Here is a 64,899-nt window from a genome sequence, read left to right on the forward strand (position 1 = left end):
CTCTCCCTTCAGCATGTACAAGTTTGTTGCTATCTTTTCGCCTTTCAGCACCACAAGCGCTCCACGGAACACCTTCATGATTTCTTTCTGTGTTTCAATCTTGCTTGCATTATTATCCAACATTCCGTAGGATAATAAATTTTTCTTTAGGCCTTTCACGTGTCGCACATCTCGAACAACTTTAATTCTTCCATCATACATCTTCAATTTGATGGTTCCCACGCCAATGATCTCTAAGGCCTGATCATTGCAACTATACACAGATCCTCCTGAGACAGGTTCATATTGATGAAACCATTCTCTTCTTGAGGTCATGTGATATGTTGCTCCTGAATCAATGAGCCATATATCTGTAAATCTTTTTCTTCCTTCCACGGTGGTTGACGCTTCACAGCATAGAGCATCTCCATCATCTGAAGTGTTTACGGTATTATCTTGTGGATTGGAGTTTTTTATTTAGACTCCAACAATCCTTCTTCAACTGACCCTTCTTTCCACAGTTGTAGCACTTTAAATTCTTCTTGCTCCTCTACTTCGATTTACCATGTTTGTGACTGCTGCTTTGGTCACGTTCTGTTGATCTCCCTCTCATCGTTGTCAATGCTTCTGTTTGTTGCAGATTTACTTGTCTATCTTCATTGTTCTTGCGCCGATTTTCTTCTTGGAGAACAACAGCTGCAACGTCATTGAAGACTAGACTGGTGACATTACTGTTTGTCAAGTTGATGATGAGTTGATGATACGAATCAGGTAGACTTTGAAGTAGAAGTTCATCACGTTCTTGTTCTCCTATTGTACATCTTAAGGATGTAAGTTAAGAAAATAACGTGTTCAGTGTGTTTAAGTGCTCCGTCACTGAAGTAGATTCTGGCATACGGAGAGTGTACAATTTCTTTCTTATGAAAAATTTTATTGTGCAACGATGTGACCTCGTACAATTTGGTAAGATGATCCCATATCTCCTTAGCTATCTTCTTTTCCTCGATGCTTGACAATACTTCATCTGCTAATGCTAGATGAAAGTTTGCCATAGCATTTCCGTCTATTTCGATCCATTTGTTGTCATCTGTAAAATCTACTGGCCTTTCACTGATAGCTGCTAGACATCTGTCTTTCCTCAGGATGACCTTCATCTTCAATTTCCACAATGAGAAATTTCTCCTATTAAATTTTTCAACATCAAATTTCGTTGCCATAGCTTTTATTACGGATAGCTCCCACTATTTCACTATCGTGAATAGTTCTCTGAAACCTTCAAAGAATGTGTAATACCTTCTTACTTTCTTATGCTGGAGGATCCACCTTTTGGTGGCAACCACAAAGACAATAAGCAGATATTATACACTCTAATCTAGCTCTGATACCAATTGTTGCGGAAGACGGCTATTGGATAGAGAAAAATCGCAACTGATAATTTGTGAAAATAAAATATAAAGATAAAATAGACACAAAATTTACGTGGAAAACCCCTAAATAATATAGGGTAAAAATCACGGGCAACGGTAGAAGAATTTCACTATGAGAAAATAGGAATTACAACTTCTCTCAATCTACCAAGGAGAAAACAATGATAATTCTCTCTTGATAAAAAGGAGAAAACAATTCTCAAGAAACTCTCTAAATTCTCTCTAGTATTGAAAGAAAGCTAGAATGCTTTGGTATGATTTGAAGCTAAATGAGCTAGGGTATTTATAGTAAAAACTTAAGGACTAATCTTATAAATACCATAAATTACAATGACTAAAATTAATTATCTCGTTACCTAATTTTAATAAAAAATTAAGTGTCTAATTTTTTACTTTAACAAAACACCATTGCCTAATTTGGTGCGTAACATTATTTGACTTTTAACGAGCTACGCTACCGTATTGGCCGTTGTCTCTTCCTATGTTGCCAAACCATTATCGATTTCTCTTTCCATTCACAGTCAACCCATTTTCGTTTACTTAAGCTGAAATTACTCTCCAATCAGAACCCCCCTTTTTCTCCTTTCGTGAAAGCCGCTTCTTTTTCTTTTGTCCCCTTTGATTCGATTGTGTGAGTGAAGAAGGGGGTTTGGTGCTCTCGATACTTCCGATGGATGCTTTGATTCTTGGGTCCTCTACTGGAGGACATTCTTTGTTCATCCCTGGTTTGTTTCTTTTGTTTTTTTTGCTAATTAAATTATTATTATCATGTGAGATTTTTTTTTCATTTCGTTTCCTTCCTGTTATAGTTTGGGCTAATTTGTTTATTTTTATTTTGTTTTATTCATGGAATCAACACAAATTAGGAAGGAGTAGTTGGAGGAGAAAAGACTTGAAGCCTGATAATATTCCAGGTGTTCTTCTGCTTTATTTTGTCCTTTATAATCTTTCACATGATTTGTGTTATGGCTTGTTTTTGCATATTTCTATTTTGCAGAAAAAATTAGAACTTGTTCCACTGCTGTAATGTTTAAGGTTTTTATACAAATTTAGTATAAAGAAATGAAAAATTTTGTTCCTTTGTTTTTATAGCGAAGGAGAAATTAAGGCAGAAGAAAATGCAAAGAGTAAAACGTAAATAGTTTTTTTAAAGGGGAAAAACTATTGAAGCCCAATTTTTTCTAAGGACCTCACATTGTGTATTGGTGAAGGTTCTACTTAGATTTAAGAAAATAAAATTGAAGTCAAACACTACCAGTGATTGTTGATTGATCTTAATGTATTTATAAAACGACAGTTGAATATTTTAGCTGGAGACTGGTGTATGTAATGAAATTTGAAAGATAATGATGAGCAAACAAATGAGATCACAAAGCAAGAATATACAGATTTAAGTGAAAAATCCTAAACGACATAAATCTCGGGTAGAAGGAAAGAAAAATCACTATCTCGGCAAATAGGTTACAAGAGAGATTGGAAATCACACTATTCGCAATGCACACACAATAATCTGCTTGTTATTAATTTCAGTCCTGGGCTGCAGGTTTTTCCAGACGAGTGCAAGTGTCGACATGCTATTCATATAATATCATAGAAAACTTTTATACCAAAAGGTTTCGGAAACATATTGTCAAGCACCATGCTAGAGGAATTCAGGAAACATCTACAGCCTCCCAGAAAAGTAATACAAAGTTTCTGGTGAAGGCCACTTCTGGTCACCCTCTTGAATCTGAGCCTGGAGCTTACCCCGATACCCCTTGGAATTCTGTTAAAAATGCATTGGATGCTTTTTACAGGTTTTCACGGCCTCACACAGTTATAGGAACAGTTAAGTTTTTGGTTTCATTATAGATACACAGAAATTATATTTGGATTTGAAACCTTTCAGTAATCTAGGTGTCATAAAAAGTAAATTCATTTGCATTTTTTTTTGTATTTGCTTTTATATTTTGGAGCTTATTTTCTTTCTCTTATTAGGCACTCAGCATTGTTTCTGTTTCTCTTCTTGCTGTTGAGAAGTTATCGGATATTTCTTCCCCGTTTTATACTGGGGTATTGGAGGTGATCATGCTGGACATCTGTATCATTTTTACAAATTTATTAGTAAATTAGTAGCTATAATGCTTACATATCTATTATAATTTTTTCAGGCTGTGGTTGCTGCCCTTATGATGAATATTTATATTGTTGGTCTAAATCAGTTGTCCGACATAGAGATTGACAAGGTAGCTTGATATGAAAATACAACTGCTAGAAGTTCATGTATTTAAATAAGAATGAAAGAATGCATTATATCTTGGTGGACTCTTCTTTCTCTATCTTGCTTTATTTGAATATCCTATTGTCAGTGTTTAACTGATCAAATAGTCTAGATGCATTTTTAGGCATATCATGGAGTAACTTCTATTCCGTGTTCTACAAGTGCCTACATAATTTACTTGGATCATGATCCCAGAAATGAGAGTGGATGAATAAATTATATGAATTTTCTAACCCCAGATATGTTCTGTTTCAGGTTAACAAGCCTTATCTTCCATTAGCATCAGGGGAGTATTCAACTTTGACTGGCATCTTGATTGTCACATCATTCTCCATCATGGTAGTCACTATCTGCTCTATGCCAAAGTGTTCTTGTAGTATTCTTTATCTTCTGTGGCGAATATAACTTTTCATGATAAGAAGCAATGTGCAGTATAAGAAAAAAAAATCATATTGTCCTCATGGAAATTGAAATACTTTTTCTTAAATACATTTGAAGAACATCAAAGGGTACTATATACTGAAATGAGTAAGCCTTTAATGTCGAGAAGTGCAAGTACCTGCATTTCAGTGATTATATGCACATTAGATATCCATTTTGAACTGTTTATATTTGGATTGGCAAAAAAGAATAAAATGGACAATAATTGGACATCTCTTGAAAGGGAAAGCCTGTTCAATTGGAAAAAGGAGGGACTATTGACAACTACTACTTCATTTATAGATTTATCTAGTCCTTTTACCAATAATCCAAATTATTAGTTATTTATTTTTAATGTTTAAGCAGACCAGTTTGGATTCATAACTAAGAGCTTGCTATATATCCTTTATTTTCAGAGCTTTTGGCTTGGATGGGTTGTTGGTTCATGGCCATTATTTTGGGCTCTTTTTGTCAGTTTTGTGCTTGGGACTGCATATTCAGTCAATGTGAGTTGAACTTTGAGTTTTCAATCAAATAGATACGTAAAGCAATAATTATATCATACATTATGGTAGTGTGTGTATAGTTTGTTCTTGCACCTCTTTGTTTCAAATGTTTTTGCAAGTAGCTGCACAATACCCTTCTCAGGATTGCTGCTAGATAAGGCATATTTCTATTATGAGTACAGTACTTTGTGAACAATTTTATATTCAGAGTAGGGATGGAAAATGAATAGGTGTGGAAGTTTTAGGCTTCCCATCGCCATAGTTGCTTTGCTTTGTCCTACATAGGTCACTATTCCTCTGCGCCACCTCCACTCCAAAAAATCGATCCATAAGTTTTCTTGAACTAGGGGAATAAGAAATAAATTGCATCAACAAAGATAAAAGAATTGTCCTCCTAGCAAAACTAATACGAGCATAGTTCTTAACTTTGCAAAGAGAAAAAGTTTTTCACGTAAAACCCTATACAGATGCTATAACAAGTCGCAAATTTTTTTTTTTTTTTTGCAATGGTCTGACTTAATGATATTTAACAGTATTTTTTATTTTAACTTTTTCATGATACCATAAAATTTCTGTAAATTCAGTTGCCACTATTGCGATGGAAAAGGTTTGCATTGGTTGCAGCAATGTGCATCCTAGCTGTTCGTGCTGTGATTGTTCAACTTGCTTTTTATCTGCACATACAGGTGGCTTTTTCTCTTCTTTTTGCTTCTTTCTTTTCCCATTCTTCCTTGAAACTCAATAACACCATCTGTTTTCTCTCTCCTGTGTCATGTTAGATACATGATTGCTAGATTGAGATATGCGTTGATTATATACATAACTACATCTGGATTGATCTAGTTATCTTAGCTTGTATTGGTTCAACTAAAACAGTGATAGAACTGTTAGTTAACAATCAACTGATCAAATATTGTAAAATGTGTGAAAAGAATAGTTCCAACTTTGATGTTTGAGAACTCCAGAAGTATCCTTAAATATACTTGAACTTGGTCTCTAAAGGGCATACCGATAATTACAATCTGAGACTTGCCCATGGGACCATTGAATTTGTCACTTTAGAATGAGAGGGTTCCCTTGAGAAATCAAATCCCGAGTCCCAACCATAGTCACATAAATCGCTCAACAGCCCACAATCTGCGTACCGTACGAAGCGATCCGAAACGCTGTACAAATGCGTTCCAGTCGTTTCAAAATCGCGATTCGGTACGAGATTTGGGTTTAGATGGAGTCCTAGCTCCTCATCAGAACGTAGGACGGCGGATGGCATGAAGGCTTTGGGTTTCGTCGAGTGTTAAAGAGGAGCTTGAGGGAGAGGAAATGGGGGAACGACAGGGGTCGTTTAAGGCTGAAGAAGATAATGAACAAGGCGAAACTAACCTTGGCATGGCGGCTGTCGATGATGCTGTCGAAGAAGATAGGAGGATGAAGAAGATAGGAGAGACGGGTTCCTAAAAAAAAAAGAGGGAGAGTTGGAGAGAGGCGGCTGAGTTTGGGTATTTTAATACCTTTAGTTAGGTTTTCGGTTAAATTCGGATTTAGTCACCGTATTCTTAGGGTAAATTATGTTTAGGCCTCGTAATTTAGTGAATGTTTATAAAACGGTCCCTAATTCGTCCCAATTTTCTGATTTTGTTTTAAATGCTTAGGTACCATTTATGTTATTTTACATATTATTTTAGATTAAATCGAATTTGATAAATTGTATATAGGACCCTGTAACTTATGCGCATTTTGTACTTAGGTCACTGATTTATTTCTAATTTTACCTGTTCAATTTTATATTTGTTTCTGGTTAAGGGTAAATATCTGTTTAAATCCCTGTTTTTATGTGTTATTTCAGTTATTTAAGGAAGTTTTAATTTCTTTTATTTTATTCCTACTATTTATAGTTACTTATAAAATTTGATGTAGAAAAATAACAACCTAAGAAACTGGTACATCGTACCAATTTATATGGTACATCGTACCGAAGCGATCCGAAATAAGTCTACCCCCCTCGTACCGAATTTTAGGGACCTAGCGAATTGCGATCCCGTTCACGTTCCCGTACCGAGCGTACCACGATCCATGTGACTATGGTCCCAACACGGGGCTTGCATTCAATCCAAAATGTTCTATCATGGTCCAAAACTAAATTTTGACAAGCATGTTTGCCTCTCTGTTCACCTGTGGATATCTTACTGAAACATTGACGTTTCTTCTTAGTGGTCTGATCAATTAAAGTGCTTTAATATTTTTGTGTGATGTTTCAGAGTCATGTATTCAGCAGACCAGCTGTCTTTTCGAAGCCTCTAATTTTTGCTACTGCATTCATGAGCTTCTTCTCCGTAGTTATAGCGCTCTTTAAGGTAAATGTTGCTTTCCATACTAATGAATTGCTGTATCTTCTCATGTGCATTTGATTTTTGTCCAGCTATTCATTTAATAATGCATGATTAAAGTGGTAATCGTCGTTCTATGTTTGTGATGGATATTGCGAAGGATATACCTGATATTGAAGGAGATAAGATATTTGGAATCAAATCTTACACAGTACGTCTGGGTCAAGAGCGGGTGAGTAGCCCATAAATATTCCGTACGCGATGGCTCTCCCATTTTATCATTCGGTGACCGTCTTACTTTTACTTATTCAGGTGTTTTGGACCTGTATTTCACTTCTTGAAATGGCATATGGTGTTTCTATTTTGGTTGGAGCAACATCTTCCTACACCTGGAGCAAAGCCATCACTGTATGTAACCAAGATACCCTTTATATCAGTTATTTATTGCAAAACATTGTGTAAATTTTCTGATAGATGATTGCTTATGTCTTATTCATTAAACAAGTATTTAAGCAGCGACTGATATGCAATCGTCTCTCCCTGAAACGGAATTAGGTTCTAGGTCATTCCATCTTGGCTGCAATTTTATGGATCCGTGCCAAATCGGTTGATCTGAAGAGCAAAGCTGCAATAACATCATGTTATATGTTCATATGGAAGGTAATCCTCTATCTTGGCTTATGAAAACATTTGTTTCTAAAAGATTATGCTACTTTCTTGCATGCAAATATGACCAACCTCATCAAGTGGATGATATCGGATTCATATGATGGAATGCAGGGTTCGATTTTTCCATTTGCTTGTCTGAGAAAAGTATATTCTTCATGTTAATGTTTTTGTTGGTCTTAATTAGTGATGGATTGGTTTTGGGGCATCTAGCTTCAACATCGTGTCAAAATCTGTGTTAATCATGTTTAAACGACCAGTGCCGTATGCTTATTAAGCATGCCATGTTTGTGTTCTATTTCTCTATCATATCCAAAATTAGAAGCTCGAGCAATTTGATTGAGACTATCATATGTATACCGAGTTCTTCGATGTTCTGTTCATCGAATAAAAATGCTTGAAACTTCTGTTCATTTTTTAAATAACGAATTACTTTCTCCTTGCAGCTATTTTATGCGGAGTACCTTCTGATACCACTTATAAGGTGAGTGGTGAAGCATTTTATATAACCCTAAAGATGGTTTCATCCACAAGTAAGGATCAAAAGATGCCGTGGAGTTGAAGATATAAAAAAATGAATAATCCGATAACATGTCCGCAGAAATTGTAGATTTAGACGTACCAAGTGACGCCTATAAAGAAGTACTTGGTATGGTATTGTTGTGGGGGTGAAGAGTGATTATTCCCCCCCCCCCCCACACACACACAAACCTTGCTATCTTCAATATATGGTGCTTTTCCTAGGCCAGTGTGATTGAAAATCTTGTTCCTAATGCCTCCTATTGTGAACATTTTATTTGGATGGTGTATAAAGCAGGAGTGATGTAAAATGGTAATTAAAGATATCAAACTATCACAAAATAATCCTTGAACTTATCAAAATTTATCACTATTTTGTAACATGTAGTGACCATTTTGTAATGATTCAATGTCACACCCTGATTTTTTCAAATTAAAATAAAATTTTATTTATTAAACTTTAATTGTGGGACCAAACTGCATAGATTTGAACTTTAAGGATTCATTCCTAATTTTCTAGTTAATCAAAGCCCTTGAACCCAAAATAACCCATTAGACTTAAAAGAAATAATTAAAAAATGTAGGTTGTGAGATATGAACCCACGTATTTCAACATGGGAAACCAAATCTAAGCCTTAGCCATTTAGGCTAAACTACTGTAGTTAATGTGAGATAAATAAAATATTTCTTAAATCCAATGAAAATGTGATTTTCTAAAATTTTGGATTTACTAATGTCTTTTATTGTTTATAAATTATGGTTATATGATATATGTTCTCTAGTTATTGTTTTCACTAGAAAATATAATTGTTCCTGATTTATGGATCATGGAATCTATTATTTACTGTATGAATCAATTATTGGGATACTGTTTGAGTATGATTCTGGAGTATGTAGGTTCAGCTCCGATCAAGCTGGTAATTCCTTATGCATGTTCAACACTGATCAAGCTGGCAATTCCTGATGAACCTAAGGCGACCCTTGGGTGGCCTTTTGGGCCAAATGGACCTAATGGTAAGACCTTATGGATCCTAAGGTACTCCCTTAGGGTGGCTATTTTGCTGTGTGCTTTGGGTAAGTCTTTATGGGCATGAGGGCACCCCTCAAGTGGACACCTACGCTTCGGCTAGGGTAAGACCTTATGGACCCAAGGTCCTCGTTTAGGTTAACACCTCAAATGCTCCCAATAGGCCTAGGGTAAGTCCTTATGGATGCATTTATGAGAAACTGTATATCGATGTTTGGTTGAGGGTATTACTGTGATTTTAAAATATGTTTTAAACTACTAATATTTTTAAAGGATATGTACACATTTCTCTGTTTTGTTGGAACACACTAGTCTCCTCAATTCAATCTTCTGAATCTGTCTCTCTCTGAATACTTCTTTCAGACCCTAAATTTCTATTTGTAACTGAAGACTTAACTATTGTGTTGGAAACATTTTGATATTTCGATATAACAAATTAAGTTAAATGAATTTTAAGATTTTCCAAAAAGATTTTCTAAGTATATTGGATATAATTATTCAAATATCAAAACATTACTCTAAATCTTTCAAAAGTCATTTTTAATCCTTACTCAAGTGTAAAATTAAGTTTTAATCTTAAAACAATTTCAAAATAATTTTACAAAGTATTTCGAACCGTTTCAAAGCCAAAAATTCCAGATTGCTCAGAGGGAACCGATTCCCCCCCAAGGGGGTACCGATCGGTTCCCCCTGAATGGTTTGGCTCCAAGAATTCCAGTATGCTCGGAGGGAACCGATTCCCCCCACTGTTCAACGGTCGAAATATTTGAATTTTACACTTAGGGAACCGATTCCCTATGAGGGGTACCGATTCCCCTCACGCTCCAAACTGTTTTATTAATTGATTTCACACTAAAACGGCTTTATTATCTTCATTAATGATCCCCAACGTTCAGAAGTGATTCAAGGTGTATTTAAGCAAGCTTAGAAGCCATTGTTCAATAACAAGAAACATCAAGTAACTATAATCAAGAGAGAATCAAAGAGAAAGCATCAAACCTCAAGTTTGAGCATTTCAAGCATATTTTTCATTCAATATTCATTTTGATTTCAAGAACACTTATTGTGCTCAATTGTATTCATTTTTGAGTGTTCTTTTCTTTGTTCTAGAATTGTGCAAATAATCTACCTTGTGAGGATTTTCTTGTAAGTTTGCAAATTTGTATTGTTCTCTTTGAGAGAGAGTGTTCTCAAGAATTTGGGGTATAATTCTTGAGGGTTTGTAAGGTTACTCTTTGTCCTCAAAAGAAAGACAAATTAGTGAATTTGTGGAAAATCCTTAGTGTGGATAGCTAAGGTAGTGAACGTAGACTTTGGTTGAGAATGTCGAACCACTCTAAATCGCTGTGCAAATTTCTTTCAATTTTCTGCAAAAGCTTCCACCAAAATTTTAATTGCCAATTCACCCCATCTTGGCCATATTCGTCAATCGATTAACTCAACAATTGGTATCAGAGCCTAACTCATTTGAAGGTTTAATCGCCTCTTGAGTCGATTCGGGAATAGTTACATCGATAATCAAAGTCATCATTGGCCTCTACTTCAAACTTTGACTTTGGTCTCGATTCGATGCCCGTCAACAAGCCCTTTCTTCAATGGGGCTAATTATGCCTATTGAAAAAATAGGATGATGTACTTCATTCAAGCAAGTGACATGGGAGCATGGAATGTCGTAGAAGAATGATACTTCAAGCCTCTCACTCATCCAAGATTATGGAGTGAAGGAGAGACAAAAATGTTACAGCTCAACTCCAAAGCCATCCATATCATATTTTGTGCTCTTGGACCAGATGAATACGAAAGAGTTTCATCTTGTACAACCGCCAAAGAAATATGGGACAAACTTCAAGTCACTCATGAAGGTACCGATGAGGTAAAGAAATCTAAAATTAGTATTCTAACGCATAGCTATGAAAATTTCAGGATGAAACCAAATGAAGATATCAAAGCTATGACAGATAGATTCTCAACGATTGTCAATGGTCTCAAATCATATGGATAGATCATTTCAAATGAAAAGCTTGTGAGGAAGTTAGTTTACTCCCTTCCAAAATCTTGGCAATCAAAGAAGACGACAATCATCGAGTCTAAGGATCTAACGTCCTTAACACTTGAAGAGCTAATCTGTTCACTCCTCACTCATAAAATGATGCTTGAAGATGAGGTGGACCTCGATAAGATTGAAGAGACACCAAAGGAGAAAGAGAAGAAGAAAAATATTGGAGTTGCTCTCAAATCCACAAAAGATGAGAGTGATTCGGATGAAGATGACGATGACGAGGAAATGGCATTGTTTGCTAAACGGTTCAAAAAATGATGAAACCTTACCGAGGAAGAAAATTCAAACGAAATTAAGGATTCAAAAATGAACCAAAAGAGAATGACCCAATCATTTGCTATGAATGCAAAAAGTCGGGGCATGTCAAATATGATTGCCCACAATTGAAGAGAAAGGGTCAATCAAAGAATAAGCACAAGGCTCATGTGGCTACATGGAGCGATGAAGAAGGTTCCGATGAAGAGGAACAAGAAGTAGCAAACTTGTGCTTGATGGCATTCGGGAAGATTCTAAGGTAACCTCTAACTCATCTGATTTTGATGATATATCCTATGATGAGCTATTAGAGGAATATAATGGGTTAGCTTCGGATTATGAGAAATTGTTTTTAAAATATAAAAATGATGTTTCAAAATTGAAAAATGAAAATAAACTCATATCCAAAACCAACAACGATCTTGAAAGTAAAATTAAAGATTTGCAAATCAAACTAGAAGAGTTTGAAAAGAAAAATTTGGATTTGCAAAATTTACTTTCAAAGGTCATTGGTTATCATCAAAAGAAAATTGATGATCTTAAAGCTTCTTTTGATAAAGTTGGAACAAAACGTTTTGAAAATGGAGAAAATTCAAAATCCAACTTTGTTAGAAAAAGTTTTAAAAACTACAATCATAGAGGTCCCCAAAGAACCTCTAATGGAAAAATCGTTAGAAGTATATGGGTTCCTAAAGAGCTCATTACTACTAAAGATAAGGATATCCTACACAAATGGATACCTAAGGGGACTAGGATTTTGGAAACTAATGAATATGGACCCAAAAGAATTTGGGCACCAAAAATTAGAAATTAATCTATGTTTGTAGGAAAATGAGCATTGGTACAAGGCACGTGAAACAAATCCAAATTCATGGTACCTTGATAATGGATGCTCAAGACACATGACCGGAGACAAAAACCGGTTCATTGAGCTTAATGCCAAAAATGGAGGAGAAGTGACTTTTGGTGATGATTCAAAAGGTCACATTGAAGGTATTGGTACTATTGGTAATACCTCTTCCATACAAATTAAGAATGTTTTATATGTGAATGAATTAAAGCATAATCTATTGAGTATTAGTCAATTTTGTGATAAGGGGTTCAATGTCATGTTTGATATTAATGGTTGTAAAGTCATTGACATTGCATCTAATCAGATTATGCTTGTTGGTCATAGAATAGGAAACATATACATGGTGCATTTAGATTCTATTGATATGACTAATTTGTGCCTAGTTGCTAAGGATGAACATGATAGTTGGTTATGGAATAGGAGACTAGGACATGCTAGTATGAGTGTTTTGCAACGGCTAATTCAAGGTGATTTAGTTCGAGGGTTGCCTAAGCTTAAATTTGATAATGATAAAATCTGTGATGCTTGTGCTAAAGGAAAACAAAAACGAGTTTCTTTTAAATCCATTAATGACGTATCAACTAGTAGAGTATTACAATTGATCCATATGGATCTTTTTGGGCCAACTAGGACTACTAGCTTGGGTGGAAAACAATATGCATTTGTCTTGATAGATGACTATTCTAGATATACTGGGTTCTATTTTTAAGTACTAAAGATGAAGCATTAGAACATTTCATCACATTTTCAAAAATAATCCAAAATGAAAAAGGTTACTCTATAACTAGTGTTAGGAGTGATCATGGCACTGAATTTGAAAATCTTGGATTTAATGAGTTTTGTAATTCTAATAGTATTAGCCATAATTTTTCAGCACCTAGAACCCCTCAACAAAATGGAGTTGTTGAGAGGAAAAATCAAACTTTAGAAGAAATGGCTAGAACCATGCTTTGTGAAAATAATTTGCCAAAATATTTTTGGGCGGAAGCCACAAATACCGCTTGTTATGTTGTAAATCGAGTAATGATTAGGCCAATTTTAAAGAAAACTCCATATGAAATTTTCAAAAATAAAAAGCCTAACATTAGCTATTTTTATCCTTTTGGATGTAAATGTTTTGTTTTAAATAACGGTAAAGAAAATCTTGGCAAAAGTGATGAAGGAATTTTTCTGGGTTATTCCTTAAATTCTAAAGCTTATCGAGTATTTAATAAAAGAACTTTAGTTGTAGAAGAGTATATACATGTTGTTTTCGATGATAATCCCATTCCGAGGAAGGATTCTTGTGTGAATGATGATGTAGGTATTATAAATAGAAATGAAGTTAGACATGACGTTGAAGAACCATCATCAAAGGAAGAAACAAAAGATGAGGTAACTCATGATCCTCTTGAGAATCCAACCATTGAAGAAAGGGAAGTATCTTATTCAAGAGAGTACAACTATGTCAATGATGGTGAGATTATAGGTGATCCATCCAAAGGGTTAACAACTCGATATTCTCTTAGAAATATTTGTAATTATGTTGCATTTATTTCATGCATAGAGCCTAAGAATATTAAAGAAACATTAAAAGATGAACATTGGATTATGGCTATGCAAGAAGAATTAAATCAATTTGAGAGAAGTAAAGTACGGGACATTAGTTGAAAGGCCTAGTAATAAATCTACTGTAGGTACTAGATGGGTATTTAGGAATAAGCTTGATGAGAGTGGTAATATAGTGAGAAACAAGGCTAGACTTGTTGCTCAAGGGTATACTCAAGAAGAAGGCATAGACTATGATGAAACATACGCTCCCGTAGCTAGGATGGAAGCAATTAGAATGTTATTAGCATTTGCATGTTTTCATGAATTTAAATTATATCAAATGGATGTTAAAAGTGTATTTTTAAATGATTTTATAAAGGAAGAAGTGTATGTGAAACAACCTCCAGGTCTTGAAGATTCAAAATTTCCGGATCATGTTCTTAAATTGACTAAAGCGCTTTATGGTTTAAAACAAGCTCCTAGAGCTTGGTATGAAAGATTGTCAAACTTTTTAATTGAAAAAGTTTTTTCAAAAGGGAAGGTTGACACTACATTGTTTTTAAAGAATAAAGGTAAAGATTTATTAGTAGTTCAAATTTATGTTGATGATATAATATTTGGTTTTACTAATGATGTTCTTTGTCAAGAATTTTTTAAGCTAATGCAAAGTGAGTTTGAGATGAGCATGATGGGGGAACTCTCATTTTTCTTGGGACTCCAAATCAAGCAAAGAAAGATGGCATCTTCATCAATCAAGCTAAGTACGCCAAAGATATGCTCAAAAAGTTTGGACTGGAAAATGGCAAACCTCATGACACTCCAATGAGCTCTTCAACAAAGCTTGACTTAGATGAAGGAGGTAAATGTGTAGATGTTAAATTATATAGGTCAATGATTGGCTCTTTGCTTTATCTAACCGCAAGTAGACCGAACATTATGTTTAGTGTTTGCTTATGGTGCTAGATTTCAATCATGTCCTAAGGAATCGCATTTACTAGCTGTTAAGAGAATCTTTAGATACCTTAAGGACACTCCTAGTTTAGGACTTTCGTATCCTAGAGACTCTAGCTTTAGCTTGCTTGCCTTTTCTGATGCGGATTATGGAGGATGCAAATTAGATAGGAAAAGCACCTCTGGTACTTGCCAATTCCTTGGAAATATGATGATTTCTTGGTTTTCAAAGAAACAAAATTGTGTTGCATTATCTACCACTGAAGCCGAATACATTTCAGCTGGTAGTTGTTGTGCACAAGTTTTATGGATGAAACAACAACTTTTTGATTGTGGAATTGAAGTTGGTACCATTCCTATCAAGTGTGACAATACTAGTGCTATTTGTCTCACTAAAAATCCCATCCAACACTCTATAACTAAGCACATTGAAATAAGACATCACTTCATTAGAGACAATGTCACTAAGGAAGATGTAGTTCTAGAATTTGTTGATACTTTGCACCAATTAGCGGATATCTTTACAAAACCTTTAGACAAGGAAAGATTTTGGACACTTAGGAGAGAATTAGGTTTGACCAACCTATCTTCACTTAGTGTTTAAAATAATTTTAGCACTTTTAAGACTAAATGAAAAATGCTTAGAATAGTAATTTTTGATTGCATTCATTGCTATTAGTTAGGGGGAGTTTATAATTCTTGATGAAAATTAACTTTATGTTCAAATATAGTTTAAAGATTAATTTGATTGTTTGAACGTGATTAATTTTCAATATATGAGTTGTCAATACCATTAGAGAAAATTAATTTAGCATTTTGTGTATTTAAAATCAGATTTAAGTATTTTGGTGCAGAGGGAATCAATAACCCCATGAGGGAACCGATTCCCCCTTTGAAGGGGAACCGATTCCCCCCATAGGGGAATCGATACCCCCATGGGGTTCTGGTTTTATCGGGCAGAACCTCATATTTTGCTCAAACTCTCATCTCATTACCGTCGTTTCTCCTCTACTCTCTCTATATCTCCACTTTGCCTCAAAACAACATTTTTAATCAGAATTCTCTTCAAATATCATCTTATAAACCTGCTAGCATCATTAAAATCGTGCAAACAACATCAAAATCCACTCAATCTCATCTTTCAAGGTAAATTTTTCTAAACTCTCTATTTCATTGATTTTGAACATAGGACTAGTTTTAATGAGTTCTAGATAGAAATAGTGATCGGACATTGATTGTTTAGTGATTAGAAACTAGATATTACAACTAATTTCATCAAAAACACAAGAATTTTCCAAAAATTTTGAAATTTTTGAAAAAAAATGTTTTTCAAATTATTGTGTTTTAATTGAATTATGTTGTTGTTATGAAAACTATACATATATTGTTTTTCAAAATCTTATTTTTCAATAGTTTTCAAAAACTTTACCCATTAGGATTGATTTAGAGAACTTTGAAATATTGAGGACTCAATTGAGTTTTGGGATTGATTGAATTGCATACAGGTGTTTTCTAAACTGTAGGTTATCCATTCTATTTCGATTTCCTAAACCATGTCTAATCCTAAACGTGCTAGGTCATCATCTAGCCGCTCACACCGTCAACCAAATCCACCTCCAAATCCTCCTCCTATTCCTGAAATTCCAATTCCTAATCCTAATCCAGTTGATCCCAATATAACTATCCAAAATTCATGCTTCAATCATCCTGGTCCTAGAAATCATCGTTTTTGGTATTATCAATATTTCGACTCTTACAAAATTAGAGAAGAACATATCCCTTCTCGTCAAGCTATGTTAGATATTAATTTTAAATATCTTCCTCTTTTACAAGAGTGCAAATTTGATAAACTTTGTGACCTTGAACCTATAGTTTACCATCAACTTGTTCGCATCTTTTATTCTAATGCCGTTTGTGTCAAAAACCGAGCTCAAACTGAGACCATAGAAGTTCGTTCCTACCTCCTAGGACAATTCTTACATATTAACTCGGCTTACATAGCCAAGGCATTAGGATTAGATAACGATGGTATTTCAAATGAAAAACAAATTTTAGGTTCTCGTTATAAAAGAAGGGATAGTGTGAGTGTCTTAGACCCTCATGAACATTTTCTTCATCTAATGATTTCTTGGTGGTTTCGACCAGCCGGAGGTCGTTATTCTACTCTTAGAGCCTTGGATCTTTGGTGGTTACATTGTTTCGAAAACAGTATTAAAATAAACCTACCTCAGATCATTTTTGCTGAAATTGTTGAAACCGTAAATCTTGTTCCTAACAAGAAACTATGTTCATCTCTAGTTTACGGTTGCATTTTGAGTAATCTTTTTACTAAAGTCGGGCTCAGAGTTGGTCTAGATGCCTCATTTCCTCTAAATAAACAAATTAATCTTCTTTCCTTAACGATAGCAGGATGGATAAAGGATAAGGAAACCGGTGAATGGGTTCGATCTTCTGAAAATACTCCGGGAGCTAGTTCTTCACGAGCTCCACCAGAAGCTGACGACAATCCCAAGCTTGAACAATTAATACGAGACATCGATGAAGCCGAAGATGAGCCTGAACAGCCCGAGGAGCAGCTCGAGGAGTAAGCACAACAAACGCATCAAATGCCTCCATATTTTCAATCTTTTATGGAGACATTCGATTTCCGATATGCTACCATGGATTCACGCTTTACTTCTATAGAGTCTCATTTATCCACAATGGGAGCTCAACAATTAGAAATTATCCGAGAGATGTGCACAAACAACGCTTCGATGAATGAACGTATTGATGCACTCTCACATGAGATGGCCGCTATGCGAGCTTGTTTTCCTCCTCCCGATCCGGATGTTTGATTCTGTGTTTAGCTTTAGAACTTTGAACTAAAAGATTATTGTTTCAACATTTTGAATATTTTTGAATGTTTCATTTTGTGGATTGTTAGACTTTGGATTTGTTTGGATGTTTGAACTTATATATTTGGTATGGTTAAATTTATTCATTATTGCATCATTTACATCATGTTAGATATATGACCAATTTTGCCATGTCACAGTAATTATGAATATTGATTATGAAACTAATGGCTAACGTTTCTCTTGATTGTGATCTTAGCAGCTTAAACTATATATAATCAAATTGTCTAAGTGATTTGAAAACCTTGTTTAAATTCTTTTAAGATGTCTTTTTGATTTAACAAAAAGGTGGGAGAAGTGTTAAATGTTTTAAATGGGAGAATGAGAGAATAGGAGAAGTGTTAAAGTAAGGGGGAGTAATTTCAAAACTTAATTTCAAAATCTTAAAATTACTAAAATGTTTTGTTATATCAAAAAGGGGGAGATTGTTGAAAACATTTTGATATTTCGATATAACAAATTAAGTTAAATGAATTTTAAGATTTTCCAAAAAGATTTTCTAAGTATATTCGAATATCAAAACATTACTCTAAATCTTTCAAAAGACATTTTTAATCCTTACTCAAGTGTAAGATTAAGTTTTAATCTTAAAACAATTTCAAAATAATTTTACAAAGTATTTCGAACCGTTTCAAAGCCAAAAATTTCAAATTGCTCAAAGGGAACCGATTCCCCCCAAGGGGGTACCGATTCCCCCCTGAATGGTTTGGCTTCGAGAATTCCAGTATGCTCGGAGGGAACCGATTCCCCTCCAGGGGGTACCGATTCCCCCCACTGTTCAACGGTCGAAATATTTGAATTTTACACTTAGGGAACCGATTCCCTATGAGGGGTACCGATTCCCCCCACGCTCCAAATTGTTTTATTAATTGATTTCACACTAAAACGGCAATATTATCTTCATTAATGATCCCCAACGTTCAGAAGTGATTCAAGGTGTATTTAAGCAAGCTTAGAAGCCATTGATCAATAACAAGAAACATCAAACAACTAGAATCAAGAGAGAATCAAAGAGAAAGCATCAAACCTCAAGTTTGAGCATTTCAAGCCTATTTTTCATTCAATATTCATTTTGCTTTCAAGAACACTTATTGTGCTCAATTGTATTCATTTTTTAGTGTTCTTTTCTTTGTTCTAGAATTGTGCAAACAATCTACCTTGTGAGGATTTCCTTGTAAGTTTGCAAATTTGTATTGTTCTCTTTGGGAGAGAGTGTTCTCAAGAATTTGGGGTATAATTCTTGAGGGTTTGTAAGGTTACTCTTTGTCCTCAAAAGAAAGACAAATTAGTAAATTTGTGGAAAATCCTTAGTGTGGATAGCTTAGGTAGTGGACGTAGACTTTGGTTGAGAAAGTCGAACCACTCTAAATCGATGTGCAAATTTCTTTCAATTTTCTGCAAAAGCTTCTATCAAAATTTTAATTGCCAATTCACCCCCTCTTGGCCATATTCGTCAATCGATTAACTCAACATATTGGAATCTGAATTCACCATTAGAATCTAATGATGTTTATCCCACTAAGGAAGTTATGCTTTACCATATACCTGACTTATTACATTCATCTGGTAGTTTTGTATTACTGAGCTTTCCAAAGCTCATTCTATTACTTATCATTTCAAGTTAAAGAGTTTGATTCTGTACTTTTACCGACTTCAGTAAAAGAGTTACACCGGCGTTGCTTACGGATTACGGTGCATGAAATTAGGGGGCATGAAGATTGTATTCTGTTTTTATATTCGAGTCTGAAACTTGTTTTATTACTGGATATTGTTGAATTCTATTTTTAATAAATAAATGATTTTCTAAACTTATATTTTATCTATAAATTATTTTGTAGTTTTAAATGGATAACAAAAAATTTAAGTTTTTCAGGATTTTCAGTCTGGGTCGTTGGGGTGACCCTAATGTGACACTCCAGATCGGATCGAATCACCTAGGTATTACATGCAATAAGTTTAAAAACTGTTCTATAATTTTAAAACATCAGTGACCAAAAAATATTTTAATATCGTTTAATGATAATCTGTGTACTTTATTCTAATTATTTTCCTTAAAATTAAATGAAAACAAAGAGTTAAATCATTTTTATTATTGACTGAAGTCTAGTGATGATATATGCGCAGAGAAAGTAACAGTAAGCAACAGGCATGGTTGGTCTCGGCACTAGTTAAAACCCCTTTAAAACATATACATATTTTTAAACTTCTTGGAGACATTAAGAAACTAGTGATGGCATTATAATATATATAGGCAACATGTGCTAAAAACTATACTATTATATTATATATTTTGCCTTGGGGATCCACCTTGTTTTCATATGCGTCAGTGGAGAAATTAAGTAAAGAAACTAAAGAAGAAATGATGACTAATTACGTCAACTGAAGCATGGATCTAAGAACATTCACCTGTAACTCAAGACATGTAACATAACTTCCCAACTCACTTAGCAATATTTCATCATCCACCATCATCTCACCACTCCCTCCTGGTATAAGCTTCCTCAGATACGTCAACCGCTCCTCCTCCTCCTCCTCGACGGCCGCTTCCGTTCCACTTCTTTTAGGATTTCCTTTCAGTTTCTTCGTCGCCGGCTCATGGTTTACTGGCATTTTAGTTCGGTGATCATCGTGATGAGCTAAATAACTTTGGGATTTTCCAGCATGGTTGTTATTGTTAACGTTTAGTCGAAGCCTGTGTTTCAAGGCATGGCTCCAAGCGAACCCTTCGGCTGATAATGCCAAGGCCATGTCGACTTCGTACCTCACCATCTTATCTATTTCTTTATTGACGCAACAGTCGAGCGTCGACGACAATTCCGGTTTACCGATGTTGGTTAGCGCATGAAGCAAGTAATTAAGGTATTTCGTTGCGAACCTCGCTTGCATTATCTTCCGGGGTTCCGTAGGATAAACACGTCTTCCTTCCTTCATGTATCCTTCCATCCCAAACAAATAACGCCACTGTTAACAAGAAGAAGAAGAATATGTAATTAATCAAAACACATAAGGTTAAAGAATAATGTTTGTATGGGAATTAAATGTACATGGTAATTATTAAACCAAAGATGTAAAGCCACTCGATTAACCCTAAAGTGGAGAGAGAGAGAAGAGGGTATTGTTTTTGTATTACCTTTTAACTGTGCTGTGGAGAAGAAAACAACTGGTTCTGGATGTCGTACAGATATGTAGGAGTATCTTATATTTATAAACAAAAGGACTGGTCCTTAGCCGATGTTTATAGACTTACATATGTGAGTTACAAATTATGTTGATTCATTACCATAAATAATTAAATATTAAAATATTATAAAATAAAATAGGTTTACGGCTGTGAGAAGTCATGTAATTTTGAGAAAAAAAATAATTTTTAATATCTAATTAAGTGTTAAAATGTAGAAAATTAGTTAATACAATTTTTAACTAATTGAAATCACCATTAATCTTCATAATACTTGTGTGATAATTCATATGTGAATGATGAAGTGGTGTTGGAGTTTAATTGATCATTCTCCCCGGGGAAATGTAGGGGACTCCTAACACTCTTTGAGTCAATAAAATAAAACAGCTGTCTGAGTTTAGGGTTCACTGCTTTACCAAACCTCTAAATAATTGGAGTGCTGGAAAATGAGAGAGCAAGGCCAAAACCGAGGAGCTGATTGCGGATGCTGAAGGTAAACACTTTGTTCTCCTTTCATATATATATATATATTTGTGTTGAAGTAAATCCAATATTAAGTTTGCCCATAATGCAAAGATATATATAATTAAATTTGATATTAATTAAATAGATAAATTAAATTGAAATATCATCTTATAATAAATTTATGTAATATTTAAACCGAAATATTTAATTAATAAATTAGATGTGACTGATTATATTAAGAATTAGTATAAAATGAGTAAGTGATAAGTCAAAATGGAGAGTGAATTACCAAATTAAAGGTTCATTGCGAAGGGAAAATCTTGGAAAGGGGAGGGTCCATGAGAGTTGAATAATGAGCACATGGTCTCACATGCTTGATTTTTTTTGCCTTTTTGCACCCTAACTCCTCTCTTCCCATGTGCACACTAACCTACAAACAACACTAAATAAATGCCCCTCACATGACTCTCTTCCTACTTTCCTCTCTTTTTCAATCCTCCAACTCTTTTACTGTACACCTCACAATATAAGATGCCTTATAATAAACTGTTATTTTAATCATATTTATATTCTTGTATCTTTTAGTTTTCCAAGACTCAACAAAAGTACTTAATGCCATTTTAATAGTTTCGAATGTTCAATAAAACTAGTTAATACTCCTCCTAAAGAAACAACAATTAATTGTTATGTCACAGTTCAATTAAAATTATTTGTATTATACATTCATTTATATGTTCTTCTTCAAATATTTATTGATCCTGTAAGATACGAAAGGAAAATTTTATCTTACCCAATAGATACAAATGAGGAATGAACTAGTTCTTACAGATGATGCTGTCACATTCGACGAGGACGGATGAGCATCATTAAATTAATTTATAAAACATTAAATTATAAAGTAATAAATGTATACTTATAAAGTAATAAACGTATAATTATTTAAATCTTGTCAATCAAGTCACCTGTCGTTAAATATTAACGGAGGAGATAACGTGACAATTAATAAAATTTGTATAATTACACATTTATTCCTCATTACTTACATATTCTATTAAATTGGTCCCAACTTTATTTAATTCAATAAATTTAATCCTTAATATGATAATGACATTTGTCATTGTGTAATTGGATTTTTTTAATATTTTTTATTTAATAAAATTTTCATCCAATCAAATGGTACCACATGTCACCAATTGAATGAATGGAAAATAAATTAAATCAATAACCGTTGCTAGTGGGGTTTGAATTTGGGATGCAAGCCGAAAAACTGAGCGCCCTAACCACTAAATTGGATCACTAAATTTGTCTAGTGTATATAACATAATCTATATAACTTATAATATAGTTAATGATAATAAATGACCTTATAAACACTCAAAAATGAAATAATTGAATAGTATGAAAATGTAAAATATATATAAACATATATTATAATTGATTAATAAATTATTATGTTTTATTTATATTTTAAATCACATTTAATGTAAAAAATTAAATAAAAGTGAATTTAATATGTTATAATTGAAATGTATCATTTGACATATTTTAAATTAATAAATTGTCTTCATTATTCTAATTTTATTGAACTGAAACGTATCATATCTCATATTTTAAAATATTATAATGTCGATCGGATTCTAATTTTATTTAACAACTCTATATTAAAATAGACTAATTCAATAAAGTTTCCCCTAAAATTTTCTTCAAATATATAATGAATAAATAATAAAATATAAAATTCTTACTCTAACCGAGATATAAACAAGTCAATGCATAAGTTAAAATGCTTACTACGATAAGCCCTCAACTATCAGGAAAATTCTAAGTCAACGAAACTCTTCGTTAGATTTCAATTATAATATATTTAAATTATTCTTATTTGTATTTTTTCATTAAAATGATTTAAAATATAAATAAATACATTCACATATTAACCAGTTATAGTATTTGTGTGTATATATATATATATATATATCATATTATTGTATTATTCAATTATTTAATGTTAGAGTTCTTATTAGGTCATTTTCCATTCTTTTTTTATTGCCATTAACTATATATATTATGTCGTGATATGTTTGTTATTTGAATGGTGTAGCCCAATGGTTGTGACATTTGCTTACTCTCCTCACGTCTTGGGTTCAAACCCCACTAGCAACAATTATTGATTCAATTTATTTTTTATTAATTCAATTGGTGACACGTGGCACTATTTGATCGGATAGAAAATTTATTAAATTAAATAAAAATATCCAATCACATAGTGACACATGTCACCATCTGATTGAGGATTAAATTTATTCAATTAATTAAAAGTTAGGACTCAATTAATAGAATGTGTAAGTAATGATGACTAATTGTGTAATTATAAATTTTTTATTAATTGCCACGCTATCTCCTCCATTAATATTTAGCAGCGGGTGGTTTGATTGACAAGATTTAAATAATTAGGTGACCTGATTGATAAAATTGAAAAATCGATGATTAAGATAAAAAGGGTAAATAGTTAGTTAATCAATGGTATAGTTTACCCTAAAACCAATGTTTTATAAATATTGTATTTTAATTAGATTACATTTAAATTTTTAATTAATTTATAATTATACGTTTAGTATTTTATAATTTAACGTTTTATAAATTAATTTAATGATATTAATCGTTAACTGTGCTCATCTACGCTCGACGAACGTTGTAGATTTTTTCACTTATTAGACACTGCTCTTTACACTTTTCATCCTTGGTTGTTAAATACTACCTAAATTATCAGCATTTGCAATCACCTAATATCGCTCTATAAAGACCAATTTTTTTTAAAAAAAATTAATGGGCTGTCTGGTCAAACCCCAGACCACAAAGAAAAAGAATTAGCAAGAGTTTGTTGATGGAAAGAAAGAATCTGTACAGATTTGCAAGCAAGTCTTCTTCCACCTGCAGCAAGGAGAGTTAGAACAGTTGAACTCCCATTTTGAGCTTGTTCTGTTTCCACTTTGGCAACTTATAGAATTCTGCCCTTTTCATCCCCAACTTCTCCTTGAACTCCGCAGATGACAGGTAAGTCTGCGTTATATCCATGTAAAAAAAATATAAGAAGCAACCATCATATAATGTATCAGCCAATACCATATTAGAATCGTTACCTCTCGCTTGGTCACATCTATTTCAGTGACGGGATCTTCTGATGTTGTTTTAAGACGCTCGTAAGGGTATATCGGAACACCTTCCTCGTCTCCATCGTCTTCGTTCTCACCCTCTTTTATACCTTCTTGTATAGAGAGGGATTCTAGTCTGCTGCTCCTGGAACTCTCCTTTGTGTTAGTCTCTGCTGTTGCTTTCGATGCTGCCGGGCTCGCTTCATCGTGACAGAAAATGTACGTTGATTTTGAGGTGCAAATATAACGTAAACTTTAAAGGAATACGCGTACCTTTCACGGTTCTAGGCATGAGAGACTCTCGAATTTTGGCACGATCGAAAGTTTGAGTAAGAGCTGCTATAGCTGCGGACTTTGTCCCTACCTCCTGTGTTCCGGATTTGGTATAGAGTTTTGAAACCATTGGGGGCGGAGTAGAAAAGTTCCTATCTTTAGGATTCTCGAAATTAGCTGCAAGTTTATTGAAGGCAGGAGACCTGCCCCTCACACGAGGTCGGTCGGGGCTGAAGGACACACTTCTCGAACGCTGCGGTTTTTCTGGCGTGCTAGATGACCTTCCTCCGAATGCGGTTACTCTCCGCTTGGGTTTCTAAGCATCGGACGATTGTTTTGTTAAGTGTATTACTAAATTGTTAAAAGAACAGAACGCTTACTATGATTATTAAAAACATGGCTACAGAGAAAGTTCAAGGGATTTGAAATAGTAAAATGAAGTCTTACATCTACCGGTGTTCCCCCATGTTTCATTATATCTAGTTTCCTTTGAAACGAGTTTCCATGCATCTACAAGCAAAGGTCAACACTTAAACTCTTGCAAAGTAGATCAACCATGTTCACTTTTCTTGCAGTAGCAAAGATACTTACATTGGACTTGGCAGCGTCCCATGTAAAAAAACGTGTGAAGAAGGGCGGCTCACTCCCTTCCATGACTACGTATATCGGAGTTTCACGAGATAGTTTTTCGAATAGAAAATCGTGCTCAATAAATTTCTGTTCATCAGAAGGAAAGGTAAGAGCACATATGGCAAAACCAACCGCTAACTATTCAAATTCCTGATAGATATTGAACTGACCAACCACTAGGAGTCTGTCCGGTCTTACCTTCCCGATTGTTAAGGCCTGTGATTTATTCTTGGTATCAACTTGTTGTCCCACCCAAACAAAGATATTTGAGTGACAATCTAGGATGAATATATCTTCAGTCATCAAATCATCCTGTGTGAAGTTATATATTTCTGTCACCTGCAAGAGAACTTCGGCTCAAACGGATGATGCAGATAAATTGCTAGCTATCAGAACCAACACACAATTAATAATTCAAACAATATAAAACATGGCCTGGGTTTAGAAAGTAGCTGAAAGTAGATACGCACCTTCAGAGTTCCTTCAGATTTGAGTGCAATTGGAAATTAACCAAGACAACGAAGAAAGATAGGGAATTAGAAACTAACATTTTTTGTTTCTCGAATCAAGAGACCATGAAACAAAACCTTATGTGACCGCTAGGGAGAGTAAACAATACCTTTTGAGAATGTGCATGAGAATAAATGAGGATCACCTTCAGGTACTCTTGAGATCTTTTCGCTTGGGTGTTCGGCTTTTCCTCCAAGCAATTCCCAGAACTGGTCGAACTCTGCTCCTTCCTTTTGTGGCCTGGTTTGTAACTCAGGCTGGAGATGTTAAAAGGATACCATGATACCAACAAAATGGAAAAAAGAGACCCAAACATTTTAGACATTAACATGAATGGAAACTTAACTAGCAGTTTCTAAAGTGATTCACAATATTTAATACATGTAAACACTCTGTCCCATTCTATCAAGCCTATATCGAGTGCTGATTAGGAAAGTTGCTTAAAAATATAAACCATACCTTTATTAGATCTAGTTGTCTCTCAACAAGGTCCTGGTCATCTGGGGAAGTCATGCTTCCATTCCATGTGAAGACAGTGGTACCACTATGTAGTATGTAACAGTAGGAGGAGTTCAAGGACGATGCGACCTGATAGATCAAAGTCACAAAAAATCGGCTCTACCAAGATTATACTAGTTTTGAATTCTGAAGAAAAATATAGCAGATGAGAAGTTGAAACATACTGCTTCAACTTGTATAGCCTGCATATTCTCAGGTCCTGAACCCTGAACTCGAAACAGTGCAAGACCATCTTCTGTGTATGTATCATCCGGGATTCCCTTCTCGGCAATGTGATTCTTGTATCCATCACTAAGACCACCCTGATGAATGTTAATAATTGAACTAGCCATTAGAGAAAACCTCCATATAAGTATGAGTACTCATCATTGTAGTGAATTTTACAAATCAAAGTTCCTCGAACCTTGAACATGATAAAGCTCTGGAAGATCAAAAAGAATAGGAGGGATTCACTTCCTTCATGGATACAAGCCTGATAATCAGTTAAGATTGCATGAGAAGAAAAATAGAAAGGAATGGAAACGACATGTTCAAAAAAAAAAAGGAAAGTAGTGCTCTAGATAAAATAAAACTACTTGGGCAACCATGAACTTCATCGATTCAACCATTTTGTTTGCCATAGAAATGGCAGAAGCTCTTTCTTTCTGTCATTAAACAAAAAGAAACATAATCAATGAAATAAGAACTAAACCAAACAAGCAGAAACAGAATGGTGATCTCTAATGCAGTATTCTAACATTGCCAAAGCTATTTCTTGAAGACGGTACAGATGAAAGCATTATGGCAATCAACAATTACGTGAATCGAAAGCAAAAAAAAAAAAAAAACTGTCGAAGAATCGTTAATCACCTCAATGCTCTGCTTCCCGAACCATGTTCCTATAAGATGCTCTTCTTTGTCGTCTCCAGAATAAGAATATTGAAAAATATAACAGTCCCCGCTGTAAAATTTTGACTGATTTTCAGCTGAAAGGAGAACTTTGTCCTCGCCATTCACACGCCAAACCTGTGTAGCCAAGTCAATGTTATCATCAGGAAACTGGAGTAAACTCAAGGTCAATCTGCTGCATAGATTATGCCCACAGCATGGAGAGAAGAGCTTCACCGCTACTCGATCCAATCAGAGTTAGCATATAATGCACACACATACATAGAGAGAGATGTGTCTGCAAATGTAGTTTTCCTCAAGCCATATACCCTTCAACATTGATTACACTTCAAGTTCAGTTCCTTTAATATACCTGCAACTGTCCGGTGCAATCAATATGTTCTTCGGGTTCTTCTTTCACAGGATCAACTTTTAGAAGACCCTTGACATTCAACCCCTGGCGTTGTAAAAGAGCTACAAAAACCATTATTGATATATTAATGGCACATTTTCAAGTGATTGCTTGATAGTAAAAATGGTAAAAAAAAATCTCAAGGAAAATTCATACTGCAAACATAGCAACATTGAAACGATATTTCAATCACTAACCAGCAACTTTGCCTCTACCATCCTCGGTAACAGTAGCATTAGTGGTCTGGGGCCAGGAGTCGAACTTTGACCGAAATATAACAGTCTCAAAGCCCTCAATTACACGAATTAAGTGGGATTTCGATCGATTGGAACCTTGGATCAACTCCTATTTAATTTCATGAGCAATTTAAAAGAAGTGAATGATAAATTCAAATAAAAGTTAGGTCCAAACCACACCAGAAAGAACTTGGTATTACCTCAGCTGCTTTACTTGCAGTCTTTCTTTCATCTAGAGAAGTACTTCTTCCCATCCATACATAGACTTCTAGCCCACAATCCAAAATATAGCATTTATCTGTGGCTAACAATTCTCTTTTTAGGAAATCAGCCTCAACAGGCTCTGCCTTCCCCTTCTCGACACTTGACAATCAAACATAATCTAATGAGAACTTTTTTCGATTTACTAACGATAGTTCCAAAAATACACACACACACACAGTATATTTACCTTAGTAGCTTTTTGGTTGGAAGAGAATCGGTAGTCGTGTCTTCATCACGAGCACTCTTCCTAAGAAGTGGAGCATAGCCACCAAATAATGCCCAAAATTCTCCACTGGCAGCATCAGCCATCAACTTTCCATCCTCTGCATAGAGAAATTAGAATGAAATCATTATTCAAAAACAAATAACCACTTCTCACTTCGTTCATCTTATCCTTCTCGTTTTTAGTGATCCAATCGGTTCGTTTACTTTACTCACCAATGGAAGCTATTTCGCATTTCCCATCATGGTAATTATCTCTAATGTATTGGGCAACTCCTAGTGCTTTTGCTCTCTCTTGAATGGACGTATTGGAACCATTAAATTGAAAGATTTTGGGCTTGGTATCCAGTATAAAGATGTTATCATGGTTGAGTGTGGATCGAGCAAAAGGAACCTGCCACAATACATGTCAATAACTTCAGTTAAATCACATCCCCAAACGATAATCATCAGTCCTTAAAAGATCAATGAGATCTAAAGACTCGCCTCGTTTATACGGACAATATGTTTCCCTTTGCAAACAAGCAAACGTGTCTTATATTCACTTTCCTCAACATGTTTGAATCCAGTTGCAATTCCACCTTCCTGGGGCATGATACATGGCTTGAAAAGAGAAAGAAACTTATCGGACTCATTCCCCTGCACTTCACGATATTGAAGTGCACGCCCCCCAAGAGCAGCATCAAGTTCAATAGTTTTGACTGCAGCAGCACCTGCTTCATCCTATGTTAAACGACTCAGGTCAAGAAATTGGTCTAAAGCTTTTTTCTTTAGCTCAAATCCAATCTATTACTTGCTGAAAATGCTAAGAGTTGAACAAGAAATCAAGATTTTTGGCAACAATGTTTACCTGGGATGTATCTTTACCAAGCCAGTAGTGGATTTCATGACGTAAAACGCCGGTTTTCGAGGCAAATGTCTGCACCAACAATAGTAGTATTACAGATGATAATGCATCTTGGACACTATAACTGGAAATGAAACTACTGCATCATCCGAATTCTGTCCCCCAAATAATCGTGTGACATGTGCAGATACTCGTTTTTGGTTATTAACTTTTCTGGAAATACAATTCCATGCAGATCGGTCCATAACAATACTCCTTAGCAAAGCTAAGTAGTTCTTGACTGAGGAGTTATCCTGCACGGAATAATAACAAAAAACGAGTATCTGCAACATGTAAAAAAACCAATTTGATACTTGCCTTCAAAATAATATAGGAGTCACCAGTGAAAAACTTTCCATATGATGATGTTGGAAGGGAAACAGGGCATGATTTTTCAATGCACCAGATTTCAAGCCCACTGCATACTGTGTTAAGGAAAACAACTCATTCAAAACCTGGCACACAACAAGATTTAAACGACAGTACTTGTGATACTTGCTAACTTCTTCAAATTTAATGATTTGATACATGAAATGCCGTAAGTTTCTGAAGAGAAGGATACGCTTTCTGCCCAGCTCCTTGGAAAGCTGGGTCTACATTTCTCATGGAAACCGCTAGACTCATTGTGAAGCTTTAAACATAATGATTTTGTCCTTCTAAGTCTTAAGCTGGAGGCCAAAAATATTATATCTAACCTGAAACATAATTAGCAGCATCAAATGAGTATGATATGGATAATGTCGAGTATAAATGATCATAAAATAAAAAAACATAACAAGATTGCACGTGAAAATCTGTCAACAGGAAAGATCACGAGTAGAAGAGGAGAAATTTCACTAATGTCGAAAATGTAAGAAGCTATTGGAGGATTTGCGTCTAATCAAACTCAAATGAACTAATTTCTAATCCTAATTTCTAATATCTATTTATTTGGCATACAAAATCTAATCAAATTAGGTTTTTTACTCTAGACTTCAATAGTAAAAATATACTTATGTACAGATTCTACGTGTGCAATAAGATCCATATCAAACAAGTTGCATCATACACTTTTCAAATTGGATCAACTGAAAATTAGATCACACTCCACACCATGTATAAGTAAATTATTGCAGCAAGGGAATCTAAAGAAAAGAGGGAACAACACACTCCCACACAATGTTCACGGTATTGTTATGGAAAAATGTGATCATATTAATAGCACAAAAATCAAACAAAGAGATGACAGAATCTGAATTACTAAGACTAAGTATTACTAATAACCCAGACATGGATCCAAATGCAATTACATAACTTATGACAAATTCGTAAGTATAATCAACAATAAATAACAGATGCTTTTTTAATGAAAACATTTAATATGGAAAGAGGGTATTAAAAAGGGACATTACCTTTATTTATGATCTTTTAATTGGTTTTACAGATACAAGCTGTCGTTGATGGTGATCTCAGAATTTTGGTTTCGTAAGAACATAGTGCTGCTTTTTTGTTTTTAATTAAATATATTTTTTAATTGATTAAAGAAATTAATGGAAGAAGTGAAAACAATTACTAATTTAGTAAAAACATTGGCCCGAGAATGGCTAGCTTCAGGTGGAGAAAATAGAAAAGGCCAGTCCCCAAGAAAATTAAGGTGGGGCTTGATGCCAGCCCCTTGTGTTTCTCTCCTTATTTATAATTCACAAATCCAATAAGTCCTTTTCTAGAAATTGTTCGGTTTTTATTTTATTTATTTATTTTTATAAATTTCTTTGTTTTTAATTAAATTTTATTCTATTATAATTTAAGTAAATATGTATAGATATTTATAAAATAATACCACCCTGATACATTATAATTGGCTTAATTTTTTTTCCTAACATCGTTAGAAGTTAGAAGTAAAATTTTTGACAGAATAATACTTTATGTATTAGAATGGGATAAAAAAAATAAATGTTTAAAATTTTTATATTTTAAGGGTTAAAATTGTATATCAAACCTAAAAGATAGCCAGCCTTTGACCCACGGTTTCATTAATTCCATTTGAAGAACATATCTCAGTGTATGGAGCATTGAAGTTCAAAACCTATCCTCCCCAAAATTTTATTCCCACACATGGATGGACCGAGGTGGCGGGATTTATGTTCGAAAACTTAAAGTTCTTATATATTTTAGGATGATGCCGTCACGTTTGACGAGCACGAATATTTTACAAATATAATTTAATTAATTTTAATAAATTAATTAAAAGTTATGATCAAATTAATAGAATGTGTAAGTAATGAGGATAAAATGTGTAATTATACAAATTTTATTAGCTACCACGTCATCGCCTTCGTTAGTATTTAACGGCATGCGGCTTGATTGACAATATTTAAATAGTTATATGACTTGATTGATAAAATTGAAAAATCAATGGTTGAAGTAAAAGGGGTAAATAGTTATGTCATAACCATTTTTTTTTGTAAAACAATTAAATATTATTTTTAAAAACAATTATGACTTTAAATTGAAAAAAATGAGTGATTTTGAATTGATTTGAATTAAATTAAAAATGGAGTCGCCATCGACCTTTGGGTTAGGTAGGTCGAATACCTAAAAACGTCTTTTAAAACAATTTTAAGAAAAAATCATTTTTTTAGACAAAATTCGGTATGCGTTACCAAAGATTCATTTAAATGGATTCGGAAGTCGGTTACGCGTGGGGAAGGATTAGCACCCCACAGCGCCCAAAATTGGTACTGTGTCGCTTACACATTGTCATAATGGTGGAAATTACAAATCGAATATAAAGTTAATTTATGATCCATTTATCGAACATTAATTAATTTGCTTCGAATTATTTAATTAGAGAAAATTCTTTAACTCGAAAGGAAATCTTGAAATTAGCAATCCTCCATCGGGAAAACTAACTCGAACTATTTCTCACTCGTAAAAGAATATTCTACCATTGATTATGTTAAAAATACAAATCGAGTATAATTAAAAACAATGTTTACATACGAATAAATTGATTAACTGAAAACGTGAATTGAATACAAATTAAAAATTTTGAAATTTACATTCACATAAAATAAAGTAAATTGTCATTTAAAATAACACACATTGCATCGTTTGAATAAATTAATTAGTAAAATATACTCGACTTGTTGCAAGTTCCTATGTCGTTAAAATGCCGTATCGGATCGTACCACTTCGACCAAGTGGTACTTTCCACGCCCATTCTACGCATACGTGTTCTTGAAAATATAATCGAATATTTCTTACATAGATAAAGATATAATGAAAATAAATGTAATTGGAAATACAAAATAAAATATTTACATTAAATGAAATTGAAAACATTATTTACATAATCCAAATAATTAACTAATGAGTAAAATACACATCCATACATAAATGTCTAAAAATAAATTAGTAAATATTACAAACCAAAATAAATATAAAACATTTAAGGGGCTAAAATAATATAAACAGAAACTTAGGAGGCTAAACAGCAAAAAAACAGAAAGTTAATGGACCAAAATAGCACTAACCGAAATTTAAAGGACTAAATATAAAATAAAATAATTTAGAGCCTATATCACAAACATTAAACAGTCAAATACTAGAAGTGAAAATAACCCAAAAGTAAAGCTTATGACTAAATTGAAATTTCACAGAAACATGGAGGATCAAAAAGTAATTAAATAAAATGTCAGATAGTGACCAAAATAGAACATTTGCCAATATGATGGCTGAATTCAAACATCCACAAAATGTCACAACACAAGAACTTAGGACTAGAATGAAACTATTACAAACATAATGTCCAAAAGTCAAATATTCACAAAAATGACATAACATACATTAATAGGACTAAAATAAAATATTTAAAAATGGGATGGCCAGATTCGAATATCAAAGAAACATACATGAAATATTAAATCAGTGGCTAAGATGTAACATTTATAAATATTGAAACCAGAACCAAATATAAACCAAAAAATGTTATAATACCTAGGATAGTGACTAAAATGTAAGATACATAAATATCATATCCAAATTCGAACGTTCACAAAAATAAGCAACACACAAAACCCGTGACTAAATTGAAATAATTATAAATATTGGGACCAAAGTCACATATAACCAGAATAGCATAACAAGTAATAGCAGGACTAAAATGTAAGGAAGGAAAAATAAAGGCTCGAAATCAAATAATATATAACTTCATTATATGGCTTAATAATTATATTACAAAGCGCGGGGGACTAAACGTGTAGTTAATCCACACGCTGATAACACGCACCCTGGCCCCTCTAAACGACGTCGTTTTGAACAGTGCCAAAACGGCACCGTTCTGGCCCGCGTACTTAAGCCCAAAACGAGGCTTCAACCCTCATCTCCCTCATTTGCCTCTCTATTCAGCCAAAACAGAGAAGGGAGAGATTAGAAATCTCTCAACCCCTCCTCGCCGGGGAGGGGAAACATGGCGGAGCTCGCGGTGGCGAGCGGCAGCGCACGGCGGCGCCGGTGACCGGAGGGAGTCAAAGTGACCCCCAAAATGATCATCTCCTCTCCCTATACTAGAAAAAACGCCTTACTCGACCTAAAACCAACCCTAAATCCCTAGATCTAGGTAGTTACCTTCGAAGGAAACAAAAAGCACGGTGACCTTCAAGCTTCCACGGCCTCAAACCACGGTGAGATACCTCTCTCTCTATTTTTATTTCATTTTTGTTGTAGTTTCGAATAGGTTTTGATTTTTCTTCAAACCGATTCTTTCCTCTTTTTTTTTCACCACCCGAATGACTCCCTCTTCATTGCATGTATCCCTTCTTTTTGTTGTGGTTGCTGAATGATGATGTCTAGAACTTAGGGGAATTATGGGTTGATTTGGTAGCTGGTGAAATCCTGAACTTTCGGGATTTAATTTGTTTTTAAATGGGTTCACTGTTGATGATATATATATTTTTTGATTGGTTTTGCTGTTCTTCACTGTTAATAGATTGATGGAGGGACCTTCGGTCACTGTGGATGCAGGCAGTCGGCGTCAGAGGCTGTCGGCGAGGGGACGCTCGGCTGAGAAGCTGGAACGTCAAGCGGCGGCTGGAGCTATTTTAGGGTTTCAAACCCTAAGCTCTGCGTGATCTGGACCGTTGGATGGGTCCAGATCCAACGGCCAGAAATGAGGCGGCTGGAACATTTAGGGTTTGAAACCCTAATCTGTTTTAGGGTTTGAAACCCTAATCTGATGGGTTGGGTTGTCTGGGTCAACAGTGGGCTTGATGTAATGGGTTAGCTGATAGTGGGCTTGCATTATATTGGGCTTTGGCCTGCAAAAATTGTAATATGTAATTAATAAACATAATAATAAAAAATAATAATAATAATAAAATAACGATAAAAAACCCGGACAAAAACGGGTGTCTACAGCTGCCCCTCTTTGCACATTCTTGTGTTAATAAGAATAGGGCAAAGATGATAAGACAACACGTTTTTGTCTGGTTCTCTTCCATTTATACATAGAAATTGGATAATATTGGTTGTTGGGGATGACACTGCTCATACGTGATGAAGAGTTTGGGTCGTCTAAAAGTGACACGGCTCCTACGTGATGAGGAGATCTGGTCTGGGGATGACACGGCTCATACGTGATGAAGAGTTCTGGCCATCTAAAGGTGATAACATGGTTCCTACGTGACGAGGACGGCTGGTTATCTATGGTTGACACGGCTCCTACGTGATGAGGAGATCTGGTCTGGGGATGACACGGCTCATACGTGATGAAGAGTTCTGGCCATCTAAAGGTGATAACACGGTTCCTACGTGACGAGGATGGCTGGTTATCTCTAGGATAATGGTTTCAAAGGAGACCAACTCAAAGATGTGTTTCAATAGAAACAAACTCAAAGATTGGATTTTGATAAAAATTGTCTCAAGGGAGACGAAATTCGTTTCAAGAGAAACGATCTCAAAGATATTTGCTTTATTTCAAGTGAAATAAACTCAAAGATAAGTTTTTCCAAAGCAACTGTCTCGAACGAGACAAATTCGTTTCAAAGGAACAACCCAAAGACGGCGTTTAAAGGGAATTGTCTCAACCGAGACAAAATTTGTTTTTTAAGGGAAACGTTCTCAAAGATCGGTGTTTCATGAGAAATTGGCTCAAATGAGACAAAATTCATTTCAAGAGAAACGATCTCAAAGATGTTTATTTTGTTTCAAGGGAAACAGATTCAAAGATGGTAAATTTTGTTTCCAAAGAAATAAACTCAAAGATTTTTCTCAAAGACTGTCTCGAGAGACACAAAATTTTGTTTCCAAAGAAAGAGATTCAATGATTTTTTTTTTTGAAAAGACATTGTCATAAGAGACAAAACTTTGTTTTTCAGAAAATTGTATCTTAGTGAGACAAAATTTTGTTTCCAAAGAAACAGACTCAGATTTTTCTTCAAAAGAAACTGTTTTAAGGGATAAAACTTTGTTTCCAGAGAAACAAACTCAAAGATGATCTTGTTTTAAGAGAAAATGTTTCAAGAGACAAAATTCGTTTGAAGGGAAACGACTCAAAGATGTCATTGAAAGGAAACTGTCTCATGCGAGACAAAATTTGTTTTAATAGAAACGATATCAAATGTGGGTATTTTCAAAAGAAGTTGTCTAAACGATCTCAAAGGTGGGTATTTTCAAAAGAAGTTGTCTCGAGAGACAAAATTTTGTTTCAAAGGAAACAAACTCAGAGATTTTTTTCTCAAAAGAAATTGTCTTTAAGAGAGACAAAATTTTGTTTCCAAAGAAACAAACTCAAAGATTTTTGTTTCAAAAGAAATTATCTTAAGAGAGACAAAATTTTGTTTCCAAAGAAACAAACTCAAAGATTTTTGTTTCAAAAGAAACTATCTTAAGAGAGACAAAATTTTGTTTCCAAAGAAACAAACTCAAAGATTTTTGTTTCAAAAGAAATTATCTTAAAAGAGACAAAATTTTGTTTCCAAAGAAACAAACTCAAAGATTTTTGTTTCAAAAGAAACAATCTCAAAGATTTTTTCACAAAATTGTCTCAAGAGAGACAAAACTTTGTTTCAAAGTAAATAGACTCAAAGATTTTTTCAAACGAAACAACTCACAGATTTTTATTCCAAAGGAACAAACTCCAAGATTTTTATTCAAAAGGAACAAACTCAAAGATTTTTTCAAGAGGAACAAACTCAAAGATTTTTTCAAGAGGAACAAACTCAAAGATTTTTTCCTCAAAAGAAATTGTCTTTAAGAGATAAAAAAAATCGTTTTAAAAGATTCAAATATTGTCGATTTTGTTTATATGGAAATAATCTCAAAGGTGTTTTCAAAAGTGTTTATTTTGTTTCAAATGAAACAATTTCAGGACTTGTTTAAAGGGGAAACTGTCTCGTGCGAGACAAATCAACTTTGAAAATCTCAAGTGATATTAATTTTGCTTTAAGTACAACAACCTTGAAATTTGTATTATGAGAGAAAATGATGTCTCAAGCGAGACAAAATTTGCTTTAAGATACAGTCTCAAATGAGACAAAATTTGTTTTTAGAGAAATTGTCTCAAGCGAGACAAAGTTTGAGAAAACGATCTCAAGTGAGACAAAAATTTTGTTTTGAAATAGATACGATCTCAAATGAGATCAACTTTGTTTAATGCGAAACAAATTCAAAATTTGGATCTCAAAGGAAAAAAATGTCTCAAATGAGACGAAATTTGTTTTGAAATAAATTGCCTCAAGCGAGACAAAATTTGTTTTTAGAAAAATCTCAAAGTTTGTGGAAAATGTCTCAAGCGAGACATAATTTGTTTTAAAGAGAAAGTTGTCTCAAGCGAGACAAAATTTGTTTTTAAGAAAACTGTCTCTAGTGAGACGACACTTTGTTTTTTTAATAAGATAATCTCAAGAGCTCATAGTCTGTCTATTGATTCCTGCATGTTGAGGAAACGTCTTCAGAAGATCTGATTGTTGACTTCAGGAAACCAAATATGTGGATTGCATTGTTCTTTCAAGTTGAAAACATCTGGTTATTTCAGAGCTCTTATTTCCTGAAAAGATCAGAATGATGCATTTTTTACTAACTATCTTGGATGTTATGATAGATGTCAATATGAAATTTATTTGATTGATTTTTTTTGAATTTGTCCTCAAGTGAGGAGAAAAATGTCTTTAATACACATGATGATAAATGTTTGATGCAAATTTATGTATCATGTATGTATGTGTATGTATGTATGTATGTGTTCTCAATCTGGAAGGAGAATTGTTGCGAGAGCAGTCTTCACTCTATCATTGATTCAATTTGTCTGTATTTCCACCAATGTGTACTCTTACAAACCTTGACCTGAAACCATTTGTTTATTCCATCAAATTTTGCCCTAAAATTTAGCTTCTCTTGCCCCAGCTTCGATCTTGAGCTTCAGATAGATATTTTTTTGAATTCCAAAATACACCTCCAAAGAGATTATCTTGTTTGAAAATGTTTTTCTTCTTCTTTTATTTTCAAAAGTCTGAAAATATCCATAGTTTTGAAAAATGTTTAATCAAAAGTTTTGAAAATATTGCTCCTTTCAAGGTTTCACAATTGACAAATCATAGGACAAGAGTTCATTGGATATCAAAGAATTAATTACTCTTTTAATCCTTCAATAAATTATAGCTATTTGACAAGTGTCAAGATCAATGCTATCTTTGAGAGATGGTTAAGTAAGGAAGGATAAAAAGTCTCAAGTGGTTATTTGGTCAAAAGTATAGTGTTCTCATTTATTTGATGTTCTCTGATCTGATGGAGCAGCTTCTGTACTCAGTTATTGGAAGTGTTCTCTGACTCCCAACTCTCATGTTCTCATTCATGTTGTGTGATGCCTCATCAAGGGATTTGAGCAATCGTCTCCTATGTAATAATCTTCATATTCGAGCCGCCCTTTCAGGTTTTCAACTCGAATCCTACTTTGGTTTCAAGACGTTACTCAGAATTTTACGTCTTTAACCCCCCTTTGTTATTTTTCTCTATCATGCATTAAAGATTTTAGAAAACTTTTTTTTGTTTTTTTTGAAAATAAAAGATTAATCCTGACGGACGGGATGAAATATGAAGATAGTCTCTTCTGTTTAGAAATCTATGTATGATTAGAATGGACTTTTAAGGCACGTAATGTAGGCCATGGTTCAAGGTTATGAAAGAAAGGGATAAAAGGCCCAAACAAGTGTTTAAAGGTGATTGAACCAAGGATCAATTAACTCTGATGCCTTCAATCTTGTCTTGCTCAATTTGGATCTACTCGCATGTCTTTCTCTTGATGTTTTATGATCTTCGAGTCAAGTGATTCTAGAGTGATTGTGTTTGATTAATCTCACGGTTTGAAGCTCAATGCGTCATTTGAGTCAGGAGACTCTTTGTCTGTGTTCTTTGTCCTCTTTTTGTTCTTTGCTTTTTCTTTGATTTTTGCTTTGATTTTTCTTTGTTTTTGCTTTGATTTTTTTCTCTCTGCTCTTTGTTTTTTTTCTTTGCTCTTTTCTCTTTTATTTTTCTTTGTTTTTGATTGGATCTTCGCACTTGATGTTTGGTTCACTTTTCAGTATCTCATCTGGATCAATGTATTTACTCATGCGCAGATTTCCTCCAACTTGCCCCCCCAGTGTGGAGGGTGATCCTTGGTTAGGGTTGAATCAGAAGAAAATATCATTCAGGCTCAAATGGGGACACAAGGGATATATTTTCTCCTTTTGTGAAGGGATAAAGAAAGAAAGCCGTTCATCATCTCATACACAGAAGTCCTTGCAGAAGAGGTATCCCCAGGGGATAGATTTTCAGGATTAATTTTTATTTAAATGAAAACAGTAATTAATGCATGATAGAATTATTTTGAATGAATTCTATTTTTCTCTTCGCTTCTTGCTCTCAACATGTCTCAATTGCTCATGCTCGTCTTCAGAAAATTGATGCGAGATGCCCCACACTGTGTCTTCTTTGTAGGAAGGTTTATGTTCAATTGAACATCTTGTACTCAATGTCTGTAGGTTTTATTGGTAGAAAATGTTGGCTTTACGTCTAAGAAGACGATGGTGGCTTTATTGGCTCAAAGAAAGGTATGAGTATGACTTTTGTGTCTCAAAAAATAAATACAGTGTTTCAAGGTGGAAAGAATATTTCAAGGTCTCAAAGAGATAGAATGTCAAAAATTGGTTATTTGGTAGTGACCAGGAATTATTTCGGATAAAAATTGAGAGATTTTATTTTGGGTTTAGACAGAATAAAATAGGTCTAATCTTGCCATATGTCAAAAATCTATAATTCTTGAAGAATTAAAAGAATATGTAATTCATTCGATACTCAAAGAACTAAAGATTAAAATTTGTTCAATTATTTAACCTTAGAAGGTAACATCATTTTAGTCATCAAAGATTAAAAATATTTAAGTAAATATTGAAGAAAGAACAAAAACGAGTTCAAACAAAACAATCTCTATGGATGCAAGTGGTTGATGCAATGACTTCTCTGGCTTAGTATTAGGATACCCCTGAATAAAACATATTATGGATTTTGTGCTTTAGTGTCTTGCAGTTGTCCGTGGTATGCCCCGAGCTCCCAACATGATAGCTGCATATGGCGTTAATATCATGGCCTTCAGGATATGGGGTCTCTCTTGGTTTGGATTGAACTGGAGTCACATGGTTCCTCTCAACTAGCATTGGGAGCAATTCCTCATATGTCATTGGGATTGGATTGATGCGACGGAATGTCTTATGAGGTTTGGTCCCCAGATTAGCTAGATAAGATCCTTCAATGTTAATCTCATCTCTTTCCTCTTTGTCGGAAAGACTAGTGCCTCCTATCTGGCCATTCTTGACTGCTCTTTCGATCATTTCTCCACACATGACAATGTCAGAGAAACTCTTAGTGGCAACCCCTATCATGTAGTCGATATATGGAGACTTCAATGTATCGATGAATAGAGTGATGAACTCTTTTTTAGTCATTGGTGGATGCACTTGAGATGCAATATCCCTCCATCGTTGTGCGTACTGTCGAAAGCTCTCATAATTCTTCATCCCCATATTCTGAAGCATTGTTCGATCGGGGGCCATATCAATCATGTGCTTGTATTGGCCCAAAGAAGCACTAGCCAAATCCCTCCAGGAGCGAACTTGAGAACGACTCAGTTGGTGGTACCACCTTGAAGCGGGTCCAATCAAACTGTCTTGAAAGCAGTGGATCAACATCTGATCATTGTTAGTGTATCCAGTCATCTTTCGAATAAACATCGTGAGGTGGGCATTGGGGCAACTAGTTCCCTTGTACTTTTCAAACTCGGGCATCTTGAATTTGGGCGGGAGCACCAAGTCGGGAACTAGTACTAGTTCTGTTGCCTCCATCCCGTTGTGAGAGGTTTGTCCTCTCATTCCCTGAAATGTCTCTCTGCACCACTGTTTCAAATTCTCTGGGATCTCGTTCTTGGCTCTTCTCGTCGCTTGGTGACTAGGAATCCTGTTAGACGAGATAAGTGGTTGTGAATTAGCCTGTGCCTTCACACATTCAACTGTTTCACGGGTCAATGAAATCTTTTCTTTGCCTTTTCTTGGTTGAGCTCAGCCATCTTTGCTACCATTTGGTCAACTAGGTCTTTTTGGTTTTGCAAGATACGATCCACGGTGGTCTTTTGCATCTGCTCCATTTTAACCTCCCACTCTGCTTGCAACTTTTGCAAACTCTCGTTCAGCTCTTTCTTCAATTCCTCAAATTTTGCATCCATTTTCAATATTGTGTGAATGCAGTTGCACAGTTAGAAGCGCTTCCTCAAAGTTTCCCACAAGGTATGATTAATGCACGTAACAATGCTTAAATGAATGTTGAATAAAATGCAATGATACAAATGCGGATGCAAAAATATTGATCCCAACGATAAATACCGTAGAACAATTCCCACCAGAGATAAAAAAATTTCACATTACAAGACAATCCACTTTACAGACATGTCTTCGCTTAGATGGTGAGCCTGGAATGGATCACTGCTTCATATCGGATCTTCGTCCTCAATAATGATGCCCCTCAAGCGCTCTGTAATCTGACTCCGTTAATGGCTCGGTGGTAGTGAGGTCGGCGTGTCGCTCTTTGATAACTAACGATGAAATGATTGTAGATAAGACTCCACTGCTAGATTACTCCTTGAATCAGTGGATCATCATCTCAGTACCGAATGATGCACGATCTTCGAGCTCACTGCTTCGTCTCGGATCTTTGTACTTGGAACCGATGCCCCTCAATGCTCTGTAAACTAACTCCATCAATACCTCGTCTATGCTGAAGTTTGTGCTTCACTCCCTGATGGTTAACGATGGAATAATTGTGGATGAGAATCTACTGCTGGATTACTCCGTAGATCAGTGGATTATCATATCAGTCTCGAATGATGCACGATCTTCGAGAAAATCTCATTCTTGTACTCTGGACTTCTTTTTAGCCCTCGATGCATGTCTGTATTTGCGATCGCTTGATTGAAAACTTTTATCTCTTCTTGTGAAAAGTTTCTCTCGAATATCCCCTTACGGATCAACACTTTTACATTATGATGATGCAATGCAATGCAATGCAAATGACAAAATGACACAAACAAAAGAGAAGAAATAAGTTAGTATACACAAACAAAAGAGAAAAATAAGTTAGTACATGCAAAATAATTGATACGGATAAAAATGTTATTCAAAGATGAATATAACACCTACCCGGCATGATATCTACCCAAACATGCTTTCAATTAAATAACAATCCTACCCGGACATGCTATCTACCCAAAATGATCTATTTTCATTCAAGAAATTGGTCCTAACCGCATGGTGTCTAGTTCGCATGCTTTATTCGGAAAAAAATTCTACAAATTTAAAAGGTTAAGGTTTAGAGTCGTTCCTCCTTCGTGTACACCTATTTTGGGTACCTACTGACGGACAAAGGTTTGGTATGATTATACCTAGGGTGATCGTTCGACGGTTCACTATATGCTTGGTTTCGGCTCTAACGGGGAAAAGGGTACTCAAATTGTCCTTGATGTCGGTGCCCCCTTGGGCTACCAGACCCTCGATCCTCACCCATTACAGGTTTCGAGCGGAACGAGTTCAATTCGAGGGGATTCACTGCCTTATACCCATACGAGGAATAAATCCCTACGAAGGTATAAGGTATGTATCCCACGAGTTATTTGCTAAAACTCATACGAAGAATAAATTCTTACGAGAGTAAAGCATTCACCCCAACTAATTTGGATCGAAGCTCGTGTCTGGAGCTTATGTTATGCACATGTATGTGAGGAGGAACATACCTACCTTTGACTCAAAATGAAAAAGAAAAAACTCGACAAAAACTTGGACAGAACTGAAAGCAAAAAGATAAAATGTTAGTATGATAATTAAAAATGAAGCAATTAAAAACTTCAATAAATGGATCATAAATTAACTAAAAATTAGAAATCATAATTTCCATCAAGATGACAATATGTAAACGACATACAGCCTGACTCTAAAAAAAAAGTCCCCAGCGGAGTCGCCAAGCTGTCATAACCATTTTTTTTTTGTAAAACAATTAAATATTATTTTTAAAAACAATTATGACTTTAAATTGAAAAAAATGAGTGATTTTGAATTGATTTGAATTAAATTAAAAATGGAGTCGCCATCGACCTTTGGGTTAGGTAGGTCGAATACCTAAAAACGTCTTTTAAAACAATTTTAAGAAAAAATCATTTTTTTAGACAAAATTCGGTATGCGTTACCAAAGATTCATTTAAATGGATTCGGAAGTCGGTTACGCGTGGGGAAGGATTAGCACCCCACAGCGCCCAAAATTGGTACTGTGTCGCTTACACATTGTCATAATGGTGGAAATTACAAATCGAATATAAAGTTAATTTATGATCCATTTATCGAACATTAATTAATTTGCTTCGAATTATTTAATTAGAGAAAATTCTTTAACTCGAAAGGAAATCTTGAAATTAGCAATCCTCCATCGGGAAAACTAACTCGAACTATTTCTCACTCGTAAAAGAATATTCTACCATTGATTATGTTAAAAATACAAATCGAGTATAATTAAAAACAATGTTTACATACGAATAAATTGATTAACTGAAAACGTGAATTGAATACAAATTAAAAATTTTGAAATTTACATTCACATAAAATAAAGTAAATTGTCATTTAAAATAACACACATTGCATCGTTTGAATAAATTAATTAGTAAAATATACTCGACTTGTTGCAAGTTCCTATGTCGTTAAAATGCCGTATCGGATCGTACCACTTCGACCAAGTGGTACTTTCCACGCCCATTCTACGCATACGTGTTCTTGAAAATATAATCGAATATTTCTTACATAGATAAAGATATAATGAAAATAAATGTAATTGGAAATACAAAATAAAATATTTACATTAAATGAAATTGAAAACATTATTTACATAATCCAAATAATTAACTAATGAGTAAAATACACATCCATACATAAATGTCTAAAAATAAATTAGTAAATATTACAAACCAAAATAAATATAAAACATTTAAGGGGCTAAAATAATATAAACAGAAACTTAGGAGGCTAAACAGCAAAAAAACAGAAAGTTAATGGACCAAAATAGCACTAACCGAAATTTAAAGGACTAAATATAAAATAAAAATAATTTAGAGCCTATATCACAAACATTAAACAGTCAAATACTAGAAGTGAAAATAACCCAAAAGTAAAGCTTATGACTAAATTGAAATTTCACAGAAACATGGAGGATCAAAAGTAATTAAATAAAATGTCAGATAGTGACCAAATAGAACATTTGCCAATATGATGGCTGAATTCAAACATCCACAAAATGTCACAACACAAGAACTTAGGACTAGAATGAAACTATTACAAACATAATGTCCAAAAGTCAAATATTCACAAAAATGACATAACATACATTAATAGGACTAAAATAAAATATTTAAAAATGGGATGGCCAGATTCGAATATCAAAGAAACATACATGAAATATTAAATCAGTGGCTAAGATGTAACATTTATAAATATTGAAACCAGAACCAAATATAAACCAAAAAATGTTATAATACCTAGGATAGTGACTAAAATGTAAGATACATAAATATCATATCCAAATTCGAACGTTCACAAAAATAAGCAACACACAAAAACCCGTGACTAAATTGAAATAATTATAAATATTGGGACCAAAGTCACATATAACCAGAATAGCATAACAAGTAATAGCAGGACTAAAATGTAAGGAAGGAAAAATAAAGGCTCGAAATCAAATAATATATAACTTCATTATATGGCTTAATAATTATATTACAAAGCGCGGGGGACTAAACGTGTAGTTAATCCACACGCTGATAACACGCACCCTGGCCCCTCTAAACGACGTCGTTTTGAACAGTGCCAAAATGGCACCGTTCTGGCCCGCGTACTTAAGCCCAAAACGAGGCTTCAACCCTCATCTCCCTCATTTGCCTCTCTATTCAGCCAAAACAGAGAAGGGAGAGATTAGAAATCTCTCAACCCTCCTCGCCGGGGAGGGGAAACATGGCGGAGCTCGCGGTGGCGAGCGGCAGCGCACGGCGGCGCCGGTGATCGGAGGGAGTCAAAGTGACCCCCAAAATGATCATCTCCTCTCCCTATACTAGAAAAAACGCCTTACTCGACCTAAAACCAACCCTAAATCCCTAGATCTAGGTAGTTACCTTCGAAGGAAACAAAAAGCACGGTGACCTTCAAGCTTCCACGGCCTCAAACCACGGTGAGATACCTCTCTCTCTATTTTTATTTCATTTTTGTTGTAGTTTCGAATAGGTTTTGATTTTTCTTCAAACCGATTCTTTCCTTTTTTTTTCACCACCCGAATGACTCCCTCTTCATTGCATGTATCCCTTCTTTTTGTTGTGGTTGCTGAATGATGATGTCTAGAACTTAGGGGAATTATGGGTTGATTTGGTAGCTGGTGAAATCCTGAACTTTCGGGATTTAATTTGTTTTTAAATGGGTTCACTGTTGATGATATATATATTTTTTGATTGGTTTTGCTGTTCTTCACTGTTAATAGATTGATGGAGGGACCTTCGGTCACTGTGGATGCAGGCAGCCGGCGTCAGAGGCTGTCGGCGAGGGGACGCTCGGCTGAGAAGCTGGAACGTCAAGCGGCGGCTGTAGCTATTTTAGGGTTTCAAACCCTAAGCTCTGCGTGATCTGGACCGTTGGATGGGTCCAGATCTAACGGCCAGAAATGAGGCGGCTGGAACATTTAGGGTTTGAAACCCTAATCTGTTTTAGGGTTTGAAACCCTAATCTGATGGGTTGGGTTGTCTGGGTCAACAGTGGGCTTGATGTAATGGGTTAGCTGATAGTGGGCTTGCATTATATTGGGCTTTGGCCTGCAAAAATTGTAATATGTAATTAATAAACATAATAATAAAAAATAATAATAATAATAATAATAAAATAACGATAAAAAACCCGGATAAAAACGGGTGTCTACAAGTTAAATGGTCAATGGTATAGTTTACCCTAAAAAACTAATGTTTTATAAATATTATTTTTTAATTAAATTACATTTAGATTTTTAACTAATTTATAATTATATGTTTAATATTTTATAATTTAATGTTTTATAAATTAATTTAATGGAACTCATCGTTAATACAGCTCATCCACGTTTAACGAGCGTTGTAAATTTTTTTATATTTTAAATATATTTTTATTTTATATTTTCTATTAAAAAATTGTTTTTTACCCTTAAAATTTTATAAATATATATATTTTTTTTAAAAAATATAAATTTATTCTCCAACATAAAATTTTCCATTCGTACCACAATACTCGAATCGTCGTCTTCTTTGTAGGACCAAATCATATGGCATTCAAACTAGAGTGTCCTTTACTGTTTTTATTTTTGAAAAAAAAATATGGAAGGTGCTATTCGAGGAAGTTGATTGGTGCTCCTTGAGTTTCCACAAGGGTCAACTGATAACAGATAAAAAGGTAAAATGAAGATTCTATTCCATGGAGTGGATTAATTATTCTTGATCGGAACGTGGTCATATTCCTCCATTTTTCCCACAATAGTCAAACTCCATCCCCATCTCTTCCCTATATAAATATTTACAGCAACGCCAACAAAACACAACACATATGATCGTTTACGGGTTGAAGTTAGAGTTTCTTTTGCTATTCATCTTGTCGTGGAAGTATCTTGCATGAAGAAGATGGGGAATGGGTCTGAGCCAAGGATGACTTGCCGCCCCTCACTCACGTTTTTTCATATATGTGATCTAACTGTGAGTTGTTCGGGCTCAGTTTCATTCTCTATTTTCACATGTTAGATGAACCACGATTTTAATACCATATATTATTTCAGTACGGCAGGCTAATTTAAGAATAAGAAAAGACGCAACCGGAAATGTTAATTTATTCTTTAACGTTTTCGGTTGAGCGCAACTTAAAATGTTATTCTTTTTAATATCTTCGTAGTCTAAAATGTCAATTTTTTTACATTTCCGATTGTTATCGGAAATGTTACATTCTTCATAATATTTTCGGTTGCAATCAAATATGTTAAAAAAATTAACATTTTAGGTTGTAAAAATATTTAAAAAATTAACATTTTAGATTACGCTTAACCGAAAATATTAAAAAATAAGTTCAACATCTTCGGTTGCGCCTTTCTTTAACCTTAAATTAGACTGATTTTTATTAGACATTTCCGATTACTGTATATATAATCTTTTACCAAAACATTCTTCACGTGCTTTTTTTTTTTTACATTTTGATTTAATATTAACTTATTTTCCATTTGATTCTGATATCAAAACATCCGGAGAATCTGAGTTTTGTTGTCGGGCATTAATTCAATCATACCATTGGAACTAAACAGGCCGGAGCTCAATTTGTCGCAGAAATATCAAAGCAAGCATACTTCTAGGCTCTACCAATGGTAAACCATTCCAACAAGATAAGCAGCGAAATATTCTACCAAATTTACTTCTTTAATCTATTTTTTCATTACTTTAGTAAATGGATTAAAGAAAATTTAATTAATATTTTCATATTTGCAATCAAAGAGATTATTTTCATTAGAATCGTGGAAGAAGAAAATTGAAAAAGGGAAGGGAATTTTATGCAATGGGATTTTTTTTAATAAAAATTATACGCATATAGGATATGATTATGTTACACAATGTAAAACTATTTTAGATTTATATAGATTTATGACTGTTGGATGAGTGAAAATAATATATAGTAAGTAAGATCCATTGATATAACATTTTTAAGTTTCACTCGTATCTTTTCTTTTGGGTTTAATTTTCTATAGAACTCACTCAAAATCGATGAAAAATAATCTAAAAGCTTAATGTTCAAATGTTTTGATATGTTTTGATGGTTGTCTGATGATGGTAGTTTTAAAGAATGTTATTTGTCTTTTCAAAAAAACATTTCTTATTGTTCAAATTTTCGAACAAACACCACAACCTTATCAAATTCGAAAAAGTCCCTCAAACCCTCTAAAATGATAATTTTGTGTGTTTGATTTCATGAGTTTTAAAGAGATTTTATGAGTTTATTAGTGTATAGGATGACCACAAAAGATTTTCTACTACTTATAAAGATGAGCAAAATAAAATCATTTTTCTTATAAAGATGACGTAGGATAAAGAAATAGATTTTGGCTTCCATGTAATGTCATTTTAAACTTAAAGATTCAAGGCCCTAGTTGAACCTCAAATTAAAATTCAATGCCTAAAATAATAGTTTTGAAAATTTAATAACAAAACTGATACACGATTTGAGATATAATGGCTAATTGTGTAACTTACCCTAAATATGAACACGCACATATGTTTATATCGGAGCAATCTCTCTGGATCTGACCCCATCTAAACGGACGCGAGACTTACTCCTCAACTTCAAGGGAGATATGTAGTGCGGCGCTTTAGTATATAGTTAAAATAAAGTGTTATTGGTTTTGTTATTATTTTAAATAATAAAACTGATAAAAAAATGACTGAAAATATTATTATTTTGATCGATTTTTTTACCGTGTTTATTTATATAAGTAATTAAAATCGGTTAAAATTATGATGTTTTCGGTATTTTTTACTGGCTTTATTATTTAAAATAATAATAAAATATAACACTTTATTTTAATCGTATACTAAGACGCCGCCCGTGAGTGTTTCCCCAACTTCATGCCTGGTTCCGGATTACCGTTATTTCCAAGTGAATTGAACCAGCCAATTGGCCCCTTATCTTGTAATAATTCTTTTTTTAATCTATATCCGATCTACATCCAATTGTTAAATGTTTCAAACTTGTTCCAACACATGACTGTTAAATAATAGAGACAACTCCTTAAAGATGTATTCATTTGAAATCTGTCCCGAGGAAGGATATCTTCAGCTTGTGGACAGAATATTCTTAAAATTTTAGATAAGTTACGAGTTTAGTACCTAAATTATTAGTATTGGTCCATGTCAATACTTAAATTTTTATTTTTTTCAAAATCATACATAGCGTTTAGTTTTTATTCATTTTAATACCCACCGTTAAAAATTTAACGAACGGGCTCGTTGGCTGCTGCGTCTACAATAGCCGACTGTCGTATCCTTCGACTAATGAAGCTTAAACTTTCCAGCATGCATCTTTTCAATCCCTTGAATGCTATTTCGACCTCCGTTTCACCGGGAAACATCTAAATCTCTCTAAATCAATGATGTACTCTTCGATTTCTTCATCCTCCAATCTCCATGGTCCACCATCCGATAGACTTGAAACTAAAATACGTTGGTCGACTCGTTATTTTGTTGTGATCCACTATTTGGATTGGTCGTCTATCCACCAGAGCTATGTATTGTCAACCCATATATTAAATTATTAACGGTCGAGTTCTAAAATGAAATAAAAACTAAACGTTAGGTATTATTTTTTAAAAAATAAAAATTTAAGTACTAAAATAAATCAAAACTAATAGTTTATATACTAAATGTATAGTTTACCCTAAAGTTTTATAATCAGTAATGGAACGAGCAGAATAACTATAATTTGGTGAATAGTCATGGTTTCACGATTAGACCAAGTCAAATATGCCGATTTGGAAAATTCGTAGCTTGTGTAAACCGGGTATATTACGCTTATAATAATAAGCCTTTTATTTTATTTTTTCTTGCAACATTATTATTAGTTGATTTTGAATGGAAGAGAACTAGTTTGAACACTACCCCTATTGACAATGATTATAATTTTTAATATATTTTTAAAGTTGAATATGTCCGGTCTAAATATAATTATTCAAATGATTTATAATTTCTCAGCATAATTAAATAACCAAAATAATCAGTTTTATGTTTTGTTATTTGTCTAACAAAAGTGCTGGATTTTATTTAAAAAAAAAAGAGAGTAAAAATAGCACATCCCAGTAAATATAAAAATTTATACTTAACTCGAAAAATTTGTGAGTAACTCAAAAAATAATATATTAGATTTTTTAAATTAAATTATTTATAATATTTATATTTATATGTTATTTTTAAATATATATATATTATTTTTAAATATATATATATAATATAAAAATTTCATGTACTTAAAGTTCAGGTTCAAGTTCTAGTTTGAGCTTCAACTAAGCTAAGTCTAAGTATATTTCGAGTTCTAATTTTTTTGAGTTTGAGTTTGAGTCGTACTTCAATATTTTATTTCAAGTTCAAGTCAACCTCGATAATTTTAAACTCTTGAATTTTTAAATTGAGTCGAGTTCAATTTTATACTTTTCAAACTAAATCAAACTTAACTATATTGAGTTTAACTTGACTCATTTACAACCCTAATAAAAACATAAAAATAACAATAATCCAATCTACCGTATCAAAATCATTGTTGGAGACGATTCTATAAAAAATTAATAGAATAATAATAGTTAAATATTGTTCATATTTATTATACTAGTAGATATTTGTCATTTTTTGTTCTCAATTGAATTATAAATTATGATATTCAAATATTTATTATAACTATAATTATAATTGTATTTATAATTTTAACATACAATAATTTAGACCAACTTAAAAAATTGGTTAATCAGTAGCCTAATATACTTTTAACTTCTCATCACCTTTTAATTTCAATTTTCTTTCATTACTTCAATTTTATCCGAAAAATTTAATTTAGATAAAACTTAAGTACCTTAATTTTAAATAATTCGCACATAAAAATTAATAGAAATATATTTAAAATTAAAAACAATAACTATAAGAGTCAATGGAGGTATCAATAAAATTAAAAATATTCTAATAGATGGGATCAAAACAAATATCGAATAAATTTCATTGTTTCAATGGTCCTGATTACTATGTTATAAACACAATAATAAATTAAATTGTATTAATAATAATTAAAAATTAAATCGCCGGCTTCGTTTGTTTCATTTTGGAGCCAATTATCTGAATAAAAATTAAAAAAATGAAAATTCTAACCAGCCTCCACTGCTTTCTTTGACCCCTATCTTACTGTTCTCTCTCTATTTGATAAACAAAAACAGCCCATTTTACAGACACACGAATCCTTTTCAAGAATCAAAAACCCATTTTACACAGATTATTATTGTTTCTTCTCTTATTTTTCCATTATATATAAATATATCCAATACAAATCTGTTTCCCTGTTTCTTGGTACATGCTTGGCCTGCCCTAGATCTTAGTCTTTTTGTATCCATCTTCGAAAAACCCGGAAATTTTAAGATTTCCTTCAATTTTCTTTGATCTCCTCCATTCATCAGGTAACTGTCTTCTTGATTTATTCCAGTTGCTGCCTTGTCCCACTGTTTACTTTTTTCTTCTCCATTCATCTGTTTCCCTGTTTCGTTCTTTATGGTTCTTTCCAGTGGGAGGGAGGTATTGACTGTGGAGGGAAATTTAGTGTGAAAATGTTCTTTTGTTAGATTTGAATTAGTCGAATCCTTTTGGTGTGCTGGAGCAGCGAAGCCGTCGATTGATGTTGACTTTTTGTTGCGACACGTTTCTCCTTATTTATTTATTTTTTGTAGAAATTCTTGGAAGGAAGCTGACTGTGTTTGATTTTAGTAATTAGGCAAATCCAGAACTTTGCATTTCTTTCTTAAATTATTGCTATCTGTGTCGAATCAGTTGGAAGAATTTTCGCTCTTGAGCGGTTTGATTATTACCCACTAAAAGAACGGTAAAACTTGTATTCTGGTTTTTTGTTTATTTTGAAACGCATAGAACATAAGCTTGACTTTGCGGGGTTTATTTAATTTGTTTTAATTATATTTTCATTACCGAAGTTTTAGGGCTAAGGATTTGATCGGTTTTTTTTTTTGCTGTTCTTGGTATTTCAGCCTTCGACCAAATTTTGTTTTATGTCTCACAGATATTTTGTTTCACAAACTTAGTATTTCTAATGCTTTCCCCTGTGGTTCCCTTTCTCAGATCACACTCAATTGACGGATTGGAGAACCTGTGGTTGGTTGTTGAATTGTAACTTTCATATCCGTTTAGAGAACTTGGAAACAGAGATAATTGTATGAATATAAAGTTGTGGTGTTTGTACTAGATGAAGGGAGCTCAGGCGTGGCGACCAGGCAGCATGGGTGATCTGCAAATCTTGCCTGGATCTCGCCACCGCCCTCCATTGAAGAGGCCAATATGGATTATTTTCTTCGTTTCTTTAGTTAGCCTTTTTCTAGTTTGTGCTTACATCTATCCACCGCAAGGCAGTGCTGCTTGTTATGTATTTTCTTCTAGAGGTTGCAAGGTCCTTACTAATTGGCTTCCACCCTCACCTACAAGGGAATCAAGTGATGAGGAGATTGCATCACAAGTTGTGATTAGAGATATTTTGAATATTCCTACTGTTATATCTGAAAAGTCTAAAATTGCATTCATGTTCTTAACTCCAAGTTCACTTCCTTTCGAGAAGCTTTGGGATATGTTCTTCCGTGTAAGTTATTACATTTTCAGACTTCCTTTCTTATGTCATCATATTCTTCATGGATATTTTCTTATCCCATTTAATATCATGATTATCATTCTTGATTTTGGCTTTCATGTACTTTATTGTGAAGAAATTTGTTCAAGGTTTGTTTCATGTCCAACAAGGTTAGTTGGTTCATATATGAAATCTACCATGTAACAGATGTTTGCTAAGAAAGAATCACATCTTTTGTCTACTGGCTTCAAGTACCCTGCCTGTTTTGTGTTATAGTTTATTGTCTGAACTGATATGTTTTGTTTATTTTTTTAATGAATCTTTGTCGGTGTAGATTCAAAAGTGCAGCGATTTATTGTTTAAGAAATACTTGAATGAGTGGCAAGGGACATACAGGAGAAATGTTTTATATAGCCATATCGTGTGCATTTATACCAGGTGGGTAAACCTACAAGTTTGGGCCTGGATCATAGTGTTAATAGGGGAGAAGCAAGAACTCCAGGTTTAAAGGGAATATTTTTTATCTGTACCATTAGGTAATAGAGGGATGAGATGGTTTTTTCTTTTAGAGCACTCTACCAGTTTAACTAGAACTCTTAGATAGTTTGGACTCTTTCTTCATGATTTTCATTTTTTAAAATTATGGTTTCAAGCCATTTTCTGGAGATTTATTAGTTTATTCTGTCAAAAAATGATATTGACAACTGGAGATTTCTCACACCTTGATGCTGTAGATAGTGGGGCAGATATGAACTATCATATGAGTGGATCCTATGTTTAAATGGATAAGGGACGTATTTATAATACTTCTTAAGATTTCATATATAAGAAAAAACTCATCGCACAGTTTCAACTTTTCAGGAATATCTAGGCAAATTCATGAAGAGTCATTTTTAACTGGCTTTTTTTAATTAAAAAATGGTCTACCCTTTGTTTATTTTTCTTTATTTAGCTTAGCTTAGTCCAATGCAGTGTATGTGCAACTCAAGGTAGTCTACTTGCTTTGAGACCATAAATATAAATACAATGATCTAGATTAATAACAAAAAGATTATGATATTAGAGAATTGTAATAAAAGGGCCTTTTGTCATAGTTGTTGTTTGTGCTGCATAAAAATGCAGCTTTCATATTTGTAAGTTATTGCCAATATTTGAAATGCTTAAGCTCAGGATGAAAATTAAGAACCATTTCAGATCATGCATTAGTTTTAGAAGTGGAAAATTAAATGTTGAGTTGGACGAGAGACTGGAGCTTTATATTTATGGTATTCCATTCAGAAACGCTGGTCAAAAGGAAAGGTTGCATTGCTTCTCAACTCCTGGAGTAGACATTTTAATCTGTTTGAACTAATTAAAACTTATAGTACCTATACCATTTTTGGTGTAGGAAACATGGAGTGTTCTAATTAGTTTTTGTGTCAGGAAATTTTCTTATACTAAATGCGGGTCTTATGCATTTCATTCTAGTGAACATCACTTCCTATGTTGATTGTGGATGCAAATATGGGCTAATGTATATGGTGAAGATACTTGTGATATCAATCGGGAATATTATGAATTGATACAATTGCTTCTCTGGAGATGGAATTCGGCATATTCCTTTGCTTTGTATGCATCAAGATGTTTGTGTCAATAACGTTTATGTTCGACTGTCTGCTTACTTCGTACTTTTCTGTTTAGTTCATTGGAGAAAGGAACGATGATAATTATCTGCTTTATTTTTTCTGCATTCGTGGCTTTTAGTTAACTTTTAGATTTTATTAACCCTGTATCTTTGTTAAACATTTTCTTGTTTTTTTCTGGCAGGGGCATGAGGGAAAATTTTCGGTTTATGTCCATGCATCGAAAGAAAAAACAGTTCATGTGAGCCGTTACTTTCTTAACCGGGAAACTCGCAGTCGTGAGGTCAGTAACTTAGATTAATTTGCTTATTGGTCGATATTTATCTCTTCCTTTTCCATTTTTTACCCTCTGATATGATATTTTTTATACTGGAATTACCTTTCCGTTTGAGTCACGTGCAAAATATCTCAATTTTACAATGCTCATTAGAAAATATACTGTGATTCATCCACCGTGAACTTGAAAATGACTCCCCTGATAGGCAACACCTTGATTTTAGTATGTCAGAGGGAAAGGGGTAGACTGCTCTGTATACTTCCTTGTCTGAAGCATCAAGAGCCTGTCTCTGTTCATGTTTCTGCTTTATGAGTCCTGTCCTGTCATAGTTCATGGCCCAGCTTATTTTTAGTGTAGGAAGATCTCTCCGAACACAAACCCAAAGACATTGGTGTAGCTCTTACCATATCACCCAAGTTTCATATTAAAGATCATTAGTAATTATATATGCATAATTTTACATCCAACTATTAGGTGCAATTCTTATCTAGTTAGGTGCTGGAATGCATGTTATTTTTAATTTCAAAATTTTAGTCAACCTTTGTAATCCTAGAATGCCGTTTGTCAATTACAACTATTATTATATAGTAATTCATCTTTTTCTGTTGACATGATTATTACTTTTTTCTTGTTTGTGTTGGCATTTTGATATGTTGCTATCATGTCTGGTAATCCTTGGATCTATGGAGGTTGCAGGTTGTATGGGGGAAATTTTCTATGGTTGATGCAGAGAGACGATTATTGGCACGTGCTCTGGAAGATCCCGATAACCAACATTTTGTGTTACTTTCTGATAGGTAAATATAGTATCGCTTTTGCCCTCTCTCCAACCCCAAAGGATTTCTTTAGACTAACACCAAATTGTGATATTGCAGCTGTGTTCCGTTGCATAGTTTTGACTATGTCTATGACTATCTGATGCATGCTAATATGAGTTTTGTTGACTGGTAAGTAAAATTTTAAGAGTGAATGGAAGAAACTCAGAGCACTGTTTTCCGTTGTTTGACATGTCGTGCCCCCCCCAGCTTTTTGGATCCTGGACCGCATGGAAATGGCAGGTATTCAGATCACATGTTACCTGAAGTAGAAAAGAAAGACTTCAGAAAAGGTGCACAGGTATGCCTGAATTGATATGATATAAAGCCATTATTATTTATATAGATATACACTAAAATAGATCAATCTGAATGATAATCTGTAGCTGGGACATGTTGATGAACTTTATTACACTGAACTATTATGACAATATGAAGCCAATGCATCTGTGCTGGTGTTCTATATTTGTCAAATTTGATCCCCGATCCCTATAGTTGATGCATTTGTGTATTCCCATTTTGAATGTTCAATCTCCTGTCCAGCTTCAAAGTCTCTTAGCATTCAGCATACCTCTTTAAACCAAATTATTTAGTGGCTTGATGGGGCAATAAATGATTGAATTTTGTGCAGTGGTTCTCAATGAAGCGACAGCATGCTCTGATAGTTATGGCCGACAGTCTTTACTACTCGAGGTTCAGGGACTACTGCAAGGTGAATTAGATCTTAAAATATAGTTTGATAATCTGTTTTTTTTCTTGAATATTCAAGAACTTCCTTTGATTTATGGATGAGAGAGAGTTGGTTCATTTTATAATAGCAGAATGGTTTTTCAATATTGTTATGTAGAGCGATTAATATTGTTGAATTCTAAAGCCGTTTTAGGGATATAATAGACATTTTTCTATTCTCACTACTATTTGTTCAGTAAGGCTGCTCTCAGTTTGCATAACCAATGTTTACTTATCTTAACGGTTAGCATTAGCACATAGACAACACTTCCAGATGTAAATGGCTTGCCTGTGAGCCCAAGATAAAATAAGCACTTTGGAAAGTGGAGTTTTTACGAACTCTGGATTTATATAAATTTGAGATCACTAGATCAGGTTAGATGTTATTCTCGGCATAAACTTAATCTGTTTAGGTTTGTCCTGGTAATATTTCAAGGTTTCTTTAGTTCCTTACACTGTATAACAAGGGCAGAACTAGTTCCTCTTAGGAGTGTAAATGAGTTAAGATACTCCCTTTTCAAAGAAAAGAGTTAAGAATACTAATGAGCTACTCAATTTTGGCTTGGAAAAAGCTTGAACTTGACTTAGTAATTGTCTACCGAGCTCTAGCCATGCTAGCCAAATTCAAGCCTATCAGTGCTTGGCTCAACTGGCTCGTGCACCTACTCTAGCCTTTTCTAAAAAAATATTTTTTTGTTATAATGGTATTATACTAGAAAAATATGTTGCTGACCTGCTGTCATTCATATTCTTGATCATTACAGCCAGGTTTCGATGGCAAAAATTGCATTGCAGATGAGCATTACCTACCAACCTTTTTCAGTGTGAGAATCACACTTTGGATCATGTTTCCTACTTTTCACTTTAGCTTCTCTTAATGTTTTAATTTTGGGGTACCATCAGATGATTGATCCTGGAGGTATTGCCAACTGGTCTGTAACACATGTTGATTGGTCTGAGAGGAAGTGGCACCCTAAGTCATATAAGGCTCAGGATGTTACTGAGGCTCTTCTGCAGAATATCACGGTATGTGTTTGTCATTTTATTTTTGAGTAACACCACTTGCTGCTTAATAACTTACCACCTCGACTTTTGACCGATACACTCAGAATGTTTGTTTCCTTTGTATGATGATAAAGTCTTGCATTATTCGTCATTGGAATCTATAGTAGACTTGGGTAGCCAATATTGATGAATTTAGGTTTTGATGAATTTTGCATTATATTTCCTTTTGCAGTCGATAGACATGAGTATCCATGTAACAAGTGAAGCAAAGGTATAGATTTCAAACACTTTCTCTCATGCTTTCACGACTCGGTAAAATTATGAGATTCTGAATATAGTATCACTTCTTCCCGGTTATTCGCAGAGTGTAGAACTGGTACAACCTTGCCTCTGGAATGGTATCAAACGGCCGTGTTACCTATTTGCTAGGAAATTCTATCCCGAAACGGTAGATAAACTGATGACGCTCCTGAATTTTTGACTGTGAATTCTTTGGTCGGTTTTTCTTGATCCTTCCGCTCCATCCTTGGTTTCACACAGAATATAATACATTTTGTAAATGGTCGATGTTTCTGCTGCTGCAATTATTGAGTCCTAGGATGACGGGTAGAGCAGTTAGGATCGACTTGAATTAGGCCGGGCTAATTGTAAGTGTTGGCTCCTTCCAGATGGGTAATTCCTTGTCCATTTACCCCCCAAATTCAGCCAATCAATACATTATTACTATTGCCATCATTATTATATATGTGAAAGAATAGTGGGGGGCTCATTTTTTGTGTGTAAAATTTGAAAACAAGACTCTGATGCACTCTTTTCTGGAAATATGAAGCCTAATTTTAAAATGCTCGCACCTTTTATGTCCTCTCCCCACAAAACCTCATTATATTTTAGTTTAAGATGGTTAGTGTCACTTTGTTATCTGTTTATTTGTCGTTAAATTATGACAACCATTTTAAATTAATATTCAAACATTTAAATTACTTCTCTAGAATATTAGAATATGTTGATCACATCTCTTAGTAATAAAGTTGTTAAAAAATTATTAATTGTTATGTAAATACTAATGTGTATTATATAATATTATGTTGAATAAATGATAATTAATGTTGTATCAAGTCTTCTTAAATCATTAATTTTTATTTTGTTTTTCAAATATGTTTATGAGTTTTTGTTTCAAAATTAAATTGTTATTTTATTAAAACTAATATAAGTTGTAGTTTGTTACACTATTTATTACATAACATATATCAATTTTTATAATAATTTTATTAACATCAGACATGATTGATAGTTTGAGGATGAAATCAAAAGGTTCAAAAGAATTGTGATTAATTTAGAATATAGGTTATAATTTAAGAATAATTATATTACAAAAAATTGAAGATTAATTCAAGATAAAGGTGAAGATGTATAATATAATTAATTTAATAAATAAATATAATAGAGAGTACATCATATGAAAATTGCCTCTAGGGGCTGCTATATTAAAACTATGAAAATTATATTGTACCAACCAATCACATAATTCCCGTCCAAATTGATAACATAATGTACTACTTCAAACTTGTTTTCGATCACTTCCTTTTCTTTCTTCTTCTTCTTATAGATACGTTTAAAAGATAAAAAAAAAAGGTATGAACTAAACTATCTTATTAGTTTAAAAGATGGTTATTATCTTTAGAAATTTTAGGTTCAAGCATCAAAGACTATAAAAGTATTTAAACTTTTGTTATCAAACGATTGAAACTCTTTAGAACATATACTTTTATGTATATAAGACAACAATAATAAAAGAACAAGAATAAAAAAATAATTTATCAATTGACTTTTTATTTTACTTTATCGAGGGATTTGAACACACATTTTTGTACTAAATTTACTATCGGTAGGTATTGAGGTTTTTTTTCTTTTAAAATAAAATACAAGTTTTAAAAAAATTGTTGAATATACCTATTTTAAAATATAATTTAAGATCAAGTGTCACATTTTCGAAAATATTTTATTGATTAAATTATTATTCCCGTCTCTTATTATACTAATACTTAAAATTATAATATAAGAGGGATCAAAACCATAATTTAACCATAAATCGGAATTAGTTGGGCTGCATAGCCTAATCCATGACTTGAAAACATGTCTAATTAATCAAATCCATATAATATAAAATCGTTCCCCTAAACACATGATTGAAGAGAGAAAATAGAACGAAATGGGGTGTTGTTTATCTTCTTCTTGCTCCTGCAAATACGCATCTCCGAACTCAGTTCGCCTGGTTCACTTCAATGGATACGTGGAGGAATTTGAGCATCCCATCACAGCGACTCAAGTCATCGGCAACCCCCCAAAGCAGTATCTCTGCACCGCCGCTCAGCTTTTGTCGGCCTGTTTCCAGCCTTTGAACGCCGATGATCCGCTCCAACCGGGCCAGCTCTACTTTCTGCTGCCGTGGTCGACCTTACAAGACGACGTTTCTCCTCTCTATATGGCGTCCGTAGTGAAGAGGCTTACGGCTCGAGCTAAATCCCATGATGGGTCGATGAGAACCAGGCCGTTATCGGCCGTAAACGGCGGACGGATGAGAAGGGAGACGACGAGGTCATGGAAGCCAATATTGGATACCATTAGAGAAGTTTCCTTCACCGGAAGGAGTGAATCCGATATACAAGCGATGCGTATTATCACAACTAATTTAGCTTCAAATTGAGGGGCACGGATATTTGTTGAATATATCCATTAAGACCATTATATATTTTTTCACTCGAATGAATTAACGAGTTCCTCTCTTTTCGTTAAAATTTGTAAATAATGTTATCTATTTTCGTAACATATTATTTTCTCATATTACGTGTTTTCTTTTTTCATAATTAAGATTAATTTTGTCTCGAATATATCAAATGATTATTAATTTTGTCTTGAATATATTAAATAATTTCAATGATAGAAGAGAGTATTGTTCTTCTTAAAGGTCTTGAATTTGAGTAACTATATCTGTATGGTGTATATTATCAATTGATTAAAAAAACTTATGAAAGAATATTATTATATAATAATCTCATACTATATAAAAAAAATTACATTATTTCTTCAATTAATGTTTATTTGTTTATCTTGATGATTTATTTATGTTTGAACAATCATACGAATTTTCTTTTATTTTATTTTTTTAATACAAATGGTAGCATCAACTAGACAAATACTAGAGCAGACAAACTCAAATTTGCCAATGATCGCATCAGGGAGAGCATAGAAAGAATGGAACCTCAATGGAAGAGACCAAGCAAGTTATGTCATATGCAATCTTGTTGCACTTGCGAGTCGATTATTCATAGGGATAGGCATGAGACCCGAATCCGACGGGTTCTAATTCGACCTGATCTGATCTGATCGGGTCGATTTTAAAAAAAATGGGTTCGGGTTGGATCGGGTCGATTTTTTTTAAATGTAATATTCAGGTTGGGTCGGGTTTAGGGTGAAAAATATCCGACCAGACCCGAAACGAAAAAATAATTTTTTTTATATATTTAGTAATAATTACAATAATACCCTTTATATAATATTTTTTCAATTAAATAATTGTTTTTATTGAATAAAAATAATATTTTTTTTTTGAATAAAAATAATATTTTTTATTATTTCGAATCGGGTCGGATTTTTAAGTTATATATCGGGTCGGATTCGGGTCAGGTTAAATCTTATTTCGGTCGGATCTCGGATTCCTTGTTCTCGGATCGAATCGAGTGGACCAAAAATCCAATCCAACCGAACCTATGCCCATCCCTACTTATATAACATCTAAATTTCAACAACGTCCAGTAAAGTCGATTATGAGCACCACCAAAGATCTCTACCCGATACTTCTCCCCATCTAATCGTGGAGAAAGCCTATCTACTATCTGTTTAAAAAAAAAAAAAAAACTGCTTGGAGTCTCAATTCCCATGTTAACTTCAATCCTTCACAGATATCATAAAATTGAGCATCAATGATCGAGCAAATATCGATGAATTTGGAAAAATCAGCAACTCATCAATGAATTTTGTTTATATTATTTATATTTTTATAATTTATTTGTTTTGTAAAACTTAGCTGTATTATTGATCTTTTGTAAAACTTCGATTGTATTACCAAATATCAAATGATAAGATGAAACTTTTTTAGTCTCTTTTTGGAAAGTTGACTCACTAGTTGCCAACTAGAGCTTTTTTTTAGCTTTGTTTCAAGTAAATATAAATTGAAATCTATAGGGTAAATGAGTCTTTCACAAGTAGGTTTGATTTCAGATGATTAAGCTTTGACCTTAAATATATAAATATAAATTATTCGAGAAGTTAAATATTAGAATATTAGCTAGTTGGGGAAAAAGTCCTCAATCCTCATATAATTACTAATCAGTCGTACTGATTTTTTTAAAACCAAATTTTACTTATTTTTATTTGAAATATCAAATATAAATATGTGTTCTTAAACAGATGTTTGAATATGTTTTAAAAACAAGTATTGTATGTGAATAATATGGGAAGATTAAAATTTTGGATTTAATTTCTATTTAAAATATCACAACTCAACGGTTTCAAATAAATGTACATAGATTTAAGCATGATTCATAAGTATTTTTGATATAGTTTGACTTAACAACAACAATAACAACAAAACCCTATTCCCATGTACGATGGGGTAAGGGGGAGATAGTGTAGTAGGCTGCACCCAACGCCAGGTTGAGAGCAGCTTCCGTGGAAGACCTCCGGCAGTCAGAAAATTTAAAAATAAAGATACAATACAATGAATGTATAAATAATTATATAAATACATAGTTAAACAATCTTCTTATGTTGTCTTCATATGTGCGTCTGTAATGTGAAGTAATACCTACAAATAAATCTATGCGTAGAAATCTCTGCATATAGACAGAAACATAAGACTTGACTAAATTCAAAAAGAGGAAACATGAAGATAATGGTACCCAGAAGTCAGCGATAGCAAGCTACGATAAGAAAAAAAGTCAAATGGGTTAAAACCTAAACTAAGGCAACACTACTATTCTATCCTAGTTCTAAGCCTTCATAAAAATCCAATGACAGAAACATATAAAAAGTAGAAGTCCTGGAAATTACTACAAAGGCATTACAAAGAAGACAGAGATGCTACACCCTAATGGCTTTGACCCACACTACTCAGCTACTCTGGTCTTAAGTCTCCATACTTTTCTATCAGAGGTCATGTCCTCGGTAAGGGCTAAATCCTTCAAATCAGCTCTCAAGCAGTCTACCTACTTCCTCCTTGGTCGTCCTCTTCTTCTGGCACCGTCGACTGGAATCGACTCTACCCTCCTGACCGCTTCCGACGGTTGTCGCCTAAGGACATGCCCAAACCACCGTAGTCTTCACTCCCTCAATTTTTCGGATACAGGCACCACCCCCAATGACATCCTAATTGCAGAGTTTGGTGTCATGTCCCACAGAGTCCTACCACATGCCCATCGAAGCATTCTCATTTCTGCGGACTTCATCCTCCTTACGTGATCCTTCTTGATTGCCCAACATTCTGATTCATACAGTAGCGCTGGTCTTATCGCCATTCTATAAAAATTTTCCTTTAGTTTTAGAGGCACCTTCTTGTCACACAAAACTCCAGTAGCAGCCCTCCACTTTAGCCATCCCGCCTTTATACGGTGTGTAACGTCATCATCTATACCCCCATCTTTATGTATCATAGACCCTAGGTATTTGAAACAATCCTTTGAGGGGAGAACGTGTCCTTCTATGCATACTTCTACATCTTCATCATTTTGGTTCCCACTGAAGTTTAAACATAAATACTCTGTCTTTTCAATATTGATCCTTAGATCTTTTTCTTCCAAAGCAGTTTTCCAGGTAGCCAGTCTACTATTCAGCACAGTTTTTGTTTCAACAATAAGGACAATGTCGTCAGCGAAAAGCATACACCATGGGACACCATATGGTGCCTCATAATAAATGTCGTCCATAATCAAGACGAAGATGTAAGGGCTAAGAGATGATGGTGGAGTCTGATTTCCACCGGGAATGCCTCGATGTCACCAACTGTAGTCTTGACGTATGTAGTAGATCTACGGTACATATCACGAATCGCCCAGATATAAGCAGTTGTAATCTGTCTCGTTTCCAAGGTTTTCTAAATCATTTCGCGGGGAACGCTATCATACGCATTCTCAAGGTCAATGAACGCCATGTGAAGATACTTATATTTTTCCCTATATTTCTCCATAAGCTGTCGAAGTAGATGAATCACTTCCGTAATAGATCTGCCTGGCATAAGCCAAATTGGCTTTCCGAAACCCTAGTAACCTGTCTCAACCTTGCCTCTATGACCCTTTCCCATAACTTCATGGTATGACTGAGTAGTTTAATACATCTGTAGTTACCACAACTTTGGGGATCTCCTTTATTCTTATATATTAGTATCACCGTAGACTCTCTCCACTCCTCAGACATCTTGGCAGTCTCTAGAATAATATTAAAGATGTTGGTCAACCACTTAACTCCCTCTTCTTCTAGGGCCAACCATACAGTGATAGGGATTTGATCTGGACCGACAGTTTTGTCCCTCCCAATCTTTCTAAGAGCCATTTTCATTTCCTCAAACTCAATCCTACTTGTAGGGCAGTCATTGGCGTAGTATGAAGGTCGGCTGACCCATCAACGATACTATCTCTACAGGAAGAGGCACTGTCATTAAATAAGTCAAAGAAGTAACAACCCCAAACCCTCTTTATATCATGGTCGTTTATTAAAAGAACACCATTGTTGTCCTTAATATACCTAATGCTACCTAGATCCTTTTTCCTATTCTCCTTGGATTTTGCAAGCCTGAAGATACTGTTTTGTCATTCCCTGGTGTCTAATCTCTTGTACATTTCCTCGTATGCCTTATCATTTTCTTTAGCCACTGTTTTCTTGGCTTCCCGCTTTGCCTCCTTGTATCTTTGTTTAGCTCTCGATCTTTCTTCGACATCACTGCATTGTATAAACTCCCTGAACCAAGTTTGCTTTGTCTTCACCTTAGTTTGGACTTCGTCGTTCCACCACCACGATTCTTTATATTCCTTGACCTTCCCTGTCGACAACCCAAGGATGTTTTTGCCAACCTTTCTGATTGAATTTGCCATATTTTTCCATAACATATCTGCATTATTTGAGTTTGTAGTTCCAAAACCTGTATGAGACAAAACCTTACACCTAAAGTCATCAGCTGTCGCTCCATGTAAGTTCTTCCAAATGATCCTAGGTTTACTAAGTTTAGCCCTCCTATGAGTGCTCCGCCCGTGGCGTACGCGGAACACCAAAACCAACAATCTGTGTTGTGATGCACATGCCTCTTCAGGGAACACCTTACAGTCAATGCAAGCCCATCGATCCTGATTTCGAACCAGGATGTAGTCGATTTGGGTACAATGTCCCCCGCTATAGAATGTAATCAAGTTAACACCTCTCTTGTTAAAGTAGGAGTTAGTGACCACCATATCGTGTGCAGTAGCGAATTCAAACAACGTACGCCCCTCCTCGTTCCTATTACCAAAACCGAAACCCCCATGAACACTGTCATACCCGTCGATTGCACTACTTATATGGCCATTGAAGTCTCCCCCTATGAAAACTCTTTGGTCCTCTGGAATGCTCCTAAGTACAACATCTAACGAGTCCCAGAAGCAACGTTTCTCCACCTCCTCTAGGCTAACGTGTGGGGCGTACACTGAAAGAACATTCACCACTTCCGCATCTATAATAACATTAATCATCATGATCCTATCACGGTATCTATAAACTTCAACTACATTTTCCTTGAGCCTAAAGGATACCAAGATACCTACTCCATTTCTAGCGTTATCTACACCTGAATACCACAACTTGTACCATTACACTCTCTGGCGCGAGCCCCTTTCCACCTAGTCTCTTGAATACATGCAAAATCTATTTTCTTATTACTTAGTACGTCGGTCAGCTCCAGCAACCTAGCATTTAATGTGCCTACATTCAACGTACAAACTCTTAAGTCTAGTCTCATTCACACCACTCTGTCGAGCCCTCCCCCTATACACCATATGGTCTCTATAAGAAGGAGATGACCTCAAGTAATCATCTATAGCCGAAGCTATGAGGAACTATGAAAAAGGAATCCAAAGAAGACAGAAGATGCACTAATAAAATGCTAGAGAATTGAGGGTACTAAGAAGCCTAG

At 34.2% G+C, this 64,899-nt stretch overlaps 4 protein-coding genes across 6 annotated transcripts; 2 read left to right on the top strand and 2 right to left on the bottom strand.

The window, feature by feature from the left end:
- Positions 1 to 2,019: 2,019 nt before the first annotated feature.
- On the top strand, positions 2,020 to 8,155 carry LOC120117572 (homogentisate phytyltransferase 1, chloroplastic-like). Of its 2 annotated transcripts, XM_039137832.1 has the most exons (13): positions 2,020 to 2,131; positions 2,273 to 2,320; positions 2,950 to 3,233; positions 3,384 to 3,467; positions 3,557 to 3,631; positions 3,922 to 4,005; positions 4,503 to 4,592; positions 5,177 to 5,278; positions 6,848 to 6,943; positions 7,077 to 7,148; positions 7,229 to 7,324; positions 7,472 to 7,576; positions 8,029 to 8,155. In XM_039137832.1, exons 1-13 carry the CDS (start codon positions 2,077 to 2,079, stop codon positions 8,068 to 8,070), a joined length of 1,233 nt encoding a protein of 410 aa, XP_038993763.1. In that variant the 5' UTR covers positions 2,020 to 2,076; the 3' UTR covers positions 8,071 to 8,155. The 2 variants fall into 2 exon arrangements, with proteins under 2 accessions (XP_038993763.1, XP_038993764.1); XM_039137833.1 differs by lacking the exon at positions 2,273 to 2,320.
- An 11,840-nt stretch (positions 8,156 to 19,995) lies between these two features.
- LOC120117554 (transcription factor bHLH146-like) lies at positions 19,996 to 20,822 on the bottom strand. The gene is made up of 2 exons (XM_039137817.1): positions 20,806 to 20,822; positions 19,996 to 20,635 (listed from the first exon to the last, which is right to left on the bottom strand). The coding sequence occupies exon 2, from the start codon at positions 20,614 to 20,616 to the stop codon at positions 20,044 to 20,046; it is 573 nt and encodes a 190-aa protein (XP_038993748.1). The 5' UTR covers positions 20,617 to 20,635; positions 20,806 to 20,822; the 3' UTR covers positions 19,996 to 20,043.
- Positions 20,823 to 24,226: 3,404 nt separating this feature from the next.
- Positions 24,227 to 29,975, bottom strand: LOC120117866 (villin-4-like). The gene is made up of 22 exons (XM_039138051.1): positions 29,847 to 29,975; positions 29,603 to 29,702; positions 29,249 to 29,317; positions 28,885 to 29,121; positions 28,615 to 28,792; positions 28,364 to 28,499; positions 28,113 to 28,275; positions 27,874 to 28,021; positions 27,638 to 27,738; positions 27,247 to 27,402; positions 26,973 to 27,041; positions 26,801 to 26,869; positions 26,562 to 26,699; positions 26,338 to 26,466; positions 25,988 to 26,135; positions 25,839 to 25,849; positions 25,567 to 25,707; positions 25,330 to 25,455; positions 25,186 to 25,248; positions 24,739 to 25,054; positions 24,454 to 24,665; positions 24,227 to 24,373 (listed from the first exon to the last, which is right to left on the bottom strand). The coding sequence occupies exons 1-22, from the start codon at positions 29,906 to 29,908 to the stop codon at positions 24,260 to 24,262; spliced, it is 2,886 nt and encodes a 961-aa protein (XP_038993982.1). The 5' UTR covers positions 29,909 to 29,975; the 3' UTR covers positions 24,227 to 24,259.
- Positions 29,976 to 50,866: 20,891 nt separating this feature from the next.
- LOC120117573 (glycosyltransferase BC10-like) lies at positions 50,867 to 57,472 on the top strand. 2 transcript variants are annotated; one of them, XM_039137835.1, is made up of 11 exons: positions 50,867 to 51,070; positions 51,741 to 52,251; positions 54,046 to 54,144; positions 54,835 to 54,935; positions 55,014 to 55,085; positions 55,164 to 55,254; positions 55,585 to 55,665; positions 56,447 to 56,506; positions 56,586 to 56,708; positions 56,920 to 56,958; positions 57,052 to 57,472. In XM_039137835.1, exons 2-11 carry the CDS (start codon positions 51,865 to 51,867, stop codon positions 57,166 to 57,168), a joined length of 1,170 nt encoding a protein of 389 aa, XP_038993766.1. In that variant the 5' UTR covers positions 50,867 to 51,070; positions 51,741 to 51,864; the 3' UTR covers positions 57,169 to 57,472. The 2 variants fall into 2 exon arrangements, with proteins under 2 accessions (XP_038993766.1, XP_038993767.1); XM_039137836.1 differs by lacking the exon at positions 50,867 to 51,070 and adding an exon at positions 51,590 to 51,640.
- The last annotated feature ends 7,427 nt before the right edge of the window (positions 57,473 to 64,899 follow it).

The sequence above is a fragment of the Hibiscus syriacus genome, unplaced genomic scaffold, assembly GCF_006381635.1.
Source record: "Hibiscus syriacus cultivar Baekdansim isolate YM2019G1 unplaced genomic scaffold, ASM638163v2 tig00110321_pilon, whole genome shotgun sequence".
Lineage (NCBI taxonomy): Eukaryota > Viridiplantae > Streptophyta > Magnoliopsida > Malvales > Malvaceae > Hibiscus > Hibiscus syriacus.

What these genes read in the sequence shown, in the direction of transcription:
- LOC120117572 (XM_039137832.1), top strand. Translation starts at nt 2,077, where the DNA reads ATGGATGCTTTGATTCTTGGGTCCTCTACTGGAGGACATTCTTTGTTC. An exon ending in GAAGCCTGATAATATTCCAG is followed by an intron (nt 2,321 to 2,949) that starts GTGTTCTTCTGC and finishes CCTGGGCTGCAG; the next exon opens with GTTTTTCCAGACGAGTGCAA. An exon ending in CTTTTTATCTGCACATACAG is followed by an intron (nt 5,279 to 6,847) that starts GTGGCTTTTTCT and finishes GTGATGTTTCAG; the next exon opens with AGTCATGTATTCAGCAGACC.
- LOC120117866 (XM_039138051.1), bottom strand. Translation starts at nt 29,908, where the DNA reads ATGAGTCTAGCGGTTTCCATGAGAAATGTAGACCCAGCTTTCCAAGGA. An exon ending in TTGGTAAAGATACATCCCAG is followed by an intron (nt 29,122 to 29,248) that starts GTAAACATTGTT and finishes CGTTTAACATAG; the next exon opens with GATGAAGCAGGTGCTGCTGC. An exon ending in GACAACTAGATCTAATAAAG is followed by an intron (nt 26,136 to 26,337) that starts GTATGGTTTATA and finishes TAACATCTCCAG; the next exon opens with CCTGAGTTACAAACCAGGCC.
- LOC120117573 (XM_039137835.1), top strand. Translation starts at nt 51,865, where the DNA reads ATGAAGGGAGCTCAGGCGTGGCGACCAGGCAGCATGGGTGATCTGCAA. An exon ending in AATATGAGTTTTGTTGACTG is followed by an intron (nt 55,086 to 55,163) that starts GTAAGTAAAATT and finishes TGCCCCCCCCAG; the next exon opens with CTTTTTGGATCCTGGACCGC. An exon ending in ACCTACCAACCTTTTTCAGT is followed by an intron (nt 56,507 to 56,585) that starts GTGAGAATCACA and finishes GGGTACCATCAG; the next exon opens with ATGATTGATCCTGGAGGTAT.
- LOC120117554 (XM_039137817.1), bottom strand. Translation starts at nt 20,616, where the DNA reads ATGGAAGGATACATGAAGGAAGGAAGACGTGTTTATCCTACGGAACCC.